Below are 72,089 nucleotides of genomic sequence, written 5' to 3'. Positions count from 1 at the left end.
GTTCTTTTCTATTCTAAGTTTTGGATCTACAGATGAAGAAAAAAATTCAACAAGCAATTCTGGAAAACCTGAGAAAGTTTAACAACTTGTTCGCCTGAATGATATCGCTGGCTGTAGATATAACCAAGTAAGCAACAATTGTGATCTAATATTGGCAGTGTACGGTACCCTACATATCCCATATTTAATGTTGCCCACAAGACGATCCGAGCCGTGAAATAAGTTGCTTTCGTCTCGTTTCGTAAATTTTTTGTAAAATTCTCGTCTCGTTTAGATTCTCGAAGAATTCTTTCTCGCATCGTCTCGATTCTCGGTAAACTCTTCTTGTCTCGTCCAATTTTGTAAATTTATGTATTTTTCTTAATTTCATCTAGAAGTTAACAAAATACTTTTGCATTACGAGGGGTCCACAAACAGTGTGAGACAATAACATTTAAAATCATATTTATCATTGGAGCATATTATGAAAATACTTGTGTATCTTTAAAGGTTGATAAAAGATCATTATTTTCGTCCAATCACTGTATATTATGACTCATGTAAGACTAAGTCTGAGATTTAAGGCAAGGCTGAACTAGTGTTGCCCAAAAAATTCGAGCAGTTGTGACGTGCGTTCTCGATTTTCGTCTACTAAACGAAAGGGGATTATTGTTTCTTGTCTCGTCTCGAATTTGAAAATGTATTTCTCGACTCTCGTCGAGACGATACGAGAACTTTTATACCTCGTGAACAACACTACCCAGCATCGCATGATAATTTCCCTAAATTTACGGATATTGACATTTGCTTCCATGCAGCTTATATAATCAGCGTGTCTATCTTCGGTGTGCACATACGATTCCAGATTAGATTAACAATATGGGAATAAAATTATCAGTGTTTCGGAACGAAGCCAGTAATAACGATGACGTGGTCTGATATGCTGATCACAAGGCTACGAAAATGCAAATTCTTAAAGAAATGAGGTGACTGAAATAGGTGCAATTGAAGGGTAAATTCGACTGTAAAATCCAGTTGAGAAAATTACGTACGTCAGACATATATAGTGATGGGCAGTGGGAATATTCCCGGTGGGAAGGAAAATAAAAAATGGGAATATTCCCGAGTTTTTTCCCTGGCATATAAATTCCCGGGAAGGAATTTATTTCCGTTTCTTTATTTTATCTTCCAAATTATAAGAACCGTATGATTAATTACTTTATTTTCATTTATTATGATTTACTTCTAGGCTTTAAACAATTTGAGGTTAAAAAAATTGTTGACTGTACTTTATACAGTAAAACCTGTCTTCAACGGACCCTTTATTAAACGGAAAACTGTCTTAAACGGAAATATTTCACGGTCCCATGCATTTTGGAGAACAAAACGTGTAAACAATCCCTTCATTAAGCGGAAACTGTGTTACGCGGACAACGGAAAGAAAAATAAACATTAAACGGAAAATTCTGAGTTCCGGACTACAGCGTTTAGAAGATGTTTAGACATTCTGCGAGATATATACACATCTGCGCATACACTGTCTGCGAAAAATGTTCGTTCTTTTGTTAAATATTTCTGAACAATGTTTATCTTCCCCAACCACTACTCATATTCACCCCCATAAATTGTCCTTAATCCCCGCAACTTAATGAAGAATCATACGGAATGTCGGAAAGAAGAAAACGAGATAGAGGAAGAAGAGGAATACGATATCGAGTTCCTAGAAGAGTGTAGAATAAATACATATCAAGATTCTCTCAAAAGTTTAAAGGAACTGCAAAAATTTGCCTTACGAAAAAATGATTCTGATTCACTTAGTATAATTTCTACACACAAGCAGCAATGTACACAGAAAACTCTCCTTGGCTATTAGAAAAATAAAGAAAACGTGTGCATAGCATATTTTGTATTCATTTTAATTTTTTGTGTATTTATTCGTAAACGAAAGAAGTACTGTAATCGAACAATGTACGTACAGCAATATATTTTCTCAGTAAGCATGTATTTTTTTTTTAAAGAAAGGAAAAGTCTACCTCCACTAAGCGGAAACCTGACTTTAACGGAAATTTTTGCAAGTCCCGCTCGATTCCGCTAAAGACAGGTTTCACTGTATAAATAATCATATGATTAATTAGTTCCATTTTCATTTGCACTAAAAAGTAGCAAAGTACTAATTTGCAAATGATGAAAAGGAACCAGTTTGTAAAGTAATGTAGAAATTATGTAGAAATAAAGATGAAGTACAATTAATACACCCCGAACCATCGTTAGTAATAAACATTGGTCTGTCTCCTGTCTCTGACTCGAATTTCTGAAGAGGTTCTCGGAGTTCTCTTACATGCGAAGCTGCGAAAAATAGGTAGGAAGAAAGGTTGTTTTGTGTAGCAATGTTACGTGAAAAATTATAATGATAAGTCAGTATCTTGCAAATATTGTGAACATAAATATGTATGCGTAAATGTTGATAAATTGGTGAGACATGTATCTCCTGGCAGTTACCCAATCTAATTTGTTTACAACATTTAAAAATTTAATATGTTTATAATATCAGTAGTAGAGTGAAGTTTAGAAAATTCACTTACTTATAAATTTAAACTGTTTAGCGGTGTAAAAAATGTGGACTTACTATACCATTTTTTCCACATATTTACTTTCATAGAACATATTGTAAGTGAATATACATTTATGCGTACTCTAAATATAATAAAATTTTAATAAAGTAACACAGTACCGTTCAGAATATACATTTTAAAGAATCCTCTGGAGACAACTGTAATAATATACTGGGATAAAAAAACGAATTTAACTTTGAAATCATAATATAGTAATAGAATGCAATTTTCTTTGTGATTGTACATAAATTCCCGGAAAAATTCCCAGTGAATATTCCCGAAAAATACCTTCTCGGAAAATTACCCATCACTAGACATATAGCAAACTCCCCCCCCCCTCCCCGTTATTCCGATAAAATGTGAACATACAGTATACTATAAGGTGTTCTATTTGTGCGAATATTAACAATCTTATGCAAACATCTATCATGCAACAGTCAAATATCCGTTAAGCTGTTATGTGTGAATATTAATGACATAAGAAAGCTATTAATTTTTATTGGAGAAAGTTGCCTAAATTTTTACTACTAGTGAGTAATTGATCAGAAGAGAGGAAACATAACCAAATTGAAATATCCACTGTAGTCTTCTTACATCGTTCGAAATTTACATAGCTCAAGAGTCGATTTTGGTACTTTTAAACACACAGAAGTTTCTGTTTGTCTCTCAAATTACAATTAAAATTGATTTATCTTTTCTTTCTCAAACATAACAGTTCTCTTATGATACACACCACTTGCGACACAGGAAATGCGAACTCCTTGAATTTTACCAAAGGTTAGGTACCTTTCTTTCTTTTTTTTTTAATACGTCAGCGGGAATTCCTAGCTTGAGATTTCGCTGCTGATGATTGTAACTTTTTTTTTTTTTTTTTTTTACAAGGACTTTTCTCAGCTCCATCAGACGAAGTCGGGATGGCATCTTTACTGACTTCCTAATATAGAGACTCTCCGAATTCCTTTGAAGCAAATCTTTCCATATTGTATTACCAACATCCTTAATGAAAAAATCCTTGACTAGATGTATCTGGCTCCGTTAATAAAAGTACGCTCCAAGCAGTATTGCACACGTTTGTGGGGAGAAAAGAACAATATTAGATGTAATTCGAAAGAGGAAAAGAAACTCTGTGAGACATTAGCTTAAACGGGACTATATCACGACGAACGGGCTAAAGCGTATGGAAACAGGAAAGGGTACGAGGTGGCAATAGAGGTTACCGTTGATGAATAGTATTAAAACAGAAAAATCATACATAAAGACAAAGAGATTAGGTGAAGATGGTGATGCATACAAGCTTCTCAGTAGTCCACCAAACATACAGGAGAGCCTTTCTCTGGTGCAGTGCTGGTTTCGGCTGTTCTGCAACCGGTTCATGGAATGTTAACCAATGATGACGGCGCCGTGGAGCTTTGTAGATGACCCAATTCTCATCATATGTCAACACCCTGTCCAGAAATGGCTCCTTCCTAGGGATGCGCTAGAGTCGAGTCGAGACAGAATTTTCCTGACAAAATTCGAGTCGAGACACAGCTCTTCCAATAGAAATATATATATTTTTCGAGTCGAGACATCACTTTTACAGCACATTTTCGAGACGAGACAGTCTCAAATCTTGTCTCGTGCGCATCCCTACTCCTTCCTCAGACGAGATAGCAAAGAAACACAAGTGTCTGCTCGCGTTGCCCTCTAGCCCAGAGTCAAATCATATGGGACCTATCGACCCAACTTGTAGTACTTCCCAAATTGATGGAAATCCTGCTGAATAGTTTCTCCACTCACACTGAATTGTAATCCCACTTCCTTACATGTCTGGCCACTGTTCACCTCAATTGCTGCCTGGAGATCTTCATTTTGTACATGTGTTGGTCTTCCGGCACGCGGTGCGTCTTCGAGTGTTTGTCACCATCCTTAAACTTGTTAAACCAGTGCTGCACTGTCCACGTAGTCATGACACCCACGCCAAAAGCCTGGCATATCATCCGCTTCGCTGCAGCGACGTTCGACTCCAGTTTAAACCCATACAGCATACACGCCCTTACGACGCTCTCTGAAAGTCCCATGTTCATTCTGTCCTTACGCAAGTTCACGGTGTAACTGAACTGCCACAACCTGGTAGTATATATATATACCCACACCAACAACTGACCTTCGCCTTATCTCCATTCGCATTCAACTTAGGGTGTGAGGGCCAATTGAACACAGATCTCCACAAAAACTACAGAACTTTCTTGGTTACCTTTATAAAAATAATTACCTCCCCTCTAGCCAAGAAAAACCGTATTCTATTTTAACAACTTGTTCCAAAGTTATTGGGAGACAGCTTCACTGCTCTGGTATATTCCTTTGCAGTTGATTGTACAGGATATATCAACATTTTTGGAGAGTAATTGGCCTAATTGCTCCTTCAATCTCTCCTTTCAATGACTAATATCAAACAGCAAACAAAAAAATAAATAAAAAAACTAAAAATAAAAGGATAAAAAGTAAAACTTCTGAAGTTCACGCTCATTTTTTTTATCCTTTTTTAATCGTTTTGTTGTTTCTTTCAATTATGTATCAAAAATATCGGAAGTGTAACTGTCGATCTAGCTCTGATGTCGTATTTTCTTTATTACATGTCAGATTTTTGGCACAAAAGAGGTGGAAAACATGTTCTAGTCAATTTCGTAAGCCACTTATTCATTTAAGTAGGAATACAAACAGCCACGTACACAGGAATTTCTTTTGGGGGGATCTAACTTCAATATGAGGATAAATTATATCTAAATTTGTAAAACCATTTCTAAAATTAGACTAAATTTACAGAAAGTCGGGATTTCGGGGGAAGGGAAATGTCCAGACCCTCAGGGATCATCCGCTTCGTACGTCCCTGGGTAGAAGTACAAGAAGTGGCAAGCATTTTGAATCAGCACTGCACATGTTGTTGCAACTAGATGGTAAACAAACCAACACTTACGAAGAAAACACTCAAATTGTTATACTACAATTGTCTAATTAGGATCATAGCCAACTGCCCTGAATCAACGGTTACAATTATTAAGAATACACTATCTCCCATGTTTTGTTTCTGTTTATCTGAAGTATTCACTAGGTTTACAGGTTCTATTCTATTTACTAGCTCGATCGGATCAAACGGTCCAAATGAATCAAATAGTCCAAACGAGTCGAGGGGTCCAAACAGATCAAACGATCCTAATGGGTTATTACTGTCCTATCGAGTCAACCGGTTCATACGGGCAAAAATACAATATCGATTCAACAGGCGAGCGGGCGGTCCAGAATTGATTCAATTTTCAGAGCAATAGTGCAGAGTGGAGATCATTTTCGACTTTCATCTATATATAGAGAAGACCCTTAATCTGACTCTGCAGGCAGCCACATTGTGATATGTAACTGAACAGAAGTCGTACACAAGGGTTTCTATGATTTGTGTTTTCAGCTACCTACAAAATTGAGAAACTGTAGACTGTAGGTCGTTTGACAAGAGTCCTGTGATCGTTTGAACGGAAACCAACTTTTTCTTTTACAATATAAAATAAAATGCAGAAATAGTTTCATAAAACATAAACTGACCCATGCTTGATTTTTTTTTTGTTTCAAAACATTACATAATACATACATGAATTTAGCGTTATTTTCTCCCAAAAGATTTTTGGATACCTACGTGAAGAATACAAAAATTCATTCTTGCATGGGATGATTAAATGGAGAAAAAAATTGAGTTCATGGGTTATTTTTGACCCGATCTTGGCGTTCCGAGCGTTGAGGTTTATTACGTTGCATAAACCACTGCATTAAATATTTGTGCTGCAGAACAAAATAAATAAACAGTAATTCTGTTTTCTATTTCTCAGTTTCACAGGAAACCTAATTTGATAAATTAGAGGGGAGAGTTTGAACATAATAGCATAATATCATTAACAAATTAAAGTACTTTCTCATGAGAAAATTAAAGATACAATAATTTACGTTGTATAAAATTACGAGATGATAAATGCCCCATTTCTTCCAAAATACGTAACAATTGAGAAAAAAAATATTGCATAATGCAATGTAAGAATTTGAAAATAATCGATGTAATAGAAAAGAAAAGAAAGAGAAAAAGCTTAATATACCAACAGCCAATTGATTTATCACGCATTGAACTGAACATCCTTTTTCCTTTCATGGTATTCTTTTTTCTTTGGTGAATTCTCGATTTTCATTTTGTCACAGACAACGGGAAAAAGTGAATTTAGGCCAAATACTTTCTTTATGTGGTTGAAACAGATGCAAAATCTCAGATCAAGTTCGATGTTTTCTTTCTTTCTTTCTTTCTCTCTCTGGGAGCTTTTTTTTTTTTTGTGAGAGAGAGAGAAAGAGAGAGGTTTCGTGAGTATGACTGCACTGACGACGGTCAATACGGTAACGGTAGAAAAAGAAACGTAGACACTATTTTCAGTGTTGCCAAATGATTCGAAAAGAAGTGGTTTCTTTAAATGGAAAAGTGTATATGAAAGGGGTTAAAAAGGTAAATTAACTTTACAATCATACGAATGGATATTGCCTACCAATCGATTTTTCGAAGGTTAGATAATGTGTTGTCAACACATCAAATCCCATTTCTATTTTTTTCTAGCTTTTCCCAGGTGAAATTAGTTTCCATAATTATCATATGATGGTTAAGATTGAAATTGTTTGTGCTTTTACTAGAATCGAACTAGAAACCACGAAAAGCAAATGCAAAAGGTACTGTACTTCGTTAAATGTATTACTATTATTCGGATATGTGAGGAATAACAATAATAAATTGGTTCCAGAATGACTAATAAGTTCATAAAACCAAAATTCCACTTTAAGAAAAGAAATGAAATCTTTGAGTTTTACGTCCTACGGTTATGCCGGTTAGGCTAAAGGAGACGGTGATGATGAGTGATGAATGAAATGGTGGAATGAAGAAAGTGGGAGGAAACGAGAGAACCCCGAGAAAACCCACGCACACGGTGTTTGTCCACCACAAACTTCACTTGGCGGGGGCTGGGATCGAACCCGGGACCCCAAGCACCAGAGGTGAACGCTCTACCACTGAGCTACAGCGGCCCCTCCACTTTCAGAGTTTTGTTGTATCATAAAATCAAGAAAATTAAGAACTGAAGAAAATACTTTCTTTGTGACAATTGCATTTATTTGTTGAGTTTACCTCCTTGTTTAATATACTTGCAGAGTGGAGTCAAGTCCTCTCGAGTCTCTCATACGCATAAACATTTGCTCCTCTCGTATTTTCGAAGAAACTTGTATTCCTGAAATGATTTGAAATCCGTCAATTACTTTGTGAAGAGGATCTTCAGATATATTAACACCCGAAGACACACGTCCTCGAGTTCAACCTAGGTTTAACATTTAAAAAGAAAGTTTTTATTTATTAATGTTTCGTAATAAAACTTTGTCCGCCAATTTGCCTCATCTTAGTAAGCAATTTCTTCAAAAAAGAAAAAAAAGTGAAAATATAAGAAAAAAGCCTTGAATGTTTTTCAAACTGCAGGATAAAAGCACCGAATATGGAACACTTTTTGTTTCTACTTTATAGCTCAGAAATGTGTACTCCAGAATAAAAATATTATACATCATAATACTTGCGGTACCTTTGCAAAACAAAATACAGGTATGAAAGTTTGTTCCACATTATTGATTTTTTCAATGTTATAAAATTGAACGAAACTCCATTTTCCATATTAGGCGCACCCCGCTCCTAATATGGAACACTACCTGTTCTTAAAATGGAATAATAGAACAAAATGTGCACGTCTGCATACAACGCGACATTTAGACAACCCGAGCATGGGCAATATATTCGAGCAATTTATTTGTTTAAGAAATAACTTTATTTATTAGTTTAAGGAACGGAGCAGAGAAAGTGTTCGAGCCTAGAACTCCAAGATCGCATCGACCCTTAAGATAAATCTGCGAATTGGAAAGGATTCGGCCCTAGCCTCAAGAAAGTACCATCTCGACATATGCCTGATGAGACTGAGGAAAACCAGGAAAAACCTCACTCAGGATGGGCCGTCTGAGCAGGGATCGTGCCCATGCTCGAATTATCCAAATGTCGCGTTGTAGGTATTGTGGCCTATACTATATCATATTTAGTAGGTCTATAAGACAAGTAAACAAAAATACATAACATTCTTAAGATAATAAAAACATAAAACAGCAAAAATACCAGAATTTTACGTAGTACAAAGATAAGTATCGAACTTGACTAGACTTATTCATTATTAGGCCTATGTTTGTAAATTGCTGTAATAGGCTGTAATATCTACTTATTTTAACTTTTGGAGTAGCTATAATGCCTTTTACCTTTGAATAAGCATGTTTACTAGATGCAACCAATAATAAAAATAATAAAACGAAATATTCGAGGAAGCAAACCACGTGCAACAAATAAAGTAAAAAAAAATACCCTATATATAAAAAAAAAAGTTCAAACACACTGGATTAATGTGCCTTAAGGCGTCCGAATTCTGATTCCAGTTCTACTTTGCAAAACAATGACCATAAACATATTTTTCTCCACCTTTCATCGGACACATTTTGTGGGACCATCTTTTACAAACTGGACATTTTAACCAATCACCCACCCACTGAGTGACCACAGTTTACCACGATGTCCATATTCCTCATCATTGTCATCGTCAGTAGGATCACTTAAACTGTCAGTATCTTCGTTTAAGTCACCCACTGACTCTTCGGATTAACTTTCTAACTTATAGTCGCGTGATGTCCTTTTCTTTGGCTGTTTTGATTGGATTTTCTTGGCCAGGCCTTGAAAAGCTAAACTTTTTTTTTTTAATTACTTGTGATAAAGTAGAAGCAGCTTGTAAATCGTGTTTGTATGGAGTGTTCGTAACTACTTCCGCCCCTCCTGGCTTTCGACCACGTATGTTGCGATGCTGTGGCTGTAGTTGTGGTTAGCCGACTCACTACTTCAATTGGTACTGTCGTGCTGTTCTCTTCACTTTACACTGTAGACGACACGGCAGTTGTTACATTTGAACCAAGAAAGTTTCATCCGAATTGGTTCACGCGTTCAGGAGTTATCGCGAGACACACAGACACAAACCCACATAGACAGACAACACAAATGCCAAACGTCTTGAAATGAAGACGTTCGCTGATTCTCGGTCTAAAATAATAGGTCAGGTCTAATTAACTTACAATTGAGTTATTCCTCATCACTTCCAGTTCACATACGTATGAACTTATTTGGGAATATTCCATATTAGCATTCCATATTAGGAAAATCGCCATTTTGAATAGTTCTCTCCCTTCACATGTTTATGTGATTCTCTGAGTACTGAATCTTTATGCCTTTATAATCTAAATACCACAAACTCAACAATAATACATGCCTCTTCGCGTACATTCAGCAGCCTGGAAATATATGCCAGAAAATCTCAAGCTTTTCAAAAAAGAATATTCTGCAGCAAAAGAAAATGGTATGTTACCGTTAGCAAGCAAACCACTCATACGCAGACTGAGGACGTCACTGTGTACAAGTTTACGTAAAGTTTTCTCGGGGGCAGCACATAGCAGACAAAATAGTCTGGTAGGCCCTATTTCATATTAGGAACGTATTCCATATATGGCGCACCAACCCTAATAATAATAATAATAATAATAATAATAATAATAATAATAATAATAATAATAATAATAGTTTCCCCATTTTCACTCTTACATTTTATTAATTATGTTCCAGTCCAAGAATTAATAGAAGCAATCAAATATCTACTTATATTATTATATTTGATATATATATATATATATATATATATATATATATATATATATATATATATAGAGAGAGAGAGAGAGAGAGAGAGAGAGAGAGAGAGAGAGAAAGGGGGGGAGAAAGAAAGAAAGAGTGGAAGGCGAATTGAGCTTGCGCCCTGCCAGCATCTTTAATCGCTTGGCCCGGAAAGAAGTTTCTCGATAATCCACAAAGTGTTGCACCAACAGGCACACACGTGAGAGTATAAATCTAGTATTTATGATAAAACGGGGACTTCTGCTAGTATATAACTCAGCTAAGCCCGATATCCTTCGTGTATTTGAAATATTTTTAAATTTGAATTTAAAAGACAATGAAGGGTTGAAATCTGGTGTCTAGTATTAATAATGTGAAATTTGAATTAGAATTTGAAGTTAGCGATGGAAAACATGTATACATCGTTAGGCACTTAAGTATCATGAGGTTGATGTATATTTAGTTATACACTGAAAGTAGTCAGTTTTAAGTTCAGCCTTACATATAAATATCTTTGGCAGAGCTACAGTCCACTCAAACTATTTTAGGTAAATTGTGTAATACCCATTATGTGATACGTCGGTTTTGAAAGTGGCATAATTCTCTTCTTTGAAATTGAGCGATCAGTTTCTGAGATGTGCTTTGAAGAGTTTAAGGATGCTAACTAAATTTGTCTCATTTATTCAAGATAGAACTGCTTCTGAAAAATGTTGAAACTTACTTTTATGTGGATATATGAATATATTAAAGTTCATTTTTTATATAACGTTAATTGGACATTTCATATTTTCAAAGAATAATATTTCAGGAAACGCTCGCTCAATCGAAAGAAATGAATGGTTTTGAAAATAAAAGATCAATACATTTTCAAACGATATGTCACATCAACCATTTTAGTGGAGAGTCGGTTCTCTCAAAGAAAGTTCTGCAGTTGAGCTGATTTGCAAATCATGATTAAAAAAAAAAAAAAGAATCTGATCTCAGTGCTTTTCAAGAATATCAGCTGGTCCTGAAATAATAGAGGGGGAAACTATTACAAATATGTAAAAGACCCATCGTTTATGAGTTAAATGTATAAATATGTGTCATTGCTAAATATTAGGTTCATTTACAAAAGTACTTTTTTTTTGTAATAAAATAACAGTAAATGTATTTGAAATAGGACTAGTTGTACCTTTCTTGCGAAAACCACACCACTAGTTCCTTTACACAACTTCTGTTACCTATTCCTTTAAATAAGAAATTGATTGGTCAATTTTCTTTAAATTGGAGCATTTAACACAAATTTAGTATGATAAATTAAACGGTAATATACTCCTCGATTTTCTCCTTTAAGTTTCTTTCATTCTTGTGCCTTTGATCCCTGGTATCCACCTCTCACGAAGGATAGTTTTGGCAGGAAGTTTGTCAGGAGTTGGGAAGATGTAATTACAAGATTTGTAAGGCAAGCAAGGGGGAGAAAATAGCGGGAATGGGAATTCTATAGGAAGGTTCAGTAAGAACGGCTGATCATGGAATCCGAACCCGAGTCCTCACAATTCGGACATTACTATTTCCACTATGTTAGTACTAAATATTAAATCGAAAACTGCAGAAGTAAGTAAAAAATAAAAAGTACTCTCACATTCGTTGCAGGTGACGGTTTAAAAGCACAGAAGATAGTAGAAATAACGTCTGCCAAATACAAATACATAAATTACTTTGATAATGAGAAAGGTGAAAGTATACAAAATGAATCATAATGATGCTTTTCAAATAATAAAAGAAAAGTACTTACCACTTATTTGTTTATGATAAGTAGCGGAAATATTTGGATTTAATAATAATTTCAAGTACTGCTTACCTACAAAAGAAAGAGAGATCCATATTGTTATATATTATTGAACTTAAGAAAATAAATTAAAATATTATATAGTCATATTATAAAAGTAATATAAACATTATACGATACCGTATATCATTCACTCATTAAATTTTGATTTAGAATACTTTAAAAGGCCAGGAAATTACAGTAAAAATTCTATTTCTGCTTTTGAAATTTTTTTATTTGTACTAGAAGTTTAGAAACCTCTATCAGAGACCATGAGACTCACGGGCACACATCATTGAATAAACAGTGCTAAATGGAAACAAAATTAAATTGGCTCTGAGATCGATAATATATATATATATATATATATATATATATATATATATATATATATATATATATATATATATATATATATATATACATTTGCAATTTCTAAAACTAAAATTCCAAGTACAGCCTGCGGGCCAGATGCGTTCCTCTGAAAGGTTCTATCCGGTCCGCGGTAAATTCTAATCAGACGAATGAAATAAAGAAAAAGTTGTGCTAGAAACGCACTGACACATGAACATTCAACCCCACTTCGGAGAATCAGTGGATCCCAGTTAGAACCAGATTACGAGAAACTTTAACCATTAATGGGGTTTATTAGTTCAACGTCGTTTTAATAAATTACATGGACCCACATAAAGTTCTTTTTTTAAAATTCATTTCTTTAGTGTCTTCCTACTAAACGTTTACCCATCACTGCTCTGGAATACTTATTTAAAAGCACTAACCCATCATTCGCATTGTGGAAACAAGAGAAAACTCTGAAAATTGCCAAAAGTGCGATTCAAACCGTTTCTGTTACAAGAATCCTTATTACCCGTCTACATGGTTCGCCCATTTACCTAATACTTTTCGATGTATACTTTGTAGTTGCATAATACTATACGCTGTAGGTATAGTGATGGATTGATAACAACTTTATATATACTTCACTCACCTACATATCAGTATGTCATTGCACTTATTCTGGATTACATCAATAGTAGTGTCACTGTAATTTATCTGAGAAAGAAAAATTGCGTCACTGTACAGAAGAGAATGTACGAAGTGACACACATAGCTGCATCTATTTATTATCGTTTCATGAACTGTGTTCTGAGCAAGTCTGGTTTACCACTCTCAATTTATGATGCAGTTATGGTTCTTTGATTATCATCTCTGCCAGTGTATCTGAACCATATGTTTACAATATACATTTTTAAAGAATACAAAATTATATAGTTGTAATGACATAACACTGCACTATATAGGGTTCTGGGGGGGGGGAATTAAAGTAAAATTTTAACATATTTATCTCAAAAAAGATTAATAAAGGTTCCTTACTAGCACTTACAATGGTTTTACTCATCAATATTAAGCCAAACTCTTACTCAATTATGTTTTATTTTTAAAACAGAGGGAAAGAAGTGAATTGCGAAGCGTGACTTCTACTTTTTTTTTCGGTAGTTGTAACTGTGTTATTTTTTTGAATTGACAATAAAGCGACCACACTAAAAACTAAACTGAATTGTCGTTCAGTTGTCTCCTTGAAGGGATTGGGAGGGCCAGGCTGCATTTAGTTGTTGAACGTGTAATTAGCATGTTTGTACTCTTAAACTATAACTCAACAACTCTTCATTCAAATAACTCTTCAGTTGTCTCACAATTATTAATTTTTTAAACACCGAATATACTGAGTTCCAAGTGGAAATCGAATTGCATGGATCAAAGGCATGAGGTAACCACTCGATTGCACAGGCATGGAACGATCACAGTAATTTTTATTTATATAATTTATTATTATCATTATTGGTATTTGATATATATGGATGGGATTTGAACGCGTTGTTTCGATGCGAATGTAATTTGAAATCTTTCCTACGAATTCTACGTGTTTTTTCCAAAAGGGATCAAACCTTTACCTAAGCTCACAGATACAACGCCTGAACTGTATACACGACTGCCCTTTTAAGGAAAAACTTTTTTAAATGAAAATTTGTACATTTTTTCGAATCTCTGTATTTCCTTCAACCAACCCTTTGGTTCTGTGGACGGTAGACAATAGCTGTATCTGAAGTAGGTATTTTATAAGGAGTTTCAAAGAAGAAAAAATATTTTTGAAAGGATAGGTCATTCCAGAAAAGTTTTAAATCAATGTATATTGGCAAGTGCCTAACATATTTAATTCTTCAGAGTAGCTATCAACTGGAAAATCTAGTATCCACTTCTCAACATACATATATACGTTCGAAACGATCTAAGCAATGGACAATCTAGGCACCACCTTCGCCGCTGTCAGATAAAATTATTTTCAATGCTACATGAAAATAAAGACTATTCATAGATAAACTAACTCGTATAGACATTTAAACTGAAGCTTAGTAAAACAGTGCCTTTGTTGTTGTTGTTGTATGGAATGAAGAAACATACAAACAAACAAGAAAATACGTCATTGGTAACAAAGACGAACATTCCATACACAAGTCTTATTTTCGTACAGGTCATCCAGACCACAAAGCCAGAGACTTAGATAAACCAGGAAAATCTGATCCGACCAAACCAGCAGATACTCATCTAATAAAGTAAAGCAATTTTTTTCTTCTGACACGTACCTCTTGAACAATGCGTATGCCTACATGAATTCCGCAAATACTCCATCGGAGTCCTAAAAGTATTCGCGGCGTAAAGAAGTTTTATTCTTACTTATTTGAGTTACTCACCAGCGCGAGCTCTTGCATGTTTGACAAGTTCCGTAAGTATGAGGGTCTACTCAGCTTATTAGGTATCCGGTTTAGGTGGGTCATCGGACAGGGTGAGTCACGATGGCGTGTTTGCAGTGGTCACCGATCCACTCACGTCCACATTTTATAACAGAATGCAGCAGCACCTCTAGTGTAGACTATGAAGAATATACTTGGTGTTGTCGTTCACAACAGAATACTTGGATAAGGCTTGTCGATGGCAAATTCTAGCGATTCCTGTATTACTACCTTCTACTGTATTATCTTATCATCTTCTCCTCTACTAGATAGGTTTAGCTGTAGAGCGCTCATGTTTGGTGCGAGAAATCCCTGGTTTGATCCTAGCCACGTGTGTTTGTAATGGATAACATTCGTGTCCATGATTTTCGTCGTCTCCATGAATATTCTACCGTTTCCTTCCATTATGATTTCAGCAATTATTTCATAATCATTCGCTTTCCTTATCCTAAAGGTCATAACCGTGTGAATAAAACTAGGGATTTCATTTATATCATCTACAATGCTACAGAGTCAATATTTTGATAATATCCTTACTTTTTTTTTTAACTATTTTAAACAACTTAGAAAGAAAGGGGAAAAAGGAAGAAAAAGCGAAACAGAAATATCATCTCCAGTCTGCATGAATGCTTTCACGAGATCAGTGTTGCAAAAGATACCAAATCTTAAAAACGAATTTGCCGGTAGAAGAAATTTGCAGATATTTTATCACCAATTAAGCAAAATTTGGCAACGTTGAAACGTAAAACTCAATAAAAAAAATAAGGAAAAAAAGACAATGTCGACAGTGATCATTGGCACGGGATCTTTTTTTTAAAAAAAAGAAAGAAAGCGATCATTAAAAAACCTTTTAAAAGTGTTATGAGAGATACGGAGCAGAGGGGAACAGTAGATGTCTGGCAACGCTGAGACGGAGGGAAAAATTGTAACTAAGTACCCAGGAGTGATAGCGTATTGGATAGTTTTCTCTTTCCTTCTTCTTTTCCCACTATTGAACCAAAAGTGATAGTCATTTCTTTTTTCACTTTCCTCCACCCACCCCCTCCTCTCAAAGCCAATTTTCTTTTCGTCTTCTGGTAGTAGCTGCGAATTTTTTCTCCTTCTCTTTAACACAATTTGTTGCAGCTTCTCCGGGAAAAATTGGTTCCACTCTCACCTTATCCGCTCCAGATGCAGCGAGACGCATAGCTCACTCACTCTGGTTCTCAAACCTCAACAGTTCAGGTACAAGGGAGTCATCGGCGCGCGATTTCCTTCAAGCAAATCTTTGTGGTAAGTGTAGAAAAATTTTCTCCACTTTTACGCTCCCCCGCCCTCTAATTAGTGATCACCCTCTTAGAAAATAGTTGTTTAGTGACAAAAAAATGTGGAAGGATACCAGATAAACATAATCAACTTCCGCTTTACAAAAAAAAAAAAAAGTTTTTTTTTTTTCGGACATACACTTGGAAAAGAAAGAAACGCTGTTGTGTCTCGCGCTCTGCAGGTGACGGAACTAAAATATGAATTCAAATGCATTTCTGCATTCGCCGAATCTAATACTTTTGAATAAGACTTCGAGAGCTTTTTACTACCTGGTCGATAGATACTGACCTTCACACTATCTGCATTGTCAATATACATCATATAAGCATTTCTAGAAGATGGGCTGATTTATCTAAAATTTCCACTCAATCCTTACACACAAAAGCATCCACAAATTGCTCGCACTTTATGTTCAAAAGTTATATATGGAAGAGTACTACAAAAATCTCATTGTAGTTTAAATCTCACTTAAATTAGCAGTTCTGTTTCATAAGTATACAATATTCTGAGAGATTTTTTGAAATACATTTTGGTTTTATACACCTTGTAAGTAGGTGCTGTGAAAAAGATTTGTAGAAACAACTGTTAACATGCCAATTAGATCTTTTCAACATGTGTTCAAATCTTACAATGGAACTAAGATTTGAGTTCTTTTGAAACAGTATTTCCTAGACTTTTCGCGAATCGTAGTAAGATAAACTATGTTTTAACTAAAACTAGGTACGAATTAGGATTTTCTTCGGTAGAAACTGGATTCATTGATGACCTTTTCTTTTATTAGAAAAAAAAAATGCACACAACAGGTACATACCATATCATCAATAATGGCATTGAAGCATATTTCATAATATCGCCAGTTTCCAGAGTAAGCATAAACTCCGCATCAGTGATTTAATGACGAAAACTTCTCACCGAAGTAAGCTTTCTTTCTTTCTTTCTTTCTTTCTTTCTTTTTTTTTTTTTTTTTTAAAGTGGTCGAATATCTTCTTTGAAGAGATTACTACTGAAATTATAAAAAAATAATGTATTTTTTCAGTAAGGGAAGGAGAAAAAGACTACTTTGATAATCATGAGCTGGAAAAATTATACAGAAACTAATAACTTTCTTTAAAAAAAATCGAAATATACACATTTGCGAAGTCCTCCGTATCTACGCAACGTATTAAAAGAAAAATAATCCAAGCAATTATTATTTAAGAGGAAATTGAAGAATTGCTGGAAATCATTCTGATATTTGGTCTTTCTAAACTGACCATATATCTATCTTTAGATAAAAAAACTTGCTATTTCAAATACAATATTTTAAAAACCTTTTTTGTTATAATCCCACAACCTCCAAGTTACTGCGTTACAAAAGCTGGATCCTCGAACATTTCGTTAGCTTATAGCACTGAAAAGCTTTTTTTTAAAAAAAAAAAAACCTACGCTACTTATACGCCATCTTTGTTTACAAGAGACAAGTACAATTCTGAAACGAGTAAAAGTAGTTTGTCGGTAAACAGTTAACATGTGTGTCACCGGGTTACTGATTGGAGAAGACACGATCTGATAGCTAAGAGTGTATTTTTTAACGTATATAGTACATAAACATATAAACAATCCGCTTCAGGAGAACTGTCAATTTATTGTTGGTAACGAACGACGTAGCCTAACTTTTTAGCGCCATAAAAGTACGTTTTTGTTGATTTTCTCGGAAAGTGCGCATCAAAATTTAGGGATAAGCATGACATTTCGTTTAAGCACAATGTGATCTATCGATGTCATAGGCCTATATCTGGATAGTATTTTAATTAAGCAGCAATTAAAATTCAAGAGTCAATCATAATTTTGGAATACGTATATCTCATCAACCATACGACGTACGTCTTGTCTTGTCATAATGAAGAACTTCGTGAATGTGTTAGAGGTCTGCACGGACTCGGGCCGAGTCCGCAGGTCGGACTCGGATCTACAAAATATATATCACTTCGGGCCCGGGCCCGGGCCGGGCTTGGGCGTAAATTGTCAAATATACAACCATATTTCACTGGCCTTTCGGGCCTAACTTTGTAAATGTACTATACAACGATATTTATTGGATCGTTATTTCTGGAGAACTTTTAAAGCACAACTAAAAAAATAAACCTCTAATTGCTGTAAATAAAAAATACAGTTTTGCGTTAATTATTAAGTTTCTCTAATTCGGGCTTATTTCGGGCTCATTTGATTATCACACGAGGTCGGGTCGGGTTCGGGCCTAAATCTAAAACATATTTCGGACTCGAGTCGGGCTTCACATTATAAATCCACGGGCCGGGCTTCGGGTTAAAAATTCCGGCCCGTCCAGACCTCTAGAATGTGTACATCACTATCAGTCTCACTTTAGCAAGCTACGTGGTCCTCGTTCAGCGTCAATTTTAAGGTTTACAAAATAATTCATTCTCCTCAATCTTCTCCAAAACTATGCATAGGGTCTTACACTGACGTATTATGATTCTCTTCTACTCAGTGATATCTATCGATTGGTATACGTTTCATTTTTTTGGACAATTTTGGACAATCTCGTTAAATGCGAATGATATTGTAGAATTTGAATAAAATATTTAAAACTAAGATTTCACTATTTCATATTTTATAGGGTCTATATATATACAGTGGTGCCCACCCCCCTTATGTCAATGACGCAGTTTGCGTCATAGCCCCCCTTCGTGGACACCCCCGATATATATAATCATTACCTATAGTATGTACTATTTTCTTGATAGTGTCACAATGAAAGGTTTCTAATGGCATTATATTTTAGTATAGTATCATTTTCACTTTAATAAGTGGTGTGCTGTTCAGTATATTTTTGTTAGTCAACGAATGACGTAAATTTAGTGCCACAAAAACTAAACTATCGTCGATTTTCTCGAAAACTATACGTGTTACGATGAGATATATATATATATGGAGTTTATATATCGCATCTTCGGACTTTTTTTTTATTATGCACTTTTGAAATGGCTGCTCGTCATTCAGTCAGATGGGTGAGCAGTACACATTAATTTTGATCAAGCTTCTTTTGCTCTCTCGTTCACACACATACACAAATACACTTACCAGAAATGCTCACAATCAACAGTACTTTTCCAAAGCACTGCCACAAATTCAACCGCGACATACACACCTTCATGCACATGTGCACATAATACTTCACGTAACACAACAATTATTTAGGCACATTGCGTAACTTTCTTAACTACATTAAATATACTACAGTACTACCGGTACAGTAATAACACTATCCATGACTTTGGAATTTTATATTGAACAAAAGAAATACCGACGAAAGCTTCAACACACCGAAACTGTAACAAATTATAGTTTAACAGGGTGTCTATCGGTCACGAAAGTCACGAATGTCACGAAAAAGTCACGAAATCAGAAAACGGTCATGAAAGTCAAGAAAAAGTCACGAAATTTAGCTTTTGGGTCACGATTTTTTTCTTATCTGTACACATATAAATACTTACTGAAAAACTTTGTTCTAAAAAATGCCAAAATTCAGTCTCAAAATTGTCTATGGTCGGCTTTAGACGCTAGTAAATCGCAAGCAAAGGACGTTTATGTCACATGCATAGAAATTCGGCCTGATTCGCACTCAAATTCGCTCTTGAGATAGTTACGAAATTTTATGGTTTGGTAAAGAAAAGGTCACGAAAAAGTCAAGAAATTTCATTTAGGAATTTTAGTAGACACCCTGTTTAAAATACAGTGTGTGTTGAAGCTTTGGCTATTATTTCTTTTGTTCAGTACTACAGTGTTAATATAAACATATTAACTACTATACAGTATTGTGCAAGTAAGTAAACTTGTTGTGGTATGCATTTCAAAGACCTGAACCCTGTTCGAAAATCTAGGGGAGTAACAAGTGCCTCATCCTCTGAGCGGCCATGCATATGACCGTTTGAATTTATAAAATTCCAAATTTATTCGACAATCCTACCGCACATACATATCGGAATACTATCATCATTTGAAATATAGAAGTGGATTGTAGTTTTGTCCGATATTATAGCAACATAAATAGTACCTTTTATTTCCTCCTTAATAGCATCACAACACTCGTCTAGCCTATGCTGCAATATTCAATTTTCAATATATCTATATGTTCCTTCAAAGAAAGACGGCCTTTCTAAACGGAATCCAATGTAGGTAAAATCTGTTAGACCTCTAAAAATTCCAAATTTGAATTTAGAAAAGGTTTGTGTTTATTCGTTGCCTTCAAGCTCTAGCTCAAAAGGTTCCTAAAATTTGATACAGTTACATTTACTGATTGAATGAAGTCTATGATCGGCCTTGATAAACCATTGTTTTCAATTTTCACTTTTTCTTTGAGTTTTAAACGAGGGGAAAGATGTTTCTAACAGCAGCACCATTTCAGACTTTGCCTTGGGAGTTTTGCATGTAAGTAGATGTTCACGTTTTTCGTTTGTATATTATTATCACATTGCTTAAAAAGTATATAATGCTCATACTCAGGAGGAAGCAATTACCCTCTGGAGTTCCAAATATCGACCTTGGTTTTAAGGCTTCTGAACACAATTTCATACCTTCTCTTTCCACAAACTTCAATGTCGGCAACAGAAATAATGTAAAAAAAAAAGTTACTCTCTTGAGTAAAAAATAAGTTACTCTTTTGAGCTCTCTTGTGGCTATATGGTTAGTGTAGGGTTCGATTCTCGGTGATACAGATCCCGCTTTAAATAATCGGTCTTGTCCTACATAATCTAGTTGCTGACTATGAAGGACAGAACTACATATTAATCAATCATTTTAGATATCAGAGACTGCATTCAACGCATGTTGTATCCGTGGTCAAGTTCTCAGTTTTTATTTGACTACTTCAATTTTTGTCATCAAGGAATCAATTATTCTTGGCACATCCTTCTATACCTGTCAGCATAGCTAGCACACCGTATAAAACGAAATATTCTAAGTTTACGATTGTAGGCTAGAGAAGACGAATTATTAATAAGAGTGAATAATTACGAAATAAGTTGATGGAATGAGAATGTAGGAGAAAACTGGAAAATATCTAGGAAACTCATAGACATGATGTTGCCCGCCTGAAGGCGATTGAGACGTGTTTTTGGATGATTTTGACAACGCAGAAGAGGCATTGTTTCTAGCTACTGGTGGATCATGTTCTTTCGACAAAAGAAATTCATGTTCCCGAATATGTTGCACATCAAATGGGAATATACCAGATGATGTAGCGATTCAGTAGTGTAGAATTTCTTAGCATTTTGTAATTTAGTTGTGTTGGTAGGTCCTAAGATAATTTTGTAGCTTTCTCTGGTGATCCCTCGGAGTCCATTTATGGCAAAAATCAATAAACGATAGAAATAAGCAATAGATCTCACGTACTATTTCACATAAAGTGAAAAGCGAGAGAAGAGAGAGTGTTCTGAATCCTCTTGGCCCATTAATTACATTGTTCTTAACGTAATAAACGTGTCCGAATTCACCCTTCTCTAAACGTCCGGAGTCACCCGTTTTGATCACTGTAAATTTGTGCACACGTTGAGCAGGCACGCGCAAAGTAATAGAATTATTCCAATATGCAACGAGTAAAGTAAGGTCTTCGCTTCGATATATGTCTTACTTAACCATTTACTGACAACCACTTCTGTGTACAACCTTAACATATTCCATTAACCTTAAGAAGTTACATCAGGTCAAAAAACGTGCATGAAGTTGCCTTTATCGTCTTCTTTCCCTCACCGTTGGAACTACGTATAACACTCTTTGCACTTCCTACTAAGCACTAAACTGTAGGAAAATACGGTGCTTCAAATAGGCGTCACAACAAGTCTGTATATTCCAAATGCGAAGAACAGTTTTATTATAAGCTTAGGATGTCCGGATTAAGCGACTGTCCGGAATCATCCAAACTAACTATATATATTACTAAAAAATAATATTTAATGGACGTAACATGAAACAAAAAAACTAAGTAAAATCTAATTTGTTTAATAAATTATTTGATAACTTATCTTTAAAACTATTTTAAAAAGTTAATTATTTTAAACTTTCACAGGACAGCATCTTGCCATTTTACGTTATCTTATATATGTATAGTGTTATGTGGCGCAAGAATATGCAAAGATTGCCAATATCCCCTATATAACAATATAAAGTTCCATCAAGAGTTCGGCAAGTGCTTTAAACTGATAAAGATATTCTGAAGATGTTGTCAAAAATATTAAATTCTAATAATGACAGCATGCGAAATCATAGCCGTCGAACTGGGTTCGGGGTACACAGCATGTTCGTCCATCTTATTCAACACTCCGATTGGATCACCGTGTGAATAGAGGGAAAGGCAGAAGGAAAACAGGGAAGAGGAAGACAAAGGATAAAATATCTAGATGCAGTTACGAAGAAGAGACCTTATCAAAGTTCAAAACAGCTCTCCCAAGGGAGAGAAAAGTTTTAAATTTTCCATATTGCCCACCAACCTATAATGGAATTGAGAAAGAAGAAGAAGCAATATTAACATGCACTCTGATAGGTTGTGCAGTACTGTGTTCCGGTTAGTATCAACGGAACGCAAAATGTGAGTTTTTGTCCTTCGAGCCGAAGAACTTAAAACAAAAGTTCCTGAACTAAGACTTCGTTGATCTACCCGAAACCCAAAAGTCCATACCCGTCCGAGTGACGTTTCCAGCCCATCTTAGAAGTCCCCACTTTATTTTACATAAACTGTAACTATTGCGCACAGTGAGGGTTATTGTTCAGCGTTGAGTAACTTTTTCAATATCTCTATGTGATCATTCATCTCTTTTCTGCAATTGCCTTCCTCGGAACTTTGTATTAGAGATGAAAAAAGCCGGCTTTTGGGGGAATGGAGTTTATTTGTCACAAAACTGGGCTTTAAAAAACAAATTTTTGCTTTATATATATTTCTTGTTCAAGTTATAACAAGACAACAAACAAGTTGTTAACAAGACAAGTTGCCCTGTAGTGCAGTCCTCTTGTTGCCCTGTAGTGCACTCTACAGTTAAGAAAGTACGTTTATAACATCCAGTACTTGTGAGTCCTATGTTCACCCTGTTTAGCAGGATCTCTTGACTGGTTTTCAAACTGACAAAGAGCAATTCGTAGGAACTAGAAAACCCATGTGCTTTTTCCTTCCTATCTAAGGAGTGATGATCTTTGATTCTTGATTTTTTAATGACTTCCTCTTCAGAATGCAATTATTAACTTCTCTTTTCTCTCTCTCTCTCTCTCTCTCTCTCTGTGTGTGTGTGTGTTATAACAGGAAAACAAATCAGGAAAGTACCGGTACTGTTATCTCTCCACTAAAATTGAAATTTTTAGAAAAAAAGCCCGAAAAAACTTTGTTTTTTTTTCAAAGAAGTCGTTTTACTTTCGAGCACTTGCATCTCTATTTTGTATACACATTAAATCTTACTAATGGATAGTTACTTCATTATATTTATCGTGATGTGTCGTTACTATCAAGTAGGATAAAGGTTACTCACTGATGAATCGAAGTGCTGATTTGCTATTGTATTAATTTGTCGTGTACTCAAATTCATCGGCGCAAATCTGTCTTCAACATTGAGGGAGACGGGTAAGTCCGTTCCCATAATCTTTTCTTGTTTGTTTGTTTGTTTGTTTGTTTAAGTGATGTTCAAAATATTTATGGCTGTGGAGGATCAGGGGAGCAGAATTGTCTTCAACATTGAGAGGCGGGCAGACTGGAGGCTTATTCTTGGCGGCGAAGGGGTAAGATGAGACTCATATTACGGTACGGGTAGATAAATCTGATTTCTGAGGTGAACCTGTTGCATGTTATACAGCAAGAGGTATCAATTTCATCTTGCTTTCCTTTGTGATAATCGGAGACAAATCATCACATTTCTCCCCAAAAAAACACATTTCAAATTGGATTATTGAGGGGTATAATCCCCCAGTTCCAAGATTGGAGGGGACATGTCTCCTTCATCACCCCCCGGGATTTGCGCCAGTGCTCAAATTTATGCATATATGCTATGACGTGAACGGCTATATTAATGCACTTTCCAGTCTTGTATGAAAGTTTATCATTGCTAGTATTTGGAATTTTACGCAAAAATGTGTTGTGTGTGTACTTGATTTCGTACTTTAAGGAAATGTTTGCGATACTTGACTAACGACCCGGCCCGACAAAATATATGGCCAGATTGCCCTCATGTGAAAAGATTGATTTATATATACCTGCTTTGTCAGAAACGAGGATATATATTTATATATATATATAGAATAAGCTCTACGGTTTAAAGTGGAATCTGAACCGTTGTATAGTGTTCGAATGCTCTCCCACTGAGAATCGAGTCCAGGACTTCGTGAACCGAAGCCACACTTTAATAGCACTAGCAACACTTTTAATTAACGTTTGCAAATACTGATTTCCGATAAACTTTTTGAATCACATAGGAAGAGAACTAGTCACCGCCATGTCTGTCTGATTTGCTGGCTTACTAGTCCCCATCTGTAGCTAAATGAGAGAGGAAACATATAACGCATACTTATTTTTTCATTATTAAGAAAAATGAAAAAAAAGGAAATTGAAATCATAAAAATGTATTCTTTAACTACCAAACGCTGGATAAAAATACAGAACGAATACCAATGTACGTAGGTAAAGAGCAATAAATTTATGCTGTCACGCATCCACACACACACAATACGCAATTTCACTAAATTATTATTTAATATCCTTATTATTACCTGTTACATTAACTATTTGTTCAAGTGGAACCATCTGATGCAATTTAGTTAATTTTCCTCATCAAAATAATTTCAACGCTTGACTGGATAAAATGCCAATACGAAAACTGAGGAAATAAAGATGTGCTACTTCAGATCATGCAATTTTGCAAAAAGCTCGTGGCACACGTGCATTTTTTTTTTTTTTTTGCACTTTTCTTTAGCAGTGAAAGGGATAAGACCTTGGTACCATTCTACAGTTTTTTTTTTTAAAAGCTAAATTCCAGTGAATCACTAGGAAATAAGATAAGTAACATTGTTAAACGACAGTGATGCCTAACACGAGGTACAGCCTTGTTTAAACAAAATAATTGGTCACACGCCTCAACGAAAAACCCTTACAATTGAAAATACCCTCTTACTTACAATTCAAAATAAAAGGAATAAATATGCATTTTCTTTGGACAATCGACAGGTTATTTAGAGCCAAGTTATTAGAATATTATACACACGGTCGAAAGAATATATGGGCTAAAGTAAGATGCGTGTCCAAGATTTGTTAAAACAGGACTGTATATACTTTGCAGATATCAAAATTGCTGTTATACTACTTCGTGAACAGTTAGTTTGATTATTTTTGAACATTTACTCAGGAATTTAGAGATTTCGTAATTTCTGACCCACCAATATTTCCTGCCAATGAAGTACCCTTGAGGTAACATGTTTCGTCGAAGAGTAATTTAGCCTATTCAAAACTAACAATCAAAGGTAAATAAATCCAATGAAAGTTTCCTCAACTTAATCTAAATTAATGTACGTTAACTTATCTTTTAAAAAATATCTTTGGTAGATCACTTAATATTCCCTCTATACGCAATCACTGGATAACAAACTAATAACAGATAGGGTATCAATTAGTATATACATTAATGATCGTTGTTATAACAACAATCATTTTTATTTCTGTATAAACGACCTGATTTCTTGTTTTAGATATTAGTGTAATTTTACTGTGCGACCCCATATATATATATATACGCAACCATTCTCAGTAAACTACGTACATTTTTCACCAGACAATTTGAAAATTTTAAGTACAGTAGTAACTTTAATAGCAGTAGCTATCATAATCAACTTAGAACCTAACTAACTAGTAATGGTACCATTTGGGGTTGAAATTTAAGAAGGGACGCTTTGGTCCAAACCAAGAGTGTGTAAACGCCAAAGAAAAATTTTGGAAGGGTGCGTAGCGATTCCATACTTCATAACTTTCATTATTTATGCATAAAATAGCTTGGAAATCCAAAAGTCAAGTTCTAGGATATTAGAAATAATATACCAGTAATATAACAGTGGTGGCATAAAGGCAAGCTCAATATTTAAGAAGGAAATGTTTCTATCCTGAATAATATTAACCGTAAACTGCAAATCCACTGTTATAACTAACGGTTTATAATTTACAAAATATGTTTTGATTATTTGGAGTTTAACGTTACTTTTTATTAGCGAGATTAAATAAGAGAACATTTTAACAATTTAATCCTAAGCCCGAGCTGACTTGGAGTAAATTGTTAATGCAAACGTACAAAACCTGAATCTAACTCTTTAATAATGTAGTATCTCCACCCAGCAACAGCAATACATGTTATATCAGTTTTAAAGTAGAATGTTTTAAAGATTGATTTGCCAAATATTTCGCATGCATACCTTTCTTTGCTAAGTGATATACATCTTTTAAATATCCACTAAACTGATAGCAATTTGCTGTATAAGCCAAAGAGAGAAAATGTAGTTGAAGTATGGTGAAAATGTATATAACATTAAAACGAAGGGGGGAAAATACATTATATACGGTAGATAATACAAAATTGCATTATAGAAATTTGCAATTTTTAAATTGTATTTTCATTTCACAAATATTTTTTTGTTTTCTTTTATGAAGGAAGAACATTGCGTGCAACCTAACCCAAATCCCTAGCTTCATGATAATCCTTCAACAGCTTTCTCTTTCTGTTTCATATCGGTTCCCGTTATCAAAACTTACTATACAACAATGTATAACTTCAACAAGAAAGAAAGCACGGTAGCTTATTATTATAAAGTGTTTATCTTTCTAGTGAAAAGTCCTTGGTTCGGTCCTAAGCTATGTATTGAATATAGTCGGGCCAATGATTTCATGTAGCTCCGTTTCCTCCCATATCCTCATTCCATAATTTCTTTCAAACTTATTCATTTGCAATTCTCATTCGTTTCCCTTTAAGCTTATAGATCATAGTGCTGTAGCGCCCTGTGGTGGAAAGAGTTATTGATCACCAGGGCAGTTGGGTCGATTGGGGTCACGACTTTCGTCCCGATCGTCCAGGTCTGGTTCTCGTTCCTCAGACCTGGTCTTACTCGGTGATCCTGACAGATCCGATACATAACTGCAGAATTTTATAGTGAATACTGGATTAATGATGGTCACTAATCGAGTTCGATTATTCATTTATTTGATTCCCGGTGTAGTATTTTTAAAAAAGACACAATGTCTTGAATATTTTAAAATATGAGTTCACCTTTTTCGTCTTTCGATAATAAAAAATAATAATAATACAGTGGTTTCTTGAACACAGATTATACAAAAATAAAGTGTGTGGGCTTAGTGACATCTTTCATGTTCTAAACAACAAGTTTTATAGGTTCACTTGATTAAAATTTGATGAGAAGAACATAAGAACATACATATGAGAACAGCTTATCGTTCCTGCAATTCTGATAAGTCTTGTAGTTAACTTTCAGTGCAATGCATTGGCACTCTCAGACGCACAAGTAGGAAAAGCAAGTAGGAAAATTACAGTTAGTAAGAAGACAGAAAAAGAGAGAAGAGATTGTTATTATGTTACACATACTCACCATGCATATTTCTTTTCACGCGCTATCCTAGCCAACTGTTTTAAGTTGGTCACAAGGAAGCGAGAGAGGGTAGATTTGCATCGAAGTTGCACCAGTAATGTCACATGTTATTATCATGCGGTCAAGATGGATAAAACCTGCGGGGCTTCTAACCCCTCCCTTCGCTCGCTGATGCTCGCTCAGCTATGTTTCATAACGTAGGCCCTAAGTAAATCACTTATTATGAATTATATAAATATTACGTACAAGGGTAAATGAGTAGTATTTTTTATCTTATTTTAATGATAAAAATTTTATATATTTTTTAAAAATAAACTCTCTGGGCTTGGTTCTAATCCACGTCAAAAGCGATTTTCATTATTAGCCCGTTCGCTAGCACGCTCAGCCACGATAACCGACAGCACCTTACGTTTGATTTGTGCTATATGTATGCTATGTGGCGAGAAACGGATAAGTTCAACCAATCAGAAACGTGTATTTAGCTCCTAGGCTAGGATCGAGCGTGATTTTATATATATATATATATATATATATATATATATATATATATATATGCACACACCATGTGTATGACGATGTTACATTGTCTTCTGGTCTGTCCGAGTCATTTCGGGTAAAATCTGGTGGTGAATCCGGTTCATAAAGCTTTTCGGGTTATACGGGATCACCGGCTTTAGCGGACAGTGGCGAATTTACGATTTTGTTGCGTTGAAGAGGGGCTTTGCTAACTTGATTCCTACAAATGTGAAAATTCTGCATGATATTTAATTTACTTTAAAATAGTAAATATAATTTCGCGGGGCTTAAGCCCGGAAGCAAAACCTTTTATACGCTACTGGTAGTGGGTCATGGTTCTAACTGCCACTGATCTTCTGGGTTATGGATCACGAACTTCGTGACTCATTCCATCATCTCTGACGTTAAGCTAAGGAATTCATTTCAATTAAATAAAAACATGAAAATTCAAGAACCAATGAATACTTTAATCAGAACCAGCGTGTATATTTTTCCTTGATATACTGCAAAGTTTAGTATCTACTCAGAATTATAGTATAGCAATATTCAATTTACTTGTACGAAAAACACATAGTTCACGATCCACACAATTTCGAGTCAAGGGTTGGTAATATTATCTTTCCGTGCACCAACTTGAGTTGATACGATATTTCGTAAGAAACCAACTAATAGAAAATTTAGTTTTACAATATACATTTCCATCAAACCGTTGATTTTATTCACCTTTCCAACATTGAGCATGTACGGCAATTAATATCTAATCAATCAACAGTCTGATTACTTCGTAATGGATAACCACAGATTTTATTTGTGGCTAATCACTGGTTGGTTCCATCCTATGTTTACCATAAAACACAACATTAAAGTATTTCTTTAAATCTTCAGGTATACCAATTTGAATTATGGTAAATTGTTTGTATCCAATCGAATAATAATAATAATAATAATAATATTTAGAATCTAAAAATGAACCAATCTTTTTCACCTGTCCGTGTACCAATTGGAGTTTCTAACGTACTTAATATTCAATCAATCCATAAAATACAGATGGTTATAAAAATAATGGAAATATACATGTGGTGGTAACCCTAAAGATACGTGCGCATCACCTAGCCATTAGTGGTGTGTTAGGTGATAGTACGTCAGGTAGGGTAGAACGAAGTGTGCCGGTGCTGTGACATCAGTTGTAGCTCACGCAACAAATTGGGGATGAAACTGATGCACAACACGGCACTTAACTGTAAATTATGGTTGAATTTAAATGGAATTCAAATGAATTAATTTCGAAAAATAACTAGTTGGGAAGATAAGTGAGAGAGAGAGAGAAAGGTTTTGACTAAGATAAAGGAATGAGCACTAGCCTGATAGTTTCAACGAGGCTGGCATCACCCTGGTCATCTGGAACGATGAATGTCTTTCTCTGAAGGAGCCTGGATAAACTGGAGTCAGTCAACATCTTGATCTCTATCGTGTTGATCTGCAAGAGGCGTCGACTTCTCTCTTGAAAATGCGTCTTTACGATGATGCTCTCCTACACCTTCATTCCACTAGTATCTGCGGTGATAAACCAACAGAATCGTATTCTTGAGTTATGGAGCTGGTTGTTCTCCAATAGAGCGATCCGCTTCTGTCGTCGATCCTGCACCTATCCTAACCGTGTGTCGAATACCCCTTGCCGATGTGTCCTCCGTGGTTTTGTCTGGCTATAAAGTGATGACTTTGGATCTCAATGAACGGGGAAGTATCAGGCTGTGCGTAAGGTATGCGGAAAATGAAGAAGGAAACTAGTCCTGTTTATTGACAATTTCGAAAGTAACAATTAACAAATACATGCTTATTCAAACTGTCTGGCAATGTACAACATTAATAAAAGTTTTTTCCGATAGATTTTAAAGAGTTCATAGTTCTGTCGATGATAAATGTAATTTAATAAAATAATTGAATTTATCAAATTAAGTTAAGAGTTTACATAATTATCACATGGTCACTTCACATCCAATACACAGCTTCTTCACAGTAGGTATGTGTTGAACCAGGCAGATGACGTTGGTATCAAATGAATGTCTATCTAAATTTCAGAGAGACCAAATTGTGGGTAAGTGGTTAATAGGAGCAAGTGTATCTAAGGTGATCAATGCGTTATCTTGCAGGGAACAGTATCCAATGTAATAATAGCTTACAGAACTCACGGTAGAACAACATCGGCGAGAAGTAATAGTGCATGGAAGAGAAGACTTAGTGTTAGCAATTTCCAAGCACTATAATCAAGGATCGTAGAGTGCATGAAACAAAGTGACTACGGAACTCACTCCCCTTGAAATAATTACGGAAATGGGTTTCAAATCGGTCTGCAACCTGCTCGCAGTAAGCCCTGTCAACTGTGATTCTTTTTGGCTAACTGCAAAACATTTCAAACAAGAATACTTTTTGTAGTTGTAATCACCATATTGGATCCGCCATTTTGAATTTTTGTAACTTTGAAGTCATATTATGAACCAGTTGTTCTAAAACTACTCCTGGCAGTATGTTTCCTTCTATATTAAATTATTGTTTTCTGTCTATACTTAGAAACCACCCCTAACGTTCAAAGGGTGTTTTTCTATCCTTAAACCCGCACCATTGCCGAAATAAAAAAAAATACGAGTCGATTATTTTTATAGTATGCAAGTTCTTCATTTAAAGTAAGTGGACCCATGTCCCGGCGTTTTCAAAAAATTCTCTTTTTAAGGAGTCATTTTCTATATTTGATAGTGTTTAGTCCTAACATGTTTATTTAAATTGTTTAGTTTTGGGTAAAGGTGTTTGTTCAATGTAACTTGTTACCTGTAGAAGAAGAAGAAGAAGTAGGTATAGTTGCTTCTTGAAACTGTGCATAGCAGCAGTGTGTGAGTGAGCGCGTAGCCTATAGCTGCATCATCGTAGTGTTCAATGTGCATTTTAGTTTAACTCGGGAATTGTAAGAAATATTAATAATATTATTAAATCGAACTATTACAGAACGAACCAGCGTTTGTGTGATACAGTCCATCATAAAGATTTGGTCCTCCGGGCCGGATGTTAATACGTGTTTATGTGTTTTATGTGACCTACGTGCTAAGACTTGTGTGTTAACAAGAAAGACAAAACTGTGTGGGCGACAATGGAAGCTTACAATTCCCGAAAGCGTGTTTTAAAAGGCAAGGTCACTCGTGCTGAAAACTGCATAAACAATATCACAGAACAGGAAGATATTAGTGTAGTTCAAGTCTACAAAAACAAAGTGAGTGAACTGTCACGTGAAACAAATGAGCTCTTGTTGCTAGCCAGAACTTGTGTGCCGAAGAAGAAATTTATTTGGTGCAAGAAGAAGAGCTTGCTGCTATTGAAGATAGACTTACAAAGCTTAACGTGAAATTAGTGGAAGTGCAGGGTAAATTATCTCACGCTTCTTCTAGTGATGTGAATAATCAAAAAAACACAACAGAAATTCGACTTCCAAAATTGCAGTTGCCATGCTTTAGCGGGAACTTAAATGATTGGCTTTCGTTTCGTGATTTGTTTATCGCAGCAGTGCATAATAATGAAAAATTGACGGGTGCACAAAAACTTCAGTACTTAAAAACTAGTCTGGAAGGTGAAGCAGCAACACTTATTCAATCTATACAAATAACTGACGATAACTATAAAGAAGCTTGGGACCTGTTAAATTTAAGGTATCAAAATAAACGAGAATTAGTCACGTCTATCTTGCGGCGGTTTGTAAGTCAAGGTCAAGTGCAGCAAGAATCAGCTGGCGCGTTGCGTCGGTTGTTGGATACAAGTGTTGAGTGTGTGCGATCGTTATCAGCGTTGGACATAAAAGTAAACGAATGGGATCCTTTGCTTATATTTCATATAACAGAGAAGCTAGACAGTGAAACAAAAAGGCAGTGGGAACTTTCATTGTCAGACAGTGAACTACCAACATTTGACCAATTGGTGAAATTCATAGATCATAGGTGTCGTGCATTAGCAAGTAGCACTTCAAATGCAAAATCAACTCACGTATGTACATGTTTCGGGATTGAGTTCCAGTAATGTTGCTCGGGCAAAAGGTGTTGTTAATATTGTGTTTACATCAAGTTATGATGTTAAATCAGAATTTTCTATAGAAGCGTTAGTGTTGCCAAAGGTAACAGGTATGCTACCAAAACGGTATATTCATAAAAGCAAGCAGTGGTCGCATGTTAACAAGTTAACATTAGCAGATCCGAATTTTAATGTTCCTGACAGAATCGACCTGTTATTGGGTGCAGATATTTACCCTCAATTGCTATTGGCGGGTGTCTGTAGTGGTGTTAATGGTTCTCCCGTAGCAGTGAATACCAAATTAGGATGGGTATTGTTTGGTTCTATTGGCGACTACGAAATGCGACGTAAAGAATTCACAGCGTCAACATATCATATCCAGTGCAACAGTGAAAGAATTTTGCAACAATTTTGGGAATTGGAAGATATTCCTACACAAAAAATAATGTCGTCACAAGAAAAGCAGTGTGAAATTTATTTCGAGAAGACCCATCAAAGAGATGAGACAGGTAGGTTTCATGTGCAGTTACCGTTTCGCGACAACAGTGCAAGACTTGGTGAGTCACGTGAAGTGGCAATTAAACGCCTTAAGCAAGTAGAAAGTCGTTTGAAGAAGAGGCCTAAAATGCGTCAATTATATGTAGATTTTATGCACGAGTATGAGGTACTTGGACATATGGAGATTATTCCAGAAAGTGAAATACTGAAACCAAATAGTGAAGTGTGTTATTTACCACATCACGCAGTATTGAAAGATTCCAGTTCTACAACAAAACTGAGAGTAGTTTTTGATGGTAGTTGTAAAACTTCATCTAATGTGTCATTGAATGATAAGTTACTTGTCGGACCTAGGTTGCAGTGTGACTTAATTCCATTACTTGTGCGTTTTAGACAACATAATGTAGCATTGACTGCTGATATTGAGAAAATGTATAGACAGGTGAGAATCCAACCAGAACATAGAGACTTTCAGCGAATTGTGTGGCGTGAAAAACCTAATCTTCCTATCAAAGATTACAGGCTTGTGACGGTAACTTATGGTACAGCTTCAGCACCATATTTAGCGATGAAAAGTTTGCAGCAATTAGCAAAATATGAAGAAGAATCATTTCCTATTGCATCGGCTGTAGTGATGCAAGACTTTTTTGTTGATGACTTGATCAGTGGTGCCAACTCAGTTAGTGAAGCAATTCAGTTACAAGAACAACTCAGTGCATTATTGCAGAAAGGAGGTTTTGAACTGAGAAAATGGGCATCCAACAGTCCCAACGTTTTGGACTCCGTACCCTCTCATTTGAAACAAGCGACGAGCAGTTTAGACTTTGATAGTAGTAATTCAGTGAAAACGTTAGGAATTCAGTGGTATCCATCAAATGATGTATTTTCGTATAATGTCAATCTTGTGTCAGTTAAGTCAGTTGTAACTAAGCGTAACATTTTATCAGAAAGTGCAAAGGTGTTCATCCATTAGGTTTGATTTCTCCAACTACTATTATTGCGAAAATATTATTGCAAGAAATTTGGAAATTAAATTTAGAATGGGACAGTCCAGTTCCTGAATGGATTTTGAGGAAATGGAGGAATTACTACTCAGAGCTTTCTTTATTGAAAAACATCAAAATCAACAGGTGTATCACTATCTCTCAAGCTACGAGAAGAGAGTTAATAGGATTCTGTGATTCTTCCGAAAAGGCCTATTGTGGAGTGGTGTATATGAGGTCTGTATCTCAAGACGGCCAAGTGAGTGTGAACATTGTTATGGGAAAAACGAAGGTTGCTCCAATCAAACAAGTGTCCTTGCCCCGATTAGAGCTCTGTGGTGCCTTGCTATTAGCTAAAATGATGAATCTCATATTAAATTCATTACGTTTGGAAGTGCATGATGTAATTGCCTATTCTGACTCGACTGTTGTGTTATCGTGGCTGAATTCGGAGTGAAGCAGATGGAAAGTGTTTGTCGCCAATCGTGTAGCAAAGATTCAAACTCTTTTGCCATCAGTGAAGTGGCTCAAAGTGGATTCAAAGAATAATCCAGCAGACTGTGGTTCTCGAGGTTTCTTACCTTCTGCCTTACTTGTACATCACTTATGGTTCTCAGGCCCAGAGTGGCTCAAAAACCCCATTCTCCCAGAGTGTAATGAATATACAGTGGATTCAAAGTTAGTCAACCAAGAGGAAAGAAAACATATAGTTTGTATGCATGTTCATGTTGATACCTCCATTATTGACAGTTGTTCATCGTTGGTGAAACTTGAGCGAACTGTTGCATATTGTAAGCGCTTTATTAATAATTGCCGTGTGCCGCAAGGAAACAAGCATACAGGTCCACTTACAGTGACAGAACTTTCTAATGCCTTGATGTGTCTGATAAAGATTGTTCAACAAGGGTCATTTGTATCAGAAATTGAGTACCTGAAAAACGGAAAATCATTACCTTCCAAAAATCGATTGCTTTGCTTGAACCCATTTGTCGATGATAAAGGTATTTTACGTGTGGGAGGTCGACTTAAAAATGCCAATGTTTCAGAAGATCGAAAGCATCCCATTTTACTTCCAAGGGATAGCCATTTAACAGAATTAATTGTGTGGAATGAACACAAATTGTGTTTGCATGGTGGACCAAGACTGGTATTATCTTCTTTACAACAGACATTTTGGATTATAAATGGAAGAGATTTTGTTGGCAAATTACTTCGGAAATGTGTGACATGTCATCGCCATAAAAAGTTAACGGTAGAACAGCTTATGGGAGATTTACCTGCTTCAAGAGTAAATCCTAGTCGGCCGTTTAGTCGTTCAGGAATAGATTATTGTGGGCCAATTCATCTCAAAGCAATTAAAGGCAGAGGGCGAACAACTTACAAGGCATATGTAGCATTATTTGTATGTTTTACTACTCACGCAATCCATTTAGAAATTGTGAGTGACTGTACAACTGAAGCGTTCTTAGCTGCTCTAAGAAGATTTGTTGCTCGTAGGGGAAAACCAACAGATATATTTAGTGACTGTTCCACAACATTCGTCAAAGCTAACAAAGAGTTAAAAGATTTTGTTAAGTTGCTAAAATCTGATCATCATAATATTAGTGTCACAGATTATCTTAGCAAGGAAGGCATACAGTGGCATTTTAATGTACCTCATGCACCACATTTTGGCGGATTGTGGGAAGCTGCTTCAAGAGTAAATCCTTGAATCAAATTCGTGAAGTATCATCTGAAAAGAATAGTAGGCAATGCTGTGTTAAATTTTGAAGAAATGTCAACCGTATTGTGTCAAATTGAAGCGTGCCTGAATTCACGGCCACTTACCCCTTTGTCTTCAGACCCCAATGATTTGTGTAGCCTAACTCCAGGACATTTTCTCATTGGAGCTCCAATGTTGGCAATACCTGAACCAGATTATACAGAAAAGAAACTTAATCGACTGTCAAGATGGCAATTAGTGCAACGACTTTAGCAAAACTTCTGGAAGAGGTGGAGTGTAGAATATATCTCTATGTTACAACAGCGTCCAAAGTGGTGGAAAAGAAACAACAACGTGAAGGAAGGTGATTTAGTTTTACTTGTGGAAGATAACTTACCTCCTTTAAAATGGAAGTTGGGACGTATTGTAAATATTCATCCCGGAAGCGATAACGTTGTACGTGCAGTGACTGTAAAGACCTCAGATGGAGTTTACAAAAGACCAGTTGTGAAAGTATCCCCATTGCCATTTGATTGAAAAAGACATTTTTCATTTACCGTTTTGTTTTACTTTTTATATGTCATTTCAAATATTACTAATTCATTTTTGTGTGTATCTTGAACTAGATAGTTCAAGGGTGGGGGCTATGTTTAGTCCTAACTTGTTTATTTAAATTGTTTAGTTTTGTTTAAAGGTGTTTGTTCAATGTAACTTGTTACCTGTAGAAGAAGAAGAAGAAGTAGGTATAGTTGCTTCTTGAAACTGTGCATAGCAGCAGTGTGTGAGTGAGCGCGTAGCCTATAGCTGCATCATCGTAGTGTTCAATGTGCATTTTAGTTTAACTCGGGAATTGTAAGAAATATTAATAATATTATTAAATCGAACTATTACAGAACGAACCAGCGTTTGTGTGATACAGTCCATCAGATAGACATAAAAATTAATGAAACTACATTTGTCGGTGAACTCTTGCTAGACCGCTGGATCGACTTTGATTATTTTTGGTGCATAACAGAACCATAAGAGCATGGAGCGAGAGGGAATCAAAATTTATGAGAAAAATTGAATTCTTAACGATTCTCCCAACTTAGAAAGATGAAACCTCGAATAGACATTCTTCAATGAAATAATAGATTCCATGTTCCACCGTTTACGAAACTTAATGTTTTAAGAAGGGGATCTTCATATATATATATACAACGCTGTTTGTCTACGAAGTTCTCCTAACTATGCAGATTTTAATTACTTTTGGTTCATGAGTATATCTTGACCTACCTTATTTTCATTACATTTTAGTAAGGAGGTGAAGGATCAATGCATGATACGTAAAAATATATTTGATGACTAGCTCTTCCTAGACTGGTGTACTAATTTTGGTTACTTTTGGCACATGAGTGAAGGTTTTAGTACATTTCTTTTACATATAAAATAATTACAGCGGTCCCGAGTTCGATTCCCGGTGGGGGCACTCGGTCGAAAAAGTGTAAAGCGCATTTTCAGGCCAGCCACCCTGAATGAGGTTTTCCTCATTCACACCAGGCAAATGCCGGGATGGTACTTAACTTATAGTGTGCTCGCCGAGGGACGTCATCCCTCAAAACATGACGGGCTAAATGGTCATAGATGACGACAGCCCAGCAATCTAAATTACACAAACGGAAAAATCCTCGATCACAAGCATGTTTGAATTACAAGCGTGAAAGTTCAAAATTGAACAGATTTTGGAAAACATTTAAAGTAACCATTTTTTAAAGATAAACGCTTCATTTTTGATATTGGAGGTTTCCTTCGGTGTATAGCACAGTGGTGAGGTCAAAACGTACGCATTTCGCAAGATAAGGGCACTTATTAGGGAGGAGATGAAAGATAATAGCGTCTTACAACCTGCAAATTGCTTTCTGTTTAGCACACCAGGTCGATAGGCTGATAATATATATTTATCACCCCTATTCGACTGGATTGTTATTCAAATACCATTTTCCTGTGTGGCCAGTTCAAATTGAATAATCACATTTGTCTCTAAAACATTTGGCCTCGTAGCTAACGTGAACGGGCGTGAACGCGACACCGAATCCAATCCACCTCTGTTTATGCAATGTGGAAGACGATATTTCAATATCTCATCGCTAGCCTTCTTTTTATTTAATTTTTCAATGGATTTTAATGGCGATTGTTGGAAAATAGTGATCAAACTTCAGGGAACATTTCACGATATTCAGCGATATATGCGGCCAAAAGACTATCGGCTAGCAACGATTTATGCAAACATCGGTTTCCTCCAGTATAAAATTCAACTTGTTCGCAGCTTTGAGCGCACATTCCCGCTAATCATTTTTTTTTTTTTTTTAATTTTCGGGCTTTTGTCGGGGAATACCTTCAAATATTCCCTGGAGTTTGACCAATATTTTCCCATAATCGGCATTTCAATTCCTTGAAAATAATAATAATAATTAAAAAAAATGGCAAGCGATGATGTACTGAAACATTGTCTTCCTGAATGCATAAGCATAGGCCGACAGAGTTTGGAGTACTGCTCAGGAGAGTTGTGCGCCCGGCCGCTCTAGCGCTGCGCGATCTGTTTGAAGCGTCAATTCCGCGCGATTGACTACAAATGAAATATCGGTGGTGTAAATTAATATTCGTACTCACTGTCAGTGCGAGCCTGTGATGGATAATTTATTTGGTTTAACTTTATTTTAACAATAACAATAAACATTTTTTCCATATATGATACTGTTATGTTGTAATGCGCAAAGTGCAAAAATTTTTGCTGGACAGCTAATCCAGGTAAAACAACACATTGGTGACAGAACCTTTTGAGAAAATATTGGTCTCACTCTTACCTACAGAAGGCAAGAACATTTCAACATAGATTATCTCAACATTAATTATGAATAACACGACGTTCTTAATGAATTTCGCACGCCTGGGAAAGCCAATGAAAAAGTCTTGTTGAATTGGAAAAGTCATTGTTGAATTTAAAGATGGCCACACAGGAAAGTGATATTTGAATGACAATACAGCCGAATAGGGGTAACAAATACATCTTATTAGCTTATCGACCCGGTGTGCCAAAGAGCAGGGAATTTGCAAGTTGTAAGACGCTATTACCGTTCATCCCATCCCAGAAGTGCATTTATCTTGCAAACTGCGTATCTTTTAACGTTAACGCTATGCTGGGCACCCAAGGAAGCTCCCCAGTACCAGAAATGAAGCGTCTCTCTCAAGAAATGATTACTTCAATTTTTCTGCAAAATCTGTTCAATTTTGAACTTTTAACCTTTAGGACACGATGTAACTATATTTAGTTACCTAAAAATAAGGCTTGGGACACGAAGTAACTATTTATAGATACCTTGCAGTTTGCCCACTAAACCTAATTGTTTTTTTAACTTTCTGGGTATCAAATATATGCACTTGCATTTGTTTTATTCAGGAAACATACTAAGCAACTGCTGAATACAGAAATTATGTTGTTATTGTTTTTTTTTAAAGTGAACGCATGTGACTGTTTGTATTTGTCATACAAGCTCTTTAAAACGCATTTAAATTTTTAAAGTGCGCAGTTTTGTTCTCAGAGGTTTAACACAACAATAAGTTAATTGTTGTGAAAGAAAATATAAATAATCAGTCAGGAAACGTTTCCATTCCAATCTTGGTGCCGGGGACGTAATTGGGAATAGAGGGTGTGGGGGGAGAGGTCTTGACCTGTCTGAGAAAGAAAGATTTATTTCTGCACGTGGTAACAACATAGAGTGATAAGAGAGTTTGTTTGGGTTTCTGGGCTCCTACAGCCCTTGTAAGACGTAGATATCCTTGTCCCTCTTTTCATATGTGTGTTGTTAGTCTGAACTGAGTATTGCGAGCGCATTCTTTCCTGCATACGAATTTTAATTTAACATACAGTAGAATCTACCTTTATGGACCCTAAAATTTGAAAATTTGTTACCGTTGGTTTTACTTATAAAACTTTGGTGTTTCGTGTATTAGTAGAAATGGCATCGAGAGATGTTGTCGGTTCAGAAGACATTCGAGACGAGTTGGAAGCAATGGACACGGAATCGGAGTGGGATGAAGAACAAATTTAATTTCCTTCCTCAGACACAGACGAATTTAATTTTGATTACTTTGATGATGGTTCTCCCACCCCCTAATTACAGTGATCGGGCGAAAACCATACTAATTATGAAACTTCCATGTATTCTCCGTAAAATGCTTCAACTTTCGTGAGTCTACTGCTATTAAAGCCTGAGCTATGAACATTTGAAAATAACCCTGCATTTTGTCATTTCTGTCCTAATGAGTGGCGTAGATACATTATAATTTTGAGGAATTTCCTAATTATGCTGTATGTATCTTATATTAACACTGCTGTTATATGTTATTCAGAATATATCAAAAAACATTTTGATGTACATTTTATACGCATCGTCAATTTCTAGAGCGCCAGAGGGGGGACGTAACTCAAAATTTTTGTTAGAAAAGTTGTAAAAATTCTGTTTCCCCCACCCCGTAATCCTAGATTAGAGTGGTCGGGGGGTAAAACATACTACGTATGAAACTTTCATGCATTTTCTGTAAAATGCTTCAACTTTCCTGAGGTTACGACTATTAGGGCCTGATCCACAGCCATTTGAAAATAACCCTACATTTTGTTCAAAATTGGTGCCGTATCCCAGGCTTTATTTTTTTAAAAGGCTCCGTAATTAAAAGGTTAACGCTCGTAATTTAAACAGGCTTGCGATCGAGGATTTCTCCGTTTGAGTAATTGTTTCACATATAAAAACAAATTGATCGAGCATAGCATCGACATGAAGTCAGAGTAACACCTCATGACCTTCCCTACTTAGAGTTCAAAGACTATGTTAGCTGAAGAGGGAGTAGGAAAACTTCTCTTTATCTGTCGTTTGCATCTAGTAATTGCAAATATTAAATAGAAATATGTTTCCTTTCCTTTTAGTCAGGGAAATGGAAGTTTACGTCTAAGAGTGCTTTTTACCACGCTTACGTGGATATTGCACTAAAATATTGGATATTGGACTCCTTTTCTTCTAGGTACTTTACAGATATTGAATTAATTATCCTAACCCGTGTTCGACTCAGGAGGGGAATCGTAAGAGAGAGATGCTTGGGCTTTCTTTGGTTCAATTAGTGAGGAACCAAGTTGGTCGTGTTGATCTTAAATCCAAAGTACTGGGTTCAATTCCCCTGTAGTGTTCTTAGAGACTACGGATAGCTCGGTTATTTTTGAATATATCTTCTATGTAAAGGAGAATTGGTTTGTATCTGGTTCACCTACTGGATCTATATGAAAATCCTACACACACATAGAAAAATGCCCACTCACTCCCCCATATATATATATATATATATATATATATATATATATATATATATATATATAAAATAAGGCAAAACCTCTTAAAGGAGATTTATCTAAGCATTAAAATTAATAGGATAGGTCATGTTTAAAGTGCTTCTTTCAATATCACAGGGACACTGAGTATGTTTAGGCCAGGATTTTAATTTAGATAATTAAAATCCTTTAGAAGAGGAAAGAGGGTGCCCTAACCCTTCTCTTTTCCACAGATCCTATATGTAGAGAACTATGAGACGAACACACCCAGTTTTGTTTCTCTCAAATATTCAATCTATCTATATAGAGCAGAGCAGAGTTTCTCAAACTGGTGGTCGCTACCCCTAGGGGAGTCGCGACAGGCCTTCATGGGGGTCGCGAATATAAGCGGAAGAGATAGGGTAGCTTCGGTGGAATAGGGCCACCGGATGAATAGGGCCACTCGTTACGTTATTCACCTTACTTGTTTATAGAACAGAAGCAGCGAAGCGAATGCCACGCCGTGTCTTCACTGTGAGTCTCTACAAGTTCATTGTGCAGTTAGATTGAGCGAATACTAGACGCTGATTGTATTACAGAGCAACTTTCATCCTCAATTGAATGCAAGTGTTAAGAAAAATAGCGTATTTTTAATACTTGTGTCCTGTATTATTTCTTGTTACGCTATGTAGTTTTGTTGGAAGTGCAGAAGTTTGATTTTCTTATCTTCAACAAGGTTCACTCAAGTTATTATGACTAGGATGATAATCGTGGAAGAACCTAAACAGGGTTGCCAACCCATTTTTCTATATATTATCAATTAGGGTGAACAGGACCATATCTAGTTAGGGTGAACAGGGCCATACGTTTTGATTAGGGAGCTGCGATGGCTCAGTGGCAGAACGTTCACTTCCAGTGTGTGGGGTCCCTGTTTGAATCCCAGCTCGCGCCAAGTGGTAGACAAACACCGTGTAGATGGGTTTTATCGGGATTTTCCCCTTTACTCCCACTTTTTTCATTCCAACATTTAATTCATTCGCACCACCCCCGTCTCCTTTAGCCTACCCTGCATAACCTTGGAAAGTAAAACTCGAAGATTTTTTTCCCACTTTAATTTTGTACGAATGCATGCATCAACCACACCCCATTCATTCATCCTATCTATTGTCTTATACATAGTGGTGATATAAGAATTCGATATTTTTTGTCTCTCTTTCTTATTTCAGATGGGAAATTATGAGCGTTAAACACAGATGACGTACAAGAGCAGTATTTTTTTTTTTTTTTTTTTGTCCTGTTGCACAATGGAAATATCTAATAAGGAAGCAAAAATTAACGCTAACAACTCAAGGTCTGCAGAGTAAAAAACGTCAAATATAAATATATGACTTTATAAGCACGTAAATCTACCGTTTACACCTTCTATTATTCTAAAATATTATGTATACGAATTCTACTCTATGTTTTAGTACGACTTTACAATTGTGTGTGCTTTCAATCCACTTTATACATGTGGTCCTATTCACCTTACGAACGGCCCTATTCACCCAGATATGTTGGGATGAATAGGGCCATTCGAGGCAAGTATATATATACATTTTTATAGTATTATACAATTTTTGAAGAAAATGATTTTTGTGAACTTTATAGTAGAGATATGGTATATTATAAATCTGTAAAAAGTTCTTTAATAAAGCACTAATTTTAGCAGTACAAGGTAATTTTCTTGAAAGTGGCCCTATTCACCCCAATCTACTATAAATATAATTAGAATTTAATACAGGAAAATATCTTTAAATATTATTTTGAATTTAATTCTGATAGATATTTTTATTTTTATACATACTGTTCACGAAGAAATTAAATGTCGACTAAAAGCAGGGAATTCGTGTTACTATTCGGTTCAAAATCTCTTGTCGTCGTGAATTCTGTCGAGGAATTTGAAGCTTAAAATATATAAAACGATAATCATGCCTGTTGTTCTGTATGGTTGTGAAACATGGTCGCTTACTCTGAGGGAAAAACATAGACTAAAAGTATTTGAGAACAGGATCCTGAGAAGAATATTCGGACCCAAGAGGAACGGGAATGGGGAATGGCGGAAGCTTCATAACGAGGAACTACATAGTTTATACGGTTTACCCAACATTGTTAGGGTCGTCAAGTCTAGGAGGCTTAGGTGGGCAGGTCATGTAGCTAGAATGGAAGAAAGTAGAAACGCTTTCAAAGTCTTGACTGGTAGACCCATAGGAAAACGACCATTAGGAAGACCTAGGCGCAGATGCGAGGATAATATTAAGATGGATCTCGCAGAGATAGGAATACAAAGTAGAAACCGGATCCAATTAGCTAAGGATGGAAGTCAGTGGAGAGTTTTTGTGAACGCGGTACTGAACCTCCGGGTTCCCATAGAGTTAGTTAGTTAGTTATACATACTGTTAAGAACAACAAAAAATAGATCTACTAAACATTTTCAACAGGTGCATAGTTGTTTAAAAATAAATTTAAATGAAAGTGATACGATATGGAACTAATAATGAGAACTACATATTGAAACACCAGAAAAATACAAATGCAACGAAACCAATTAAAATTAAAAGCTTATGAGATACCTAAGCATGGTATAATTTCACTAGTACGGCAATGTCCGGTTTAATCTTCGTAACATACATTATCAAGCTATTTAAAATACTCAAGAACTTTTTTTTAACAATTGTCCAAGTTTTTAAACTAAAATTAGAAATCACTTTTTTTTTATCATATGACCCAAAATTAAAGAAGTTATGAAGTTTTAAAATTTTCAAATGATATGAAGGAAACAGTATGACGGAACGAATTCGATATTTGTAATACGAATGAACTGAACGAATTGGGTTTCAATTCATTCGCTTTTAGGATAGTTACTGTATTCAATATACAAAGAATGAATTCCACTATTATAGAAATAGACGGATATCGTGAGATCTCCGCAATATCTATATTAGAAACCCCACACAAACTTACTACAAACCAGAAATTATAATAGGGTCTCTGGCAAGAGGATGTGATATAATGGGGGTCGTGATAGGAATTAGATTTAGAACCACTGATATAGAGGAATGGGATTAGGGTTTAGCGTCCCTTTCAGCAACAAGGCAATTTGAGACGTGAACCTACAGTTTATCATGAAATTTGAATCATATGAGTTCTCGCCGGGAATCAAGCTGGGGTATTCTACGCCGAAAAAGTGAATGTTAATCATTAGCTATGAGTAAGGATGCGCAAGAGACGAGGTTTGAGGCTATATTGCATCGAAACTGTGTCGTGCGAGTAATGTCTAATCTCGAAAATCGTATAAGTTTCTATTAAATGAGTTCTATCTCGTCTCGAATCTGGTCACAAAAAAAAAAAAAAAAAAAAAAACTGTCATCTCATTTCATCAACTGCACAATCATAGCCAAGAGCACCTTCGGTGAAGGAAACCCTAGTTCGATTCCCTGTTGGAACTCATGTGGTTTGAATTCCATGTTAAGATATAGATCCATGTCTCATGTAGCAACGGTTCTGAAAGGGGTGTTATACTCGAAATCAACCAACCAAGCAACCTATTGATTGCAGTGAGTTCGATTCTGCCACCGTCTGTTATAACTAAATATGAGTGCCAAGTTGGAATGTTGATCTAAGAGATAATTAATTCCTATTAATGCAATAAATCTTTATATTGAAAAGATATATTAAGAAATATGAAATATGTCATTATAATGACCGGATATTGATACTTCTTCATATTAACAGATTGCGAAAGTGTTGATATGCTTTGCAATAATAAATCATGTTGCTAATTCCGTTCTGATCAAATAAACAGGAAAGAGAACACGTATATAAAATGCTGAAAAAGAGTAAAAGAGCGAAACTTCAAAATCTTTATATAAGGTACCAAGGTGATAACGTCCAGAAAGAAATCAGTTTCTTTAAGTCTTTTGAAGAGGTAACATCATACAAGAAGCTTCAAAGAGTTTGTCCAGCAGGTGCAGGTTCAAATTGTAAGTTCATCTTCCTTTAACATTTTTTTAAATACACATATGTATCTATACCTTGCTTATGAAGCCATGGTGTTTACATGTATACACATTCTGTAGTGTAAAGTCAGTATACAATGAGTATTGCAAATTTTTAAGTTTGGATTGTACGATCATTACTAAATACATATATGCGTCAGTGTTTGCAATATCTTCGTCACTGTTAGGAGTATGTTTGCTATTGTTAGATGAAGACACAGAACGATAGATAATATCTGCTATTATTGTTTTTTAAAAAAATACTAAACAGTACATTAGTAGACAAAATAAATAATCTGCTCCTGTAGGATCAAAATTATCAATTTATTGCAACGAATAACATAATATTTAGGGCCTTAAAAATTTGTTTTTCTCGAAAACTCTGCATGAGAATTTCTCCCAACTATATCATTTTGTTTAAATCAATATCATATATCGATTCATACATGTATCACCCTTAAACAAAGATATAATTAAACAAAAAAAGTAAAGTTTTTAAGAGTTTATCGTAATTTTGATCTATATCTTGTTAACCATACTGTGTACCGACGACTTACTTGTGTCATACGGAATAGGGAGTAGTATTCGGTATCAGTGCTCTCTTGATAGGTAGCGTGGTTATTGTAACATCATCAAATTTTTAGTATTTGCGATTTTCTTGAAAACTACGCATGACGATTTGTCTCGCTTATATCAGCTTGTTCAGCTTAATAAGATCTATGGATCGATATATGCACGATCTATTTTATTTTTCGTCGTACGCTTATGGTGTTGTAGAAGTAAATATGCTCAGATGCTTCTTCTGAGTCTGTATTTATGAATACTTTTTTATATATAACCTAAATTGTAATTTAAATTTCGTTACGTTTTATCTTTGAGTCACTTGGTTCTTAATGCATGAAAAAGAGAAAAAAGAGAAGTAATGCGTAAGCTTCAATTGACTTAGAAAAAATGCATTGAGATGAGGCTGAAAGCATGGCCGTCCAGACAGCTTTTAGTTACTGAATGTATAGTCAGTACAGCAGCTCAATGGCTTATTTTTCATGTTTTCTGGATCGAATGTCGTATGTTAGTTTCCTTATCTTGTTAAGTCAATACAGAGAATGTTGAGCTTTTATTCAAAACTGAACTCGAGACCAAGCCAAAGATAAGTTCATTAAATGACTTAGAAAACATCGCTGAAATAAATTCAATATAAAAAATTCCGCTACTGGATGCGACCGTTGAGGTGTTTACATGTAATATATGAACTAATAATATTTTTTTTAAAAAAAAAGGTAAATAAAAACAAAAAGAAAATATTTAAAACTACAGTATTTATGAACACATTGCACCATTGCAAAAATATAGTGAAGAATTAATTTGATTTTCCAGGAATATTCTATTATAACAGTCCTCCATATTAAGTTACCTTCTGCAAGTTTCTTAACACATATACTGCACGGATACATAATACTATAAGGAAATTAACATCTCAAGATACTCTATATAATATGCCGAAAAGCTTACAGTATAGACTCCTATTAGATGAATAAGTAAGAAAAAAGTTACGACTAAATTCCGTAAAAAAAAAAAAAAAAAAAAAAAAATAGTAATCATAAATATTTCTGATACACTTGATGATATTTGAAGAGATCGTGGCTAAATATGGTCTATTTTAGACAATATGACTATAATATTCAGTTGGTATATTTCATGTCTTGTTTTAAAATACTTACAATAAAATAGTATTGTATGTATACAGTAAAGTACATACAGTAAAGTAGTAATATATATAGAGTAAAGTAGTAGTGACAAAGAAGCCCTACCCTCTGGTCTAGTGACTAGCACGCACACCTATGGCTTATAGAATCCCGAGTTCAATATCCTGCGATAGGAAAAATTTCAAATGTGAACACTTCAACTGTAGGTCCACGTCTCATATAGGGCTAGCGTTGGTACTGGAAACGGACACTAAACTCCAATCCAAGCACCAAACTGATAAAGAAATTGGTCCGTCCTTTACTTATAACTAACCTTACCTATGTTTACAGAGACATATAAAACCAGATGAGTGTTCTCATTTTAGCATATATGAATTGCACTGCGCTTCTATACTGCATGCTTATTATAGGGAAAACTTAAACATTTTACGTTTACGAAAAATACTGACAGACGATAAATGTAAGAAAAACTTTTCATTCAATATACTTAGTAGCAATTTTGTGGTGGACAAACACCGTGTGAGTGGGTTTTCTCCGGGTTTTTCCTGTTTCTTCCCACTTTATTCATTAAGCAATTTTCATTCACTTCTCATCATCACCGCCTCCTTTAGCTTATCCGGCATAACCGTGGGACCTAAATCTGAAAGATTTCATTTCATTTAATAAGAATTGGATCATATTTTGTAGAAATAACGCCTATACCACATGAGACCTGAAGAGTAGAGAAAAAAAAAAAAGGAATTAATATCAGTGATAAGATTAGTTTAAAGCAAAGGACGGACCAAATTCTTTATCACTTGGGTGTTTTCCTGTTCAAGTCTCCAACTCCCTACACTCCATAGCACTGAGAAATTTAGGATAAGGATCATGCATATACTAAAAGTGAGTGTTTTCAGAGATTATAAAATTAATTTCACGGGCAAAATATTTATAATATAGCAAGATTTAGCAATTTCCTATGCTGACTTCATACAAGCTCCTATCAAATTCACATTGTCCCCATATAAAAGGAGTATTTCTGTTTCGATATTTTTCATTTTCCAAATCATGTATTGTAGAACGAAGCTAAAAGTGAGTGAGTCCCTCTGCTTCAAAAATATGTTTCAAAAAAGCAATAAACAGAGAAGGAAAATAGATATCTTCCTATTCGCACTCTACTAATTTATTTCTCTGACGCACCTTTTGTAGCTCTATATATCTCCTTGGAAATTCTAAAATTCTCTAAAATATTGCACTTAAGAGTCTTGGTCGAAGTTGCAGACTTAAAATTCTACAAGAATATTAGCCTTTAACGCGAAAAAAATGTCCAAAACATTATATATATATATATATATATATATATATATATATATATATATATATATATATATATATATATATATATATATATATATATATATATATACAGTGGAGGATCCAGGATATGATCAAGGGAGGGGCTACACCATAGTCTACAGTTTTATCCAGTGTAAAGCAGGATTGAAGCCCATTTTATCCATTTTAACATATTCTTTTATGTTTCTGTTGTTGATGTTTTCTTTTTGTCTTTATGTTGTACAGTTTCAGCTAATTGGCGGAGTGCTGTATAAAACTTTGTGAATAAATAAACCTAATTAAGCTGAAGTAAATTAATATATTGGTTAGTACACTTTGTTTATAAACATGACACTTGACATTGTACAAAAACCAAGCTGCTTGTTGAGGTGAAACAGGTATTGAAATGCTCCCTCATTTATCTCTTTGCTTGCGTCAATTACCCATGTCTTTACTTCGCTGGATTAAAATAGTAATATGTTCCGTTAGCCAGTTGCTTTTTTTTTCTTTTTTTTACTAGTACTGAAGCGCTCTCTGATATAGGTCATTTTCGATCATTTTTATATATTTTGCCCCTTCCATCCAAGTTGGGGAGCTGAATTTGGATTTAAAGGACTTCGGAAGTGTCACTATTCATCTCAGCGACCCAGAAAACTATGGATTCGGCACTATTATCGCTCATTTTCGATCATTATACAGGGGGCCCAGAAGTAGGTATACAGTATTCTACTGATCAGCTCATTGCATTTTATATCATTTCTTATTGTTATCCATCAGGTAAACTTAGTTTCTTTATTATTTGTTCTTAATGTGTTTTTACTTATATCTTAAGCTTGGAAGAGCCGAAGCAAATAAACCAATAAACTTATACTTGATCAATGCAGGGGTGTATACCTACTTCTGGGCCCCCTGTATATATATGGAGCCTCAAAGTGAAATGATAAAACCTATCCCAGGCCCTATGTTGAAAATTTGATCGAGATCGGTCTGGTGGTTCAAGAGTCACTAAGTCACAAACATAGTCACTTTCATTTTTATATGTGTAGATTACGATACAAGGAAGATGGTAGTACATAGTATGGTTAATCGGATACAATTTAAAGTTGTCATTAACCTTGAAACTTTAATTTCTGTTTAACTAAACTCATGTCCAAAGTTGATAATATATTAGTCGATAGAATACAACAACGACATATTTCAGGTTAAGTTCTCGAGAAAATCGCGAAAAAGAAACTTATTTTTACTGCACTAAAAAATGTCGTTCGTTGTCAATATTAATTTCGAGTTTTTTTGTTCTGCTACAAATTTTCGTTTATTAATTTATATGTAGTGAATATGTAAAAAAGTAGACTGTTAACTAACAGATTTTATGTATGGTTGTTTGTGAACTCCTAACGGTGACACTCATATTACTAAGAATGACACAAGCACTCCTAAAAGTTACGCACATTCTACTTGTAAGATTACTTTTCTTCTGTGAATATTCGTGACCTGTATCGTCTGGCAATCAATACAAACAACTAATTGTTTATCAGTCTTTCTTAGTACATATTGAATTGCGTGAAATTTATATGAAGTCAATGAAATAATTCTGGTACATGGTCTCGGGTTATATCACTATGGAAGTACTATCCATTGAATAAAATCTCGCGTAATGGTTTAGATCCCAATCTAAGCAACAGATCCTAGCTCGCATAAACAATCGAAAGGAGATGAAACATCATTACTGTTCGCTCTTATCTTGATTCATAAACAGCTGTGTCGTCTCCAGCTGAAAGTGCTCGTCTCTTTTTGCAGAATGCTGGGCTTTGGACTTGAGAGGCAGTAATCTCAAATTAAATTATGAAATTAAAATGATATTAGAAATATAATCTTTCAATATGTCTTTTCCTAATATTATTTTAAACTTAACTTTAGGGCTAGGACTCCTTAATAATGTTGAGCTCCCTCGTGGCTAAGCGGTTAGCGTACGCGCCTTTGGCGTGGGAGACCCGGGTTCGATTCCCGACGGGAGCTCATGTGGTTCGGATTCCACGTTAATCAGTAGGTCCACGTCTCATATAGCCTCTCTGCTGAAAGGGACGCTAAACTAAAATCAACTCAACTCAACTCCTTAATAATGTTGTCTACGAGACGAGCTTGCCTCGTCTCGGATACGAGATAAGAAGTACCTTTTCAAATTCAATTAAGACAAGACAAGAAATTCAAGGAGTATCGTGAGCAACACTAATCCACCCAAGCCTTAGATATCAAACACTGTTCTTTAGTGTTATGTGATTCATAGTTTAAAGTGATAGATCTATAGTTCAAAACTATAAATTGATATAGGCCTAGTGATAGTATCAACACAATGAAGTGGAAAGGGTTGAAATTTTTCCGCAATGAATAGCGATTGCATTGTTTGAAATGAAAGTGAAGAAACTTATTTTTTTCCTCCGAGAGAAAAACAAAACATTTCAGCTAGTTTAGTAATATTTGCAAGAAACGCAAAACAAATTTCCATAGAGGATTCCATTCACTGCGATGTTGCATGGGCACCAAACGATATGCATTCACTTGTTACTCGTTTCTCTTTAAACAGGTCGAACATAAACTTCAATATTGGTCGACTGGAGTTAACATCTCTTTTGAGCACTACCGAAACAGATGTACTGCTTAAATCCGAGACATCATTCGGGATTTTACCTGAGACTTGAAATTCTTACCTGAACTTGCGACTATGCGCGGAGAAAGTATCCTCGTTAACAGTTCGATCATTAAGATGTAGTGTTCCCCACGAGATGATAAATAGTTTTTTTTTCATCTCGTCTCGTGTTTTTTCTTTTTTTGTAAAAGTCTTGTCTCGTCTCGATTCTCGGAAAATTCTTTTTCATCTTGTTTCGATTCTCGAAAACCTTTTCTCGTTTCCTCTTGACTTTTTATTTAAATCTCATTTTCTACATTTATATACCAACCGTATACTCCGATTTTCTTCTTAATTCTATGTATAAATTTTACAGAATCTCTCCGAGTCACCAGAAGTCCACGAAGGTTCTTAATATAACAATATTTGAACAATATTTACTATTGAAGTATATTATGTAATTACTTGCGTATCTCAAAACGTTGATAAATGCTTAGATAATAACAGGTTCATAATCATATTAATATATTCTAGAAACTAGATAGCTATAGTATTGAACCGGTGTTATTCTACGTTTGGAAAGACGATAAGTAACTTTAAGCAGTGCCACCTATAGGTATATCCTCAGAAGAAAAATGATAGAACTAGATTGTTTCTATAAGAAGAGAAATAGTACTGATGAAGTGTGAGATCAAATCTTTAGGCTACATTTATCATTTCTCTGCTGTCAAGTAACAACGTTTAGGAAGAGGGAGGTCCGGAACCGGTGGACCCCTCGCGTGGATACGCCCCTGTCACGACGTTCGTTATGTAGTACTGTGAGAGGATATGTTGTTACATCTAAGTCGGAGCTATTTTGTCACATTTACCCAACTTTATAGGAATATTTATGATTCTTTCTAATATTATTTAATGTTGCATGTTCTGGTTGGATGAGAACTCATGCAGGTAAAACAATGTCAATATAAAACGTCCAATCAATAGTAAAGATTTCACTTCCACAAGCAATTACATGATTCCAAACTATTTAATTGTTTTATAATGTAGGTATCACCAACAAATCAGAAGAAGAGTGTCGAGTTAACCATGCGTATGCACTTTACTCGTGGTTTGCTATAAAAATGTTTTGTATGTATACATAATTCTAGATAATATAAGTTCTATTATTGCTATGTGGCAAGCCCTATTCCGGGTGATAACTCCTCACAAACAGGGCAAATTGTCTTCGTTAAAAAAATCTCCTCGCTTATTCTGGAAGGATTTAACCAACTATATTATATTCATTTTACACAGGAATGCCCAATGTTTTGATATGTTGTATTGAAACTTGAAATCGTTGAATGAATGAAAAAGATATTGATCTAAATGTAAATTTGGCGACTACTTGCCCACTTCTCGCCTACAGAAAGTAAACAAATAAAGAGAAAATAAAATTTGTAGTTTTACGTCTCATGATTATGGCCTGTAGGTGGTTAATGTAATGAAAGTATAAAAAAATTGATTATGAAAGAACTGGTGGAATGAGAATACATTAGGAAAAGAAAGAACCTCGAGAAAACCCACGGACATGATATTGTCTATCACATACATACATAGTCTGGGATCGGACCAGAAACCCTTCGTACAAGAAGTGAGCACTATACTAATGAAACATTGTCACTTGAATTGTTTTGGGATTGACCTACAATCCTCCAATAATTATTCAAGTGAAAGAAATCGACGTATGTAGGCACAATAATAAGATGACAAGAAAATTTGTACATGATTTGGCATAAAATGCTGATTCTGAGTTCTATGAACTGCTCAAAGCGCCTCTCAACCAGAAACCCATATAAATCTTCAAACAAAAGCACTAAAAACACTTGGTCATCAGAGACATCGAGTCAATTTACCTTGTACAGACCCGGAAATGTGGTACCGAGCAAAAGTTTTTATTTTAGGCTTAGGAGACATGATTAATTCTTTGGATGAAATATCTTTTGCGCACTAACATACCGTGTCATTTCTCCAGCACCTGATTCCAATCAACTGTGACGTATCATTTGATAATATTTGACCTGGATTCGATTTTTACATAGATGACTTGATTGACTCTTAAAATGAAATTCTTTCGGGTCAATGGAAATTATGGAGTCAAATGCTCAGTGAATCTGAAGAAAAACCTGTCAGTTTCTTTTTCTTTTTCTTCCTTTTTTTTTTTTTTTTTTTTTTTGCCACATTAGACAATAATGTGATGAAAACATTCTCCCAAGGATAAAGGCACTACTCCTTGATTTGTACATTTGCAGTTGAACGAAGTTTTTTCGAAACTGAAATTAATGAACTTATGGGAGGGATATATCACTTAAAGATATGTTAAATGGTCATGTTTAACTCCTTATTCATATAGACTTGGCTTTATATATTAATAACAATGAAGTCATCTATTATTCTATTCTGTTAGATCCAAGAATGCAAGGCATTGGCAACTCCTTATGTAAAAACTATGTAAAAATTACGGATGTTTTGTTCGTAGTATTACTGTAATATTTTCTTTAGTACTGAATTTCTACAACAGCATTAGAACTATCCATTATGGAAATTTCACCATTTTTTGGTTGCTATTGTAGAAACAAATAAAGATTAGGAAAGGAAAAGGGAAGTCTTGTTCATTGCTTAATACAGGTAAAACTTACGAAATTTCATCACTAATACAAACTAATTATATCTTTTAAATCGATTATATTTATACTTCGTAAAAGATACTTCTAATAAGTACAAATTATAGGAAAGTACGTACTTATTCTGAGATAATTCAATGTTTCCTAGTTCTAATAAGTACAAATTATAGGAAAGTACGTACTTATTCTGAGGTACTTCAATGTTTCCTCAAACGTTATACTATAGAAATGGATTTAATAACCTGTTGAAATATACTAAATATTTTATTGCTGCGACAACATTATTTCTAGCTTGATAAAAGTTTGTTTGCGCACTAAGATATATCAACGTTTCTCAAACTTATTTTCAAGAGAAAAATACTATTCTTGTTCCCCTCAAAAGCAAATTTGTCTTTAAAAGGGTTTGGCATCACTAAGCAATATTTTTAAAACAGCATTAAAGGAAGGTCCTTCAATTTTACAATAGTATTAATAACAGAAGAAAATAGTTTCCAATTTTGGTTAAATAAATGAAGACTATCAATAATATTTTATAATAGTGATAATATATCCATATAAGCAATAAAATTTATATCTTCTTTAATTTATTTACCTCTGGCTCTTGATAGCCTTAGTTCCTTCCCAGGTCCCGCCAAATGGGTTTTATGATGGACACACTTTGTGTGCGTGGGTTTTCTCCGAGTTATCCTGTTTCTTCCCACTTTCATCATTCCATCATCATCATCCATCTCATCATCACCGTGTCCCTTAGCATTGATGTGGGGTGCTTTATGCTTTTTGAGATTCTTTACCATAGTATGTGATACACAATCATTTTTATTTTTTTGTGTTTTTCCTTTCTTTTCTTTCTTTTTACTAATACACACCCTTCTGTATTCTATCTAAGAGGACCACAATGGCAGAGCTGAGGAATCAATCATAGTTTGGAGACCACGGTTTGAGAAAAGTAATAAAGGATTTGTTGAAATTCAACTATGTACTATGCACTTTACAATTTCCGCAGCCTGCAGTGGCGTCAGTGACTGTGACGCGACGAATTTGCTTCAATAGTGACATTATTGCTGAAAATGGACGTATAATGTTATAAACACTTGAAACTGTTAATGGTAAACAAACAAAATGTTATAAACATGTTGTTGTACACTAAATCATTTGAAATAGTATGTTGTGCTCTGTAGTATTAAAGCTTGTAAACATGTGCTGAGCTCTAGTGACGAAACAATTATTTCGTTGAAATAATTTGCTTCGATTCAGCCGATCTCACTGCTTAAGCTTCGTCAATTAGCAAGGAAGTAATGGGGTGTATATGGGAGTACACGGCGTATACTCATCTAATCTGATTATAGTACAGCGTAAACTCACCCTATATTTACAAAATAAAGAGCATGTATGGGGCTCGATGGGCAAGGTGACCAGAATTTTCACTTGCGAAAACGGGATGCATACGAATCGGCTACGGGGGGAAGGGTATCTGACTTCCAGATTGCATTTTGGGACTCAGCAGTGTTCTCAATTTACAAAATACACAAGTAAGAGTGATAACACACCGTTTCTAACTTTACGTGTACCACACAAGAAATAATGGTTTCCGATTGCAAGTTCTACCCAACAATTCTTTTAACTAGTTAAACACTCAGAATTCCCACTCAATTCCCACTTAAACCACGAACACTCAATTCCCATTTGAAAATTCAGAAGTTATAGACACGGCTGAATCTTGGCAACGACTGTTGGCACGGAAGAGAGTAAAATTTGCATTGACAATTTTTATTTTGAATAATAATTACGGGACACCTACGTCATTTTTACCTAAAAACGGGACATTTAGACGTCCCGTTCGAGAATCAGAAAAAAACGGGACAACAGTTGGAAAAAAGGGACTGTCCCGGCTAAAACGGGACATCTGGTCACCTTGTCGATGGGGGATAAATCTGGAGACTGCAGTGGATATTCCATTTTCGTGAATGTGTCATCCTCTTCTTTGCTTTGCAAATAAATACGGCGTAACTTCCAATAATGTTCAGGATAGTTGTGCCGTTGTAACAAAGTTACAAAATCTACCTTCCTAACGGAATTGCATGCCTCACTTAAATGTTATGATACACGCTTTTCTTCATTATTCTGTTGATTTGAACTAAACCACTAACTTGAGTGCCTGTAGAACATCCTCACACAGTGACACTGCCTTTTCCTTTGTTGAGTGTAGGCATTACACAGTGTAGATGAAAGCGCTTTACGGAGAGTGAGACGCGGAAACACCTGGCGTTGGGAACTGAAAAGTTGAAATTTAGATTTGTCAGTCCAGAGTACGCCCTTCCATTGTTCATCAGTCCAGTTTTTATGTTTTACCCAGGAGTATTCTTTTGCAATGTTTTCCGTTTGAAGCAGTAGTTTCTTTAGACTGCAGCAACCGTACCCCCAAGACGATAAATCTGCAGGATTTGGACCACCGTTCTATTTTATATGGATTGAGAAATGCTCTTCCGTAGCTCTGTAGGTACTTCTGGAGCTGTTAAACGTCTATTCCGTTTGCTTGTAATTCTAATGAACTTGTCGTTATGAGAAGTTGTTATTTTTGGACGACCAGTTCGTTTCTGTGTAATATTTATACAAGTTGTGATTGCATTTCAGGAGTCCGGCGTCCTGCTCCGACTGATATCTGCAACTATTAAGCAATTTTCCGAAGAGATGACTATATATACATAGGGTGTTCATTTATTATGTAGCCGAAATCCACTGATGAAATCCTCACACCTAAACAATAAAAAAAGTCCATATGAACATAAGGAGAAAAACGCGTTGTTTCAAAGTTACGAGATGCCGAAATCGAAAAAATTGTAACTCTGAGGCTGCCTAGCTCAAAAACTATAAGAGATATCAAAGGCGGTTAAAGGAATATTAGAGGAACTAGTACACTGTCTATCTAAATAACCATGTTTCAGAATTGGGACGTATCGGCGCCACGGATTTTATAGAGGGAGCTGCATTATAGCTTCCGCTCTTCCACCTCTCTCTCTAAAATCATGTGCGCCGGTACTACTCAACTTTGAAACATAGATATTTAAATAGAGAGTGTACTAGTTTCTCTTATAGTTCTTTAACCGCATTTGATATCTTTCATAGTTTTCGAGCTAGGCAACCTCAAAGTTACAATTTTCTCGATTTCAGCATCTCGCAACTTTGAAATAACGCATTTTTCGCCCTATGTTCATATGGACGTTTTTTTTTATTGTTCAGGTATGAGGATTTCACCAGTGAATTTTAGCTACATAATAAAGGAACATTCTGTATACAGGGTGTTTCAAAACAACACCGACAACGTTTGGGAGGTGATTCCTGACACAAAGATAAGACAAAAAGTATAGCTTTAGCTACATCACGCTTAATTTCGGAGCCATAATTGCGCTCTTCTAAAGTGATTTGTTTGCTATGTCACGACAGATGCTTATCAAAATACTACCGTTTAAAAACACCATTTACTTTTCATGCCATAGAATATTATACGAAATTTTTGGGAGCACATCTGCTACGAGAAATGCTACGATAAATGCTTCCGTCTAAAACTAGCCTTATTCTTCTTCCTTGGTTGAGGAACCTGCTACATCATCTGATGATATCTTTCAATGTTTACCTGTATCATTGCCGAAACTTGTGTGTCTGCAATGTCATCAAGTGATCGAAATCTCCAGACATCCACATCTGCAAATCTGACCATTTTGACATATCCAAAATTGTGTGTTTCTGTTAACAAACATTTTACAAAACATTTGACATTGCACTTTCTTAATTATTGTACTCGTTAGCATAACATTACTTAATTTTGCTAATGTCTGTTTTTAGCTGTCACGTCAATGTAAACAAACAATGCGTATGACATAATTTTGTAATGTCTTAATCTTTCCAATGTTAATTCATACTGTAACCTTAATTTAATTTTGAAAACTTTATTCTTAATTCACTTATTTATCAATTTTAATCCCGTTCAATACGCATGTATTGACTATATATATATATATATATATATATATATATATATATATATATATATATATATATATATATATATATATATATATATATATAATTACTTAATTTAAATTACTGTTTTATTCAATTCATTGTATACTAAATTAGGACCCTATCATAGATAAATATGTCAAAAAATGTTGTTCCAGTAATCAATTTATGAAACTTAAAATAGCTATTCTCTTTTAGGCTTATTACACCTAAAATTGTCTTCCTATTCAATATTAATAAACTACCGATGAGCTAGTCTGCTGCTATGAGATACTTTTATTTAATTAAATATAATATGCATGACTCATTTTTCAATTAGGCGTAACAAGCACAATTTAAATGACTTAACTACCTAGTTCTTAACATTACTACGTATAATTCTACTGATGAAGCATCACATAGCAGTAGTCTCGCTCGTTGAAACATTTGTCTCTCATAAACTGGCAAAATTGTATCTTTATTTTTTGACAATTTATGCTATAAAACCTGCTAGATATTACATACTAATACTGTACGATCTATATAGCGCTGATTTTCACGACTTATCACAATATTTTTCGTTCTGTTTTACACTTTTTAACAACCATTTGAAAAAGAAAAAAATCTAAACGTGATTATAATTCCGAAAGACGTCATAGATTAAGTATTATGGCTGAAACCTTGCTAGTTACACGTAAAACTTTATGTAAAATAGAACAAACATAAATACATAGATTAGCGAATATAAACATAAAAAACAAACGTGAAATCGCAGCTAATAGAGAACATATAACATGAACACATAAATATAGGGAAACATAAACACAAACAGATAACAGATAATAAATATTAAGGTGCTTGAACATGATTACTAGTTGGATAAAAACGTGCAACTCATTCAGTGCCGGAATTACGAATAAGCTAAATAAACTTGGGACAACACCCCCTTGCAGGTGTCCCAAAAATTTAAAGGAAAAAATTCGATTTACATCTCCAAAATATAAGATGAAAAGCAAATACAATAAAACTTACATACAACAACAGTGTATGTGTTGTGTAAGCTTCTATGATGTAAGTGATGGAAGCACTCCTGCTAGCATGGTCCCTAAAATATCACCAGTTTGTTCATTTATGCATATAAGGTACCTACTGTAGAGGCAATCGGCCAATTATATGAGCTCTTTGAGCAAAATTTCAACATACGTCTTTTGAAATAATTCCTACTTTTGACATATTTTAAATTAGATACCTTTCTGAAAATGATTAAGCAGGTCGTTCTCCACATTTAACAATATCTGCTGAAAATGGACGATAAATCACATTTTGAAAACGACTGCTACATCAGACTTTCTTTATTTTTTCCAAGTATGAACCAATGTGAATACATTGTCCGCTCTACTGTCGTTGAATAAACAAATAAATAAAGTTATTTAAGGATTCTATAGGTAATCTTAAAGATTACAATGATAGGGAGCTTCATGCAACATGTACGAAATGGTTCAAGACAGATCCAGCCGATGATGACGTATTATGTTTTGGTTATTGATGATAGAATTGATCTGCTATAAACATGCTTGATTCTAGATGCCAAGAATAACGATTTTATTAACTAAGTCCCAGACTTTTCAAAAACCTTTGTACTAACGTAAGGCAATTGAACATTTATTTTTAGTAAAAGAACAAGTATTTCTCTCTACTAACATATTTTTTTCTGTATATAATTTCAGATACTGTATCCAGAAGAACCGAATGCTCAACAACAATGGGCTGGGATTTCCCCAATTCTTTCTCAAGCTGCCATCCGAACAGCCACGAGTCTTCTTGCTGTGCTTCGCCGACATTCCTCTTCCTCTCCATTATCCATAGTTTGAACACAGGCTTTCGGCAATCATCAGTAATCAACACGAAGTTTCTGGATGAAGAATATGACTTCATTGTAGTGGGTGCTGGTAGTGCAGGTTGTGTAGTTACAAACAGACTAACAGAAGTTCCGCACTGGAAAGTGTTGCTCATCGAAGCTGGTGGTGAAGAACCTGAAATCGCAGAAATTCCTTCCAAAATGCAATACCTTCAGAATACGGAAGTTGATTGGGGTTTTAGGACAGAATTTCAACATAAAGCGTGTTTATCTCGTTTTAATAAAACATGTCCGTGGCCACGGGGTAGAGTAATGGGTGGTAGTAGTACAATTAATGCCATGATGTATGTAAGAGGTAATAAAATAGATTATGATATTTGGGCATCTCTAGGGAACAAAGGCTGGAGTTTCAGAGAAGTTTTGCCATACTTTCTTAAGTCTGAAAACAACAAAGATCACGACATAGCACATTCTTATTATCATGCCAAAGGTGGATATCAATCAGTTCAGCGTTTCCCATATGCAGACTACAATGTACATGCCTTAGTAAATGCTTTCGAAGAGATAGGTATTCCCAACAGGGATGTTAATGGCGAGGAACAGATTGGAGTTATGCGAGGACAAGCCACTTCTTGGAAGGGTGAACGCTATAGCACCAACAGAGCTTTCCTGAGACCGATTAGGGATAGACAAAATTTCCATGTTTCAGAGAACTCTTTGGTCACGAGAATTCTTATTAACCAGAAAACTAAGAGAGCATATGGAGTTGAATTTCTCAAAGCAGATAGAATATACAGAATTTTTGCACGGAAAGAGATTATAGTGTCAGCTGGTGCAGTTAATTCACCACAAATCTTAATGCTTTCTGGTATTGGTCCAGCTGAACATCTAAAATATTTTGGAATACCAATTATACACGACTTAAGAGTTGGAGATAATTTACAAGACCACGTCGCCACCGGTGGTGTTGTGTATAGTCTTAATCATACTGCAACGTTTCCCGTGCATATAGAGAAAAAAGCATGCGATGCTTACAAATACCATGTGCACCGGAAAGGACCTCTATCAGCTACCGGTCCTGCGCAGGTAATTGCATTTGCACAGTCGCGATACGAGGCTATAAAGGATTTTCCTGACATAGAATTTATGTTTGATCCAAGCATAAAACAAAATTTCTGGGATACATCCCCAAATGCTACACCTACAGCACCGTTCTCATATTACGATCGTATCATCGCTCGACCAATGGTATTACATCCTTGGAGTAGAGGAGCTATTCGACTAAGATCCAAAAATCCTAAAGATTTACCAATGATTTTCGCTAACTATCTAGACCATCCACATGACGAAGACGTTCTTATAGAAGGAATTGAAATAGCACTTCGTCTAGCAGATACCGACGCCTTCAGAAAGATTGGAGCAAGGTTAGTAACAGAACCGTTACCAGGTTGTGAAAATTATCGCTATGGTTCTTACCAATATTGGCAATGCATCATAAGACATTACACGCAAACTTTCTATCACCCTGCGGGAACATGTAAAATGGGTCCACCAGATGATACAACTGCTGTTGTTGATCCTCGACTGCGTGTGTATGGTATAAAAGGGTTGAGAGTTATTGATGCATCAATCATGCCGCTCGTTGTTAGTGGTAATACAAATGCTCCAACGATAATGATTGCAGAGAAAGGTTCAGATATGATCAAGGAAGACTGGCTAAAATATCATTCTTGAATAACTTACAAACAAAAGTAAAATATGAATTAATAAATTACTAAGCACATATGAAGAAGCAATGAAATAACATATGGTGAAATGAAGTACCATATTTATCTATCAAAAAATGACGAGTTATCGATTTCAGTATATGTCTATGTTAATATTGTTTCTAAGTCTCATAGGGTACTTAAACTTACTTAACCTCTATTGGCGCTGAAAACAAACAAAAAAGCATAACATGTAAACATATCCACAATCAGTGTTACTTCCTGAAATTTACCCTGTCTTAGTTACACTGAACGCTGGTCCAAAACACTGAAATATCAAGTTTTGCACTTAAGGTACCATTTTCCCAAACTTTATATGAACTCTACAAAGTTCGATGCTTTCTAAGAAATTGCAAAGTAATAAACTTAAAGTATAAACTTAAAATAACATTTGTTCATAAATGAAGTCATCAAGTAAAATACACATTGGGAATTTTATAATAAAGAATTATTTATATTTCTTAAGAATTATAAATTTGCATAATCTTTGAGAACAATGCATACAGATAACACGGAAACATCACACAAAATTTTTATTTTTCAAACCAGATGTTTGGACCCGCTACCATAAATTCTCCCTCGTGGTTTGACATAAACCTTTTATGGTATTTAATTAGGTGTTTCTCGCACAAGAAACCATTTACATCCTAAAAGACATTTAATAGAGTTATATACTTGTTCAGTTAGTTTTCAATAATTCCAGAAGTAAATGATTAGGCTGTATCATACACTCTGAAAATAAAGAAAACCAAAAACTACCACATAAACTTTTTTTCTATTGAAGCATCCTAAGAAAGCAAATAGTAGGCGTCGAAACATTTGTTTGAATTAGAAATAGTAGCCATTGCTATTGATCAATCTCCTTTGATGGCTTTTCAGAGTAGTAACGCCAATGAAGATAGTGAGGAAGTCTTAGTTATTCCGACTAATAATATACTAAATACTATCCATTATTAATATAACTGCCATAACCATTATTATGACAATATAGACAAATACTGGATATTCTAAGTGCGAGTCGAGGATATAATAGATCCAGACAAATACTGAAAGTAGTTACCAGAGTTCGACAAAAATTATCAACATAGATATGTAAGAAGATTTACACTGTGATACAATGGATAACACTTCTTTAAAAAAAAACTATATACAAGAAAATGTTTAAGCAATATCTACAAGAGTGAATAAGTGATATTTCATAACGCAAATATTCTATTCACCTTAAACAGATAAAGGTCAGCATAAATCAACTGTTAAGATGTGGAACTATTGGGTGCCACAGATTCTTGAATGGCAGTAGACAATACAAACTTTTAGGTTCCATGATAATCTGCCTGCTAATAAAGTTATTTACTACTTATTATGAACAGGATATTTTGTCTGCCGAAAGAAAGTAACAGACAAATGTAAAAATATATTGTCTGATAGCAGAGGTAATACTATTTTAGAAACAGATCTTCGTTATCTTTGAGAGTAATTTTGTTAAATAACTGCACATATTTACCGATACAACTATCTTCTATTTTATTATTGCACATGGTTTACAAGAAACAGACAGTATCAATATTTTGTGTATTCATAATTTATAATTTAAGAAGCTACATGCATTCATATGTTCTCATGCTGTACTAGAGAATTTTAAATGAAGTTGAAAATGTTCCAGACTTCTGTAGATGGCAGCGAGTTACTTTTACCTTTCGAATGTATTGTTAGGAAGTGACAACAATAATGAAACTTCTCCAAAGACAAATTGGATTAATTATTAGAGGTTAATACGTCCACATTTTTAATACGTTATTCTATTCATTGTCGAAGAATTTAATTTCCCTTCTGATAAAGTTTTAAATACTAATCTTCTAAATTTGATGAAATTATTCTTATTATTGTCCCTTAGTATATCTTACAAGTGCTCACATCTAGCAATGACTGATGTTTCTTTACATATAGTGTAACATTAATCACTATCCACTTAAAATTGTGGGTCTTAATTAGTAATCATTTTGAAACCTAGGATTCAATTTTTACAAGCGAAATGCTCATAATCGTAAAATATCGCCCTTCATTTGACTTTTTTTCTTTTGTATCTAAAACTGACTGTTCTAAACATACCTTCAGTTATTATTTAAATGGTAGGTCATTTAATAAGCTTTTATTGCGCTCAATTAATAGATTTAGAGCTTTCACTTACCACAACTCACAACTTGAAAGCAGCCACAACATAATGTTCTTTTACATAGCCGAAGAGTATCTACCACCATGACTAGGATTCCAAACCCTGAAAACTTAAATGTCTTTTCAGGGAAATCTCAAATGAAGATTGATAATTTTAAATGGAAGCCATACAGGATATTAAATTAATTCATGATTTTTGTTTTAAAAATGTCGTGGGACAAAATGTAAGATAGATACTTTGCAATAACATTCATTTTCATATTTATTTATATTAAGACTCGAATTAAGCCAAGAGATCCAAGTTCGATTTCCAGTGGGAGCTCATGTGATTCGGATTCCACTTTAATCTGAAGGTCCCGTCTCACATAGCCTCGCTGCTGAAAAGGACGTTAAACTCAAAATCAGCTCCAATTAAGCTTATATAATACCAAGAGACAATGTATAAGTAAACTAATAGAGGCCAATCATGCAATGTGCTTGTACCGTATGTCAAAGGATATGGCTAAAGACACAAACATTACCGTACAGGAGTCCAACATCAAGTTATAGAAACATACGTCATTCTGAACGATTCAACAGAGAAGTGTTCTCATTTTCTAGCAGATTTTTAAAGAGAATTTTGAGTGTTATAGAGGGCTGCAGCTACGGGAAAGTAAACAGGACCAGCTCTGAAACTTAATCCTGTCCTATCCAAATTAACTTCATCTCCCATGTGTTTATTAAACTTGTTTATAATACTAAGACGAAATGTAGAATATTTAGAAAATGAAATAAAAGAGTTTGAAAAAAAAATATGTTAAGACTACATGTCAACGTGATGAAGTATCTAATTTAGAAAAAGAAACTGAAATTATACTTCACTTTCTTATTTTCATTTACCTCACCATATGTGCACAATTGCGAATTAATCATTATACAATTACATAATAGAACAGTGAGTTTTTGAGCTTTTTTTAAAAAAAATATTTATATCCCATATAAACGGAAATTCAAAGAAATAGATTTTCATAAAATATTGTTGTTTTTTTAATGAATAGTTTAGTGGAACATTTCGTACAGACCACAGCTTGTCAAACTACATGTTTCAACAAGTGAAAATATAATGATAATAATATGTAGGTATTGAATGTATGGTGAATCATTATTGCTTTTATATTCAAAAAGAATGCTTTTGGTTTACATATAGTATATAAAAAGCCCAAACAACCCTGAAAATGTCATGCTCTCCTCTCTAGAACAACTTGCTTAACACATCATTGGTGTTATTTTTAAAAGACACGAACATAGTTTCTCAGTATGAAATAGATAATAAGTCCTATAACTTACATAAATTAATGTTTGCTGAAAAAATACAGGTAGATGCTTTTAAAAGAAATCTAGAAATCCTAAATTAACCATTGTGTTCTATGCAATAACAATAATTTCGTGAATACCACTCTTTCTTAACGTCTGTCTATGTATCGTTATAATGCAAGACAAACTTAGAAAATACATAGAATGAATTGTAATGTTTTGCATTGTGTTTAATGGTATAAGGATATTTAATTTAAAATATATATTTCATGATTCATTTTAAGGGAACAGATTCAACTATACGAAAGAAAACATGTAAAAGGGGACAAAATGAATGATGTTATGCTGTGTACCTTCACTATTTGCTTACTTATAAAATAATAGGAATATACTGAATTTAACACTATTGAGTCTTATTTTTTTAAAATTTATTATTACGTTCTTTTGTATCTAAATGTAAAGTCTTGTCCAAGAAACTCTGGCCACCCAACTGTCTTTGAAAAATGTTGCTTTTTGTCCATAGATGAAATTAAACCAACCTTATGTGAATATTGTTTCGTTAGTTGAGATGTTTACTTTGAGGTACAGCATTAATATTTTCTACGTACGGAAGGGAGATTATGATCTTTAAATAACAGGAAGTGGCTAGACATTTTTTGACACGAGACTATATACAATGTGCAGGAATTAATTACACTAAAAGTACTGAAATACAGGGTTTGTATGATAAGTAATGAGACCAGGTCTGGAAACATTGTTTTATTGATCTGATCTGTACAGGGACTTAAAAGCTTTCGAAGTACTCTCCTCTTGCGTCGATGCACTTCTGCAATCGATGTTTCCACGCTGCAAACGCTGGAAGTCAGCAGACGGCATGTCCTTTAGAAATGTGGTCACGGCTGCTTGGATGGCTGTGACGTCTGCAAAACGGGTTTCTTTCAAGCGTGGCTTCAGCTTCGGGAAGAGGAAGAAGTCGGCCGGGCTCACATCTGGGCTGTAGGGTGGTTGTGGAAGGACTTCCACCCCAATCCGGGTCAAAAAGGAGGTCACTAAGAAGGCGGTGTGGGCAGGGGCATTGTCGTGATGCAACTTCCACCGGCTAGCGATCGCCGGTCTTTTCCGCTTGACGCTCCTGTGCAGTCTCTCAAGGACTTGTTTGTAGAAGGCGGCGTTGACGGCTTGTCCTTGGGGTACAAACTCCTTGTGGACCACCCCCACATTGTCAAAAAAAACAATCAACATTGTTTTCACCTTTGACTTCGACATTCTGGCCTTCTTGGGGCGCGGGGACGCAGGAGTGTGCCACTCCGCGCTTTGACGTTTCGTTTCAGGGTCGTACTGGAACACCCACGACTCGTCACCTGTTATGACGTCATCTTCAAAGTTAGGGTCACTGTTCATGAGGTTCAACAGTTCCTGACAACAATCAACACGTCGTTGCTTTTGTTCGTCAGTCAACACTCGCGGCACCAGTTTCGCACAGATTTTTCTCATTCCCAATTGTTCCGTCACAATCTTGTGCACTGTTGTGTGGTTCATATCGAGTTCATCAGCAATCAATCTCAACGATAATCGACGGTCTGAGTTCAGGAGATCCCTCACTTTTGCCACAGTTTCGTCCGTAGTCACTGTTGTCGGGCGTCCAGCCCTCTCCAGATCCTCAACGCTTTCCCGGCCGTTCCGGAACGCACTGTGCCAACGAAACACCTGGGCTTTGGATAGGGCTTCCTCTTTGTAGGCCTCCGTGATGAGAGAAAGCGTCTGAGTAGCCGTTTTCCCCAGGCGAACGCAAAATTTGATCGCATAACGCTGTTCGATGGAACCCTCCATGTTTGTTGATTTTCCGCCGTGACAAGAATGTTCACAAGGGCTTTGTCCGCGCTCCACTAAGGCTCGGAGCCAACTGACGCGCGGTGCGTTGCTTTGCTCGGACCCCCCCCTACATCCTCCATCACCGACAAACCCGCTCCAGCGACACGCGCGCCGCGGCGCGGCGAGTCTCATTACTTATCATACAGACCTTGTACTATATAGATCCTACAGATATTATACATATTTTAGTACTGACTAATTTAAAGAATTTAACGTTAAAAAAATAAAATTGTATCTGAATGAAAAGAAAATAAAGCTATGTCTGCTTGTGTATATACATAAATTTTCAGACAATAAAAATGTTTTATTGACGATATCCATATATTATGTCTTTATTTCAAATACGGTAACTAATGATACTTATCAATTTAATAGAAGCCTCTAAAAAACGTACAACTTTTCTGATTAATATGGCGTTGGATTACCTTTAGGAGAATTAGAAGAGCTCTGATGCGACATAGAATGAAGCCATAGAGGTCATGAATACTAGCAAGTGGATAGGCGTACCCTGTCCTATACCACCATAAAAAAAAGAAAAAAAAAAGAAAAAATTGGCAATTTCCAAAATTTAAGGGGTGCCCTACGCATCTCTCCCAAAATTCAAGGGTGGGTCAACGTATCCATTGCTAACATTTATAGAGGGTGCTCCTATGTATCTCTTGGTCATTAGATCCGGCCAAGAGGCCCTACCTGCTAAGCCAGGAGCCATTGGGTGCAAAAATGTCTATACGCCAAACCCTGCTACTGTAATCACAAAACTGAAGACGAAACCTTTCAATTGGAAATTCATCTTTTTTGTTCTGTGACACTAAAGATATTCTTAATTGGGATAATTGGGAATTTGCTTTTATTTAAAATTTATGTCTAAAGTCTCGGATACGTAGTAAGTAGCTTGTATATGCATTCTGTTGTTTTCACCAAAGAAAACGTATTACGAATGTTTTTAATTTCCTTGTCTTTCACTATATTTCTTTATTACGAACACATGAACACGGAAAGCATTAAAGGAATTCAATTCTAACTCGAACGCTAACTTCGACTAAAAATACTCAAGTGACAATTTAATTATTCTCAGTTCAATGGAAACTACCTTTAGAGAACCTGCAACTAGTCAACTGGATGTGAGTAACCATTGGAGCATTTACTTGGTAGGAAGAAATAGAAAAGACGGTGAACTTTTGCCTCTCCCTCTTAAGCCTTCATTCAGAATTGATGAAACTTCTGTGTACGATGAGCAATAAAAAGTTGCAGCGCGTGCAACAGTTTTCAGGCTTGATTAGCTGGATGAGTGAAGTCACCGAAAACTCACCAGATAGACACTGGATGGATATCTTATATTTAATGTCAAATTATGTGCCATACACAAACTTAATCTAACTCGTCGAATTTCTCTATTTTTGCGAGGAACAAATGCATCGACTGAGCGTGATTCTCACCACGAATAATATTTGGACTAGTGGAAAGACAACTCTCTCAGTCCAAACATTAAGATCTATCTTAATCACAAGTATTAACCTTGGTAATACTTGTGTCCAGTTCTATGAAATGTTCTGCATCAAGAAAAATCTGGTGATGAAAATCGAAGACTCACTAAAATATCTGTAATTTTAATGCATCTAAGTGTATTTTTAAGATGGTGTGAAATTTGCAGAACGACAGATTGGATAGTAACCCAGAACTACATAAACATGTTAGTTACTTATCAAGTAAAATATTTATTTTCAAATATAATATGCAAATATAATTTAAATTATTTGCTCGAAACATGTAACGAAAACTACTGAACTAAAAATCTGTAGTGTCAATGTAGATTGAGCTCTTTTAATTTTGTTTCTGTACTTAGTTTCAGCAAAATTTGAATTTTTAAGACTTCACTGCGAAATATACAGTGCAGTGTAACATATTGTTTGTATTTGAAACGGTGACCATGCTTAACGAAGAACAAATGAAGGAATGAAATTGATTGCAGCGGAATCTACAGAATAATCATACCGACTTACATTCTTGTTCCACTCTTATATTCTTCTAGGTAACATTGGAAAGAACTTTTCTACCTGTTCGTACCTTAGAGTTGATGAGCTAGCATGAGATCTGCATTGTAGAATGGGAAATGTTATTTGACTGCTAGAATTGGTGATAGTATGGAACTCAGCGTCATGGCATAAGAATAATTATCTCAAATTATTGAAGTCGGAAAACGCATTATGTCTTGTACAATACTTAAAGCGACTTTATTCAATCTCCGTAATTCTTACCATATTAATTTAGTGAAATGCAGTTAATGATTTGATTTAATAAAGAGCACAAGTTCCAACTCTCTCAACTTTCTGTCATTCAGTTGGAAAGTTTCAGAGAAATGTACAGTTTTCACGCTTTGAAACTACGTCAGTCTTAGTTATAAGGTTGCAAGTTACAAAAGGAACTCGAAAGCTTAGTTAGTAATAGAAAAGTGACAACAATTTGTATTCCTGGCACCTTATTTAGAAGTTTAATCTTTTACACCGCATTCATCAAAGAAATGGTTGTATAATTGATAACGTATATTTCCTTTGTCTGTAGATTATAGCGCGCGAACAGAGGAATGGGTAACAAGAAACGACACATGACGAATCAAATTCCAGAACTGTAGTACACGATAGGAAGAAATTGTGTGCTGCAATACTACGAACCATCAAACATGCTAAAGTACTCGAAACCATCACAACATTCACTCCCGGGTAACAATGTTAACCAACTTCCTATAAAACTAATTTTCAAGGAAGAAGGAATTCGTGATAGGCGTATCTTATAGTTGATATGAGAATTATAGTTCTTGAAGGTTTGTCCTTGCCATTACTTGCTGAATTATCAACATAACAATTGCGGAAGGCAGCTATAACCTTACAGAAAACCGATAAGAAAAAACGTAAACCATGCAACTATAGAGGAAAAACATTTGTTGTATTGCAATGTGGAAATACCAAAGAAGAAACATCAACTGTTATTGATGAACTGAAGTACTGACGATGTTATTAAACGAAAAGATTGACTTACTTATTGTATTTCAATTACTAATCATCTCTACTGCTGTGTTGTCTGTCTATTCCTGTAAGTATAAAACGAAATTGCGAAAATTGCCTTAGGTATCTATATAATAACAATGGTTCAGGTATCTATATCTTTATATTGGATACTGAGGTATGATGATACTAAGTATTATTATTTACTAAGTGGTGAAATTAGATTTTTATGCGTTCCCCAAGCAAGCTGAAATATCACGTCATATCAAAACTCTGTTGCCATAGGCCAATTCTGTTACGAGTAAAGATACGCAAAAATGGAAAGAGAAGATAATTGTTGGGAATAGGTGGTTTACAATCCTAAATGGTAGGAATTTTCCAATCACACCAGCCGTTTGAACCTCACAATGGTAAGGCGCCGCCGTATGTTAAATGAAGTAGTAATGTTTCCAGTTCGGCAGGCTGTTTGAACTGAATGTAAAGGGACTGAAAAATGACGCGGCGAAGTTGTACATTTTTATGTGAGGGAACCTAGAACATCTCCAATCCGTTTCACAACAATGTTGTATTTTTGGTATGATGAAGACTCAAGGAAACAGCCTGCTGAATGGGAAACGTGGCTTTTCTATTTAACATAGATGCCGTACGGCTGATGGAATTGGAAATTTTTTTACCATTTTAAATTTAAAAACATCTATTTCCTACAACTTTCCTCTCAGCACTTTTTCGTATCTTTAATCTCAAGAGAGTTGAACTACTGGCTCGGTCTTTTGATACACCTGGTATATAATTTAAATGCATTGTACGTGATCACCTGCAGTACTTTATCCCTTTTTCAAACTACGGGTCAGCAGGCATTACACAAACTTCTCTACATTGCAGAATTTTCTACAGGGTGTCGAATATACAATGCAACCCAGAGTTTGGGACAGTACAACTTTTGAACTTAAAGCGATACCAAAATAAAGCTTTGTTCATGCATATATTTTTAAACTAGGAAGCAACGATTGGAGTACACTAGGAACCACACAGTGTTGTCAGATGTAGCCGAAAGTGTAAATCAACTTTTTTTTTTTTTTTTTTTTTTTGCAAAACATCTAAATTGATTCATAACTCGTAAGTATGGATGTTCTGTGATTAATTTTCAGTTTGTTTAGTTGGAGTAGCTTGGAAACTATGGAGGGGAAAAAAATAATTTTTCCATTTCCACCGATAACTAATCGGGCGAGGCCTCTGTAAGGAGGAACTAGGAAAATCGTAGTTTTCAGAAATTAACACTCTGAATTATCAACATTGGTTATGTTTCAGTGCATCAAAAAGTGTGTTAAGGATCTGTCTACATTATGAAATTCCTGTAAACAATGAAAAAGAAACGTTGAAATTACCATAATAAAACTTTTACTTACATGCACCCGGCAACACTGCTACTACCACGCAATGAGTTATCACTTATCAGCTCCACAGCAGATGCTGGAGTTGTCCCCTGTTTTGATCCAAACAATGGTTCACACGTTTCACTACGTTGGCAGCAATTTTACGAAGAGTAGAATGTTAATATTATCAATGGCTACTGCGAATATTCGTTTCCCGGTCTTGTATAGTTCGAGAATTGTTCTTGTATACCTTTTGCTTTAAGTAGCCCCATAGAAATGAATAGCAGTGTTGCCGAGTGTATGTAACTAAATGTTTTATCATGGTAATTTCAAAGTTTCTTTTTCATTGTTTTCAGGAATTGCATAATGTAGACAGATCCTTAACACACCTTTTGATGCACTGAAACATCAACAATGTTGATATTTCAGTGTGTTAATATATAAAAAATACGATTTTCCTAGTTCCTCCTTACAAAGGCCTTACCCGATTAGGTATCGGTGGAAATGAAAAAATCTTTTTTCTGTTCCATAGTTTCCAAGCTACTCCAACTAAACAAACTGAAAATTAACGACAGAGCATCTTCGTATGAGTTATGAGTCAATTGAGATGTTTTGCAAAAAAAAAAAAAAAAAAAAAAAAGATTTACACTTTCGGCTACATCTGGCAACACTGTGTGGTTCCTACTGTATTTCAATCGTTGCTTCCTAGTTTAAAAATATGTGCATGAGCAAAGCTTTATTTTGGTATAACCATTATTTGTGTATCGCTTCAGGTTCAAAAGTTCTACTATCCCAAACTCCGGGTTGCATTGTATATTGGACACTCTGTATTTAGCTAATACGAAGTACTAGGTTGTGAAAGGTTATCTACACTTCATACCACTTTTATCAATAAAAAAGGTTTACTGGATATGTTTAACGCAACAAAAAACATTAAAAATATCAAAGCGAGTCAGATTGTATCTATAAAATACTATTAAATCAACTAATAATATTTTGAGGTCTTGTCTTATAGACCTGATGTCATATTTGGTGGGCACTGAAACTTTTGAACGGAATAAAAGATCTCAAAAGTAAATATTGGTTAACTTAATAGTATGCAATATGTTGCATTTGAGATTCCTGATGCTACGAGTATTTTTTTAAAAATATAATTTATCACGAAATACAATGATTGTATAGTCATGTTCAATAAACTCCTTTCCCAGAAGCTCCATCTTTAACTCAGGGGAGGCTCGCTAATGTACTGTGCCTTCTCAATTAATGCGAAGAAAAACATGAAAAAGAACAATTATGGACATTTATTTATATACACGAATGAGAAACGACCAAATAAAAATTTTAGCTTCTTTAATATCAAATCTGTAACCCTGATTGATGTCCATGAGAGATTTGGCAATAACGTAAGTAACAATGCTTGTCGTTACCTCCTGTTCACGTGTTCTAGC

At 35.2% G+C, this 72,089-nt stretch overlaps 3 protein-coding genes and 2 pseudogenes across 3 annotated transcripts; all 5 read left to right on the top strand.

Moving 5' to 3' along the window:
- Positions 1-30,123: 30,123 nt before the first annotated feature.
- On the top strand, positions 30,124-32,466 carry LOC145661001 (uncharacterized). Its single transcript, XM_081726438.1, has 2 exons — positions 30,124-30,170; positions 31,713-32,466. The coding sequence occupies exons 1-2, from the start codon at positions 30,124-30,126 to the stop codon at positions 32,464-32,466; spliced, it is 801 nt and encodes a 266-aa protein (XP_081582564.1).
- A 103-nt stretch (positions 32,467-32,569) lies between these two features.
- On the top strand, positions 32,570-33,928 carry LOC145661000 (uncharacterized). Its single transcript, XM_081726437.1, has one exon. It carries the CDS (start codon positions 32,570-32,572, stop codon positions 33,926-33,928), a length of 1,359 nt encoding a protein of 452 aa, XP_081582563.1.
- A 725-nt stretch (positions 33,929-34,653) lies between these two features.
- Positions 34,654-35,649, top strand: LOC145660999 (uncharacterized). The gene has a single exon (XM_081726436.1). It carries the CDS (start codon positions 34,654-34,656, stop codon positions 35,647-35,649), a length of 996 nt encoding a protein of 331 aa, XP_081582562.1.
- Positions 35,650-59,070: 23,421 nt separating this feature from the next.
- Positions 59,071-60,900, top strand: LOC145660998 (glucose dehydrogenase [FAD, quinone] pseudogene; annotated as a pseudogene).
- An 8,732-nt stretch (positions 60,901-69,632) lies between these two features.
- Positions 69,633-72,089, top strand: part of LOC145660997 (glucose dehydrogenase [FAD, quinone] pseudogene) — a 9,199-nt pseudogene continuing 6,742 nt past the window's right edge.

The sequence above is a fragment of the Thermobia domestica genome, chromosome 9 (genome assembly GCF_964235325.1).
Source record: "Thermobia domestica chromosome 9, izTheDome1.hap1.1, whole genome shotgun sequence".
NCBI classification, from domain to species: Eukaryota; Metazoa; Arthropoda; class Insecta; order Zygentoma; family Lepismatidae; genus Thermobia; species Thermobia domestica.
Note: the sequence above shows the minus strand (reverse complement) of the source record. Positions and strands in the feature narration are given on the sequence as shown.

Excerpts from the sequence above, each read along its gene's own strand:
- LOC145660999 (XM_081726436.1), top strand. The coding sequence starts at position 34,654 with ATGCATGTTCATGTTGATACCTCCATTATTGACAGTTGTTCATCGTTG.
- LOC145661001 (XM_081726438.1), top strand. The coding sequence starts at position 30,124 with ATGACTTTGGATCTCAATGAACGGGGAAGTATCAGGCTGTGCGTAAG. Across the intron at positions 30,171-31,712 it reads AGTATCAGGCTGTGCGTAAG|CCAGAACTTGTGTGCCGAAG; the intron begins GTATGCGGAAAA and ends TCTTGTTGCTAG.
- LOC145661000 (XM_081726437.1), top strand. The coding sequence starts at position 32,570 with ATGCTACCAAAACGGTATATTCATAAAAGCAAGCAGTGGTCGCATGTT.